This window comes from Salmo salar, chromosome ssa22 (genome assembly GCF_905237065.1).
Source record: "Salmo salar chromosome ssa22, Ssal_v3.1, whole genome shotgun sequence".
NCBI classification, from domain to species: Eukaryota; Metazoa; Chordata; class Actinopteri; order Salmoniformes; family Salmonidae; genus Salmo; species Salmo salar.
Window position 1 is genome coordinate 34,267,194 of NC_059463.1, and position 55,307 is coordinate 34,322,500.

The window sequence follows — 55,307 nt, forward strand, 5'->3', positions numbered from 1 at the left end:
GCGTCAGTGGAGGCTGCTGAAAGGAGGACGGCTTCATAATAATGGCTGGAATGGAGTCATTGGAATGGTATTAACCACATGGAAACCACGTATTTGATGTGATTTGATACCATTCCATTGACTCCATTCCAACCATTATTATAAGCCGTCATCTCCTCAGCAGCCTCCACTGGTGTGCGTGTGTGTATGTGCTTGTCTGCAGTTGTTTTAGTTGATGTCTGAAAAGACATGTTACCGATCCGTTTTAAGGAATGCTGAGCATACACCTTGTCAACTGTGGGAGGTTCTCCCGCTCTTTTACATCCCTCCCTACCTACCGGTCTCTCGCTCCCTCCCCCTCTCTCACTTTCTCTCTCTCAGGATCTGCCCTTCTCCCTCCTGCTCTTTCATTTGCTCTGACTCCCTCCCATTGCTCTTCAATTGTTTTTGAGATACAAAGATCACAATTTTGCTCCCAATTATTCAATCGATTTAAAACTTTTCATCCACCAAAGTCTCTCTCACTCTCTATGTATGGTTGCATGAGTACAGCAGTACAGCACTTGGCCAGCTGCTGCCATGTCTGACTTTCTCTGTAATTCATTTCCTGTTGTTGGGCTTTGCACTACAATCGAATGAACCTGCCTTATAATCAATGAGTTTGCTCTTTTGCTTCCTCTCTACATGCCTCTGTCTTTCCTTAATGGAAGACTACACACTGCAGCAGCAATGTTTCACTGTTCCTTTTTCTCCAGTAATGACCAATATTCCCATATGACCATTGATGAGGTTTCCTATGTCCTGAGTCTCTATCTGCATCGCCTCCCTTCACACACACACAAGAAAGCACGCACACACAAGCACACACTTGTACAGACACACACCAAAGCTATCTTATCTGACCCAAAATCTAGGACACAGTCACCATGTAATGTACAGACCTCATGTTTCCTGTATTAGTACCTCCTTCCAGCAGACGTGTACAAAGCAGCGGCCATTTCAAAGACATGAGTGTGTCTTGCAACTCACCTACAGCTGCAGCACTGGCCACACAGGTCAGACCAGGTAGGTAATGACAGTGTGAAATGTGGCAGGAAACACATGGTGGCATTAGAGGCAACATGCTCTCAGTATGTTGACATTCTCCCCCTGCATATCTAACCTCAACAGTCAAGCTTAAAGTTCATGAAAGTCTGAAAGTTAGAACAAAGAAATCAGAAATCATTCATAAAGTGTTCATGTGTTACAACAGCATCGTAAGCCATTGGTAAGAAAATTCCATGCTTGTAGGGAGACATTGTGTTATTTTGTCATACACAGATGACTCCATATTTGTACATGATCACACAGCTGCTGTTTGGAATGTTAAAATGCGGTCTCAGACTTTTAATGGCTAATCACAATAATGGAGAGTAGAGAGAGAGCCCCAAGTTAAATAATTTCCAACCACCACAGGGACTTCAGACCCTCTGAGTAAATGAAGATCCTCTCCATAAGGCCTTTGAGAGGAGTTGACACAATACCAATGATCCTGGTCCCTACTACAGCTGTCCAACCATGCTCGGCTTGGGGAGAAGTAAGAGGCCTGAACTCCGTTTATTTGAAGTCATGTGTCTATGCTGTTTGAATTTAGGGTTGAGCAAAATATTAATAAAATTGTATTTTAAAACAGTAATATGTGTCAATATGTTTATGAAAGTTATCGCACAAAAATGTCACTTCTGTGATTATTTTGGCAGACGACCAGAGTAGTTAGTCTAACTGGTATGCCTAATGACAAAGTTCTAACCTCTTGGCCTTGTCCAGTGTACACCTTCTCAGATAGCTGTGAATAGCCTGGTGGTTTGGGCTTTAGTCCCTTTATTTTAATTGAACTACTATTGTCTCTTTGTGGGGCATCTCACACTGACATTACTGCTGAGCCAAAGGCCAGGAAAAAAATATATTTGCCCATATCATTGCATGATATACTAAGAGGGTTATCAAAGACTCCACAAAAGGCAATTCAAACACTCCCACAAAATCATTCTCTATTGGTTTCCAAAAGTAGACAATGCAACTGTTACGCTCCACTAAATATCTTGTTTTCAAAGTTCAGGCCTACCCCCCCATTCTGTCACCTCAGCTGCCTACAGCCTGTAAAGAGGATAGGAAATGCGGTTGTAGCGTGTTTTAAACATGTTCACGTCACTCACAAAGGGCATTAATGACACCGGCATGAATGTAATATGCTGCACTTTTCTTTTATAGCTCTACATCATCCTGCGCACACTATGATCAATGACATGCACTAACATCCTCATTAAATATAACCAGTGCTTAAAATGTTAAGTCAATCAAGAACAGTCATTCTATTGAAGGGGATCAAGACTCATTGTGTTGTCCCACATTTCTATACACTAGTACTTTCAGTTCTACTGACTATATTTGCATAGTTTATGAGATAAGTCACCAACACTCAGCCTCATTCAGGGCAAGCTGCGATATCCAACACAGCAGAGCACTCATAGCAAGTGCTGTATTTTGTATTATGAGACATTACTTATTGTAAGCAGGTCAATAAACCACAAACACATTCACAAACATTTAAAATGGACTTTTATTGCTTAAAGGAGAGAGCAAAATGTAAAAGTCAAGGTTACAAAGGGACAGCAAAAAAATGGTTTTAGAAGGAATGTTGAGGAAAAAGGTTCAATGTGTTGACAGGCTGAAAATTCCTGATCCTAATACTTTAGTATTCTTCTCCCTCATCCTCTCCCTCCACGCTATCTGCTCCCACCTCTTCATAATCTTTCTCCAGGGCAGCCATGTCCTCCCTGGCCTCAGAGAACTCTCCCTCCTCCATACCCTCACCTACGTACCAGTGCACAAAAGCACGCTTGGCGTACATCAGGTCAAACTTGTGGTCAAGACGGGCCCAGGCCTCTGCCACTGCAGTGGTGTTGCTAAGCATGCACACTGCCCTCTGGACCTTGGCCAGATCTCCACCAGGTACCACAGTTGGGGGCTGGTAGTTGATACCAACCTTGAAACCAGTTGGGCACCAGTCTACAAACTGGATGGAGCGTTTTGTTTTGATGGTGGCAATGGCAGCATTGACATCTTTGGGCACAACGTCACCACGGTACAGCAGACAGCAGGCCATGTACTTGCCGTGACGTGGGTCACATTTCACCATCTGATTACATGGCTCAAAACAGGCGTTTGTGATCTCTGAAACAGTCAGCTGCTCATGGTAAGCCTTCTCTGCCGAGATCACAGGGGCATAGGTGGCCAGGGGGAAGTGGATACGGGGGTAGGGCACCAAGTTGGTCTGGAACTCTGTCAGATCAACATTGAGGGCACCATCGAATCGGAGGGAAGCAGTGATGGAGGACACAATCTGACTGATCAACCTGTTAAGATTAGTGTAGGAGGGACGCTCAATATCAAGGTTCCTACGGCAGATGTCATAGATGGCCTCATTGTCTACCATGAAAGCACAATCAGAGTGCTCCAGGGTGGTGTGGGTTGTCAGGATGGCGTTGTAGGGCTCAACAACGGCTGTGGACACCTGAGGAGCTGGATAGATGGAGAACTCAAGTTTGGATTTCTTGCCGTAGTCAACAGACAAGCGCTCCATCAACAGGGAGGTGAAACCAGAACCGGTGCCACCTCCGAAGCTGTGGAAGACCAGGAAGCCCTGGAGGCCAGTGCACTGGTCAGCCTGGAGAGAGAGGGAGGAGGGAAGATTTTACATTTTAGGTAATTATTGAAGACAATAAGTATGCAGGATGTACAATAAGACTACTAAAAAGGTTCTTGGAGATTCTCACCAGTTTGCGGATCCTGTCCAGAACCAAGTCAATAATCTCTTTGCCGATGGTGTAATGCCCACGGGCATAGTTGTTGGCTGCATCCTCCTTCCCAGTGATCAGCTGCTCAGGGTGGAAGAGCTGGCGGTAAGTTCCAGAACGCACCTCATCTGGAGAAAGAGATATAGATATATTAGCTTTTCCCAAGACTAAAGAGATAGATCAAGGGTATTCAGCCGGGAGTCAGTGGCCCCCTATGGGTCTGTGAAGAAACTGCAGTAGGTCCACAAAAATATATGAATTCATTTAATTGTTTTTATGAATATTGCTAGCAACAGAATAAACAGATTTTGAATTACATAACTACAGTAAAATAGAATCTCTTCTTTCTAATGATTTCAACTTTATTCCTCAATTCCTAATATTGAGTAAATTCCACCCATAGGAGCGAATTACACACTGAAGTATGCGACATAGGCTTTGAAAAAGCACCCACGAGTACAAGTCGCAGCAAGTGCCGCTGGTAAGCTTTCTTGACCGAATACATCTTTGCAAACACAAAAATGTCTTAGTCTATTAGCTAGAAAGGTAACTACAATGTTAGAGTTTAGTTTACACTTCCAATTATAATGTGGGGGAGGTCAATTAATAAAGACAACCTACCAAATCATTAATTTTAAAATTCTCCTTGCCATAATCATTCACCTGACAAGACATTAATTTTTTTTAATTGCTAACATTTTATGCGGTCGGCGATTCGCTTGGGTGGGCGTCCCTAGGCAAGAAAAGGTTTAAGACCACTGAGCTAGACCAATGTTAAGTCATTATTTCAAGACAAATTGATCTTACCGATGACAGTGGGCTCCAGATCTACAAACACAGCCCTGGGGACGTGCTTGCCAGCTCCAGTCTCACTGAAGAAGGTGTTGAAGGAGTCGTCTCCTCCTCCGATGGTCTTGTCACTGGGCATCTTGCCATCGGGCTGGATCCCATGCTCAAGACAGTACAGCTCCCAGCATGCATTGCCGATCTGGACGCCAGCCTGGCCCACGTGGACGGAGATACACTCACGCTGTGGGAAAAAGTACAATCATGTCAAATTGAGTGCTCAGATATTGGGATTTTCCTACAGAAGCGTTTCAGTTAATAAAAAGAGAAACACCTTTTCATGAATTCACCATTTTGACTGTGGGCCAATGTGCATCTGTGTTTTCAAGTTATGCATAGCTTTGGCTCTAACACCAGCACACCCAGGTCACCTGACTCAGTGATTACATGCAGCTATGGGGGATAAAGGCCTGCTCCATGTTGGTGTCAGAGCAAGAACATGACCTGCAGGCAGTAGGTGTTGGAGTAGAGTAGCCTACTCACAGCCCTGAATCATTGAAGGGTTTAGCCTTGAGTGATAACAGGTCTTCTGAATTGAATCAAGATTTAGACAGAAATTTAAGGAGACACTTCCAGACCATTAGTGTATTTCATAGGCTACAACCACACATTTTGTAATAATGGATTTAAATATATACATTTGGCCTAATCAAACAACGACGAAGAATTTACTAATGATTTCAGTGTTATAGGCTATGGCAAAGTCCTTGCTCTGCGTGTCATGCTTTTAACATGAAGTCACCATTCGGTGCGCTTGACAATGGGTGCGATTATAGCTGTCGTCTGTGGTAGTCCCCGTTGCAAATGCAATTTAAAGTCATCATGTCAAAGATTAGCGATGTATAGGGAGCAGTATAAAATCCCTGATATGGCACAACTGTAACGATGTTATTTTCCGCGGGCAGAAAATAATATGAAATAAAAATAGCCGCAATAGAGATGCAGACCGAGGCAAATATGCCATTTGAAGTGGTACTGCCTTTTCCAACAAAACGAAATGTCGTCTCCCAAAATAAAATGTGCAATACAGGTATTTGGACTATAGGGGGGTTTACTATAGGCCTATAATCGGTTTAGAATCATAAAATAGGCTACGTCAGCCAGTACTTTCCTTTCTCTACACAACATGGGCAAACACCACGTGGTCTGATTTTCCCAGATTATTCTGGTATTGGACAAGAATGTTCAGAAACATGCCCGCCCTGGCATACGATTATTTTCGTACTGCTCATGACATTTCCCACCCCATCAACTTTCACGGGCGTTAGCCTATAAAATGCGAGATTGTGTAAATCACATGATTAAGTCAACTTAATTGTGAGAGATGATTTCTGATTTTACACTGTAGCCTAGCCTACAGTTATGATTGTGACCATGACCGCATTGACACAATGAAACCGCCCTGCTCCGTTGAGTTGGCCGCGTGCCACTTTCCGCAATGCAACAATGTAACAAAGTAAGAACCTATGTGGTCAAGGAGCGAGGGGACAGGAGGAAGAATAAGCGCCGCCCTACATAAGGAATAGGCCTCTGATGCTGTGGCGCAGTAGTAGAAATTAACGAAGACTTAAATCGACATATGTTAAAGGTCACTTTGATAGGCTAACACAAAGACAATAATATTATGGCATTTTCATGTCGGCTATATGTGTCAAATCGGATCATGTCTGATGATTGTCACTGAACTTCCTTTTTCCCCCAAAGATAAATCATACAAAAGAACGGTTTCTTAGATATATGCAAGTTTGATTAGTATGTCATAACCAACTCGTATTAAGCGATGATGACACCACATTTAAGGTAAATCACAATTCCAGTCATTTTCATATTCATACTTACCATGTCTAAGATGAGGTGTTTAAAAGAGCAGTAAAGATAAAATAAGAAACCGTAGATTTACGACCAACTCTCACAGAGGGACCTTAAGGAGTCTAATGTGAGAAGTTTAAGCAATGTGTCAGGGTGGGGCTTTTTATACTGCTTATGACGGTCCACCACATTTGGGCGGGCTTTGGACACAAATGTACCACCCATCTGGAAAAAAGAGGCGTTCTTGATCGTTCTATTGGACCATTTGAACATGTAGGCGTACGTGGATGCCGATGACACGAAAGAAGGAAACCGTTAGGTTTATAATGTAGGCTACAACCAAAGTTCAAGGCAGTTAGGATAAGCACATTCCCATAGCATGACAAAGAAGTCTACTGTCATACAGTCAAGAGCGATATTCCAAAACTATTTTAGATATAAAATAACTGAAAACGATAACAATGTTATCTTAAGACAATAGCCAACATATTTTTATGTCATCCTTAGATTTATTTATCTTATGTTTTTGCTTTAGATTTAATCATACTTTTTGAGATCTTTTTGTGGAACTGCTTTTGCTAATGGCTTAATAGGATATAGCCCAAGTAATTCTGCAGCTGAGAATCTTTCTATGGTGACTTTGTAGCCTGTAATTTGGAGGACACTGTTGTCATTTTACTGGTCTCAAGGAAACACTTACTTTGCCCTAGCTTCTTTGAGACAAGACACTTGGGATAGATGCTTATGTAAGACTCAAGACTTTGGGGAAAAGAAGGAATGAATATAGGCCTAGGCTATTTTAGGCACTTCTAATATTAGACTATTGGTTTGGTAGGCTATAAGAAAATGTTACCTGGTATGTCATGGAAAACTGGAGTAGGCTGTAGACTATAGGTTTTTTCCTCTATATTCAAAGATGTATAATACCTCAAACATTTAGTGCAATAGCTACAGTGGACACATTAGATACCAACGTTGATGGCAACATTAAAGTGGGTTTTACACCATCTTTCAGTCCAAAGATGAATAGATATGCCATTAACTCCACCACACACACACACACACACACCAGCCACTTTGCTGAGTCATTAAAGTGGGCTATTACACAGTGATTCATGAAGAAAAGAAGCAGAAGGCATGATATTTTGGCCGGGTTTGGCCGGTGTAAGCCGTCATTGTAAATAAGAATTTGTTCTTAACTGACTTGCCTAATTAAATAACAAAAATAATAATTATATTAGAAATGAAAATGTAACATGTTTTGTGCTACACCTGCTTACAAAAACTACTATCATGATCTCCATATATGGTCATAGAATGAATAGGCCTTGCCCTAAAAATGCTAGATTACATAAGGCATGGAAAAATGGATAGCATCACTGTTTTTGAAATATACGCCTAAAAAAAATGGACAGTGATCTGTCAGTAGAGTATTTCTGGTACAGTGTAGGCCTACTCATGAAACAGCAGATACTACAACCATGCCAAACCACAGGAGGGAGCCAGAGTTTTTGATTATGAATATATTGTTTATAAAGCCTTGCACCAGTCCAACTAGCTTAGCAAACTGCTAAGGATAAAAATTTGTCAAATTTCCTGCTAAGGTGAATATAACATTTCTAATGTCTCATCAGTATGAAAACGGAGCTTTGCCACATACTGCAAGCAAAATAAGTAGTTGGACATTACAAAGACAGACATGATTAGTCTAGATAAAAGTAATGTTAGCTAAATAAGTATTTTCCTTGGGTATATGAACTTACTGATATCAATTTACTCAGTGCTCACTTATCTGGATGTGATTTATAACATTGTTACAGGATGTAATAACAGAGCAACAGAATAACCTTCATTGATGATTTTATTGGGCTCTCGCCACAAATGCACAGATGAAGCAAGGACATCAGCCTTTGTGAGTGAGCACATTTTAAAATACTTGTGGGCTACACCTTACCATCCTGCTACTTCATGATGCTGGTTATTCAAGGCAGAATTATAGAAAAAAATTATTAAGTCATTGTAACGGTCTTCGTCGTCCTCAGATGAAGGGGAAGAGAAATCAGACCAAAATGCAGCGTGGTAAGTGTTCGTCATTTTTAATGATAAAACTGAACACTAAATCCGACAAGCCAAACAAACGCACAACCGACCAGTCCCATCAGGTGCAAAACACTAAACAGAAATTAACTACCCACTAACCCCAAAGGAAAACAGGTTGCCTAAGTATGACTCACAATCAGCGACAACGAAGTACAGCTGTCCCTGATTGAGAGCCACACCAGGTCAAAACAAAGAAACACAAAGCATAGAAAAAAGGACATAGAATGCCCACCCCAACTCACGCCCTGACCAACCAAAATAGAGACATAAAAGGATCTCTTAAGGTCAGCGCGTGACAGTCATTCTTAGCTCTGATTCACCTAGTAATGTGTGAATTTGGCATAGGAATTAAGAAATATTTAATACTCCTCTCCTTCCTCTCCCTCAATAGAGTCGATGCCCACCTCTTTATAATCTTTCTCCAGGGCAGCCATGTCCTCCCTGGCCTCAGAGAACTCTCCCTCCTCCATACCCTCACCTACGTACCAGTGCACAAAAGCACGCTTGGCATACATCAGAACAAACTTGTGGTCAAGACGGGCCCAGGCCTCTGCCACTGCAGTGGGGTTGCTAAGCATGCACACTGCCCTCTGAATCTTGGAAAGATCTCTACCAGGTACCACAGTTGGGGGCTGGTAGTTGATACCAACCTTGAAACCAGTTGGGCACCAGTCTACAAACTGGATGGAGCGTTTTGTTTTGATGGTGGCAATGGCAGCATTGACATCTTTGGGCACAACGTCGCCACGGTACAGCAGACAGCAGGCCATGTACTTGCCGTGACGTGGGTCACATTTCACCATCTGATTTGCTGGCTCAAAGCAAGCATTTGTGATCTCAGACACTGAGAGCTGCTCATGGTAAGCCCTCTCTGCCGAGATCACTGGGGCATAGGTGGCCAGGGGGAAGTGGATACGGGGGTAGGGCACCAAGTTGGTCTGGAACTCTGTCAGATCAACATTGAGGGCACCATCGAATCGGAGGGAAGCAGTGATGGAGGACACAATCTGACTGATCAACTGGTTAAGATTAGTGTAGGAGGGATGCTCAATATCAAGATTCCTACGGCAGATGTCATAGATGGCCTCATTGTCTACCATGAAAGCACAATCAGAGTGCTCCAGGGTGGTGTGGGTTGTCAGGATGGCGTTGTAGGGCTCAACAACGGCTGTGGACACCTGAGGAGCTGGATAGATGGAGAACTCAAGCTTGGACTTCTTGCCGTAGTCAACAGACAAGCGCTCCATCAACAGAGAGGTGAAACCAGAACCGGTGCCACCTCCGAAGCTGTGGAAGACCAGGAAGCCCTGGAGGCCAGTGCACTGGTCAGCCTGGAGAGAGAGGGAGGAGGGATGTTTCAGATCATTATGGTTGGATAACAACAATAAATATACAGGATGTACGATGAGGCATCACTAGAATTTCTTGGAGATTCTCACCAGTTTTGCAAAATCCTGTCCAGAACCATGTCAATGATCTCTTTGCTAATGGTGTAATGCCCACGGGCGTAGTTGTTGGCTGCATCCTCCTTCCTAGTGATCAGCTGCTCAGGGTGCAAGAGCTGGCGGTAAGTTCCTGTGCGCACCTCATCTGAAACAAAGAAAGATATGTTAGCTGAAGAAGTCAAGACTGAGATAGCACAGTGTCATCATCCTTTTTTCAAGACAAAGTGATCGTACCAATGACAGTGGCTCCAGATCTACAAACACAGCCCTGGGGACGTGCTTGCCAGCTCCAGTCTCACTGAAGAAGGTGTTGAAGGAGTCGTCTCCTCCTCCGATGGTCTTGTCACTGGGCATCTGTCCGTCCGGCTGGATCCCGTGCTCCAGACAGTAGAGCTCCCAGCATGCATTGCCAATCTGGACTCCAGCCTGACCTACTTGAACTGATATACACTCACGCTGGTTGAAAAAATAAATAAGTATATCAATCATTAAAAAAATAAATGACTTTCCAATTAATTTCCAAAATAATTTATAGGAAATCACAACCAGTCATAATGAGACCTTTAAAGTCTGAGTATGTTATTTTTGTCCGATTTCCTGGACAGAGATTCATTTTAGTCCTGGACTAAAAAGGTATTTCAATGGAGATTCTCCATTGACCACGTTTAGTAATCCAGGGCTAGGCTGGCTTAATCTGAGTCCAGGAAACTGGCCCTTGAAGTCAGAATGTGTTCTACACAGTCACTCTTAATATCATAGCCTAGCACCTAGGGCCATAACTGCTGATATCATAAAAAAATACATTTTTGAAATGCCAAGTCAGATTTGGTGCCATTCTGCACAGACAATCACATGCCGAGAGACAAACAATATATTTACAGTGTGCTAAAATGGTGTGGCAGATGTTAGCCTACCTCACTGAGTCTAAAATGAATAATTAAAGTAAGTGAAAATAATATTCTACACCATAATACATATTTACCTTAAATTCATTTATCTTACATTTTAGAATTGTTCTATAAAATACTATTTATCTGATAAATTACACATAGTAGCCTATTATAATTCTATTGCAACTGTATCCCTTCACATAGGCCTCAATTAACTGTTTGGATTTGGCCAAAACATGCTTTTGCTTTTGTATGACTGAATTCACACCCTTTCCAAATTCAGGAGGAGGAGGGAGGTGCTTTCTCATTGAATGAGCCAGGCAGCGACACACAGGCACGGTCCACTCCAGAATCGCGGACAAAATACAAAGCATGTTCGCAGATAATTACATTGTTTTTAGTTGTATTACTATATTAATTTAATTTGGAAGTCGAAATGAAACAGGTCTATGTAATACGCATTGTAGATCGAATATATCTCAATGAGAGTGAGATAAAGTGAATTGGTATTTACCAATTATTTAAATATGTGAATATGATTGCTTTAGTGACGAGGAAAAACATTCAGGGTTAGCATTATGTGCTGTAGTCTCTCAAGCCATTACAGAGGTCTAAATAGCAATAATGGACACACCCTTTATAGAGGGCCTTATGCTGGATGACGCTGGACATAGGCCTATGTGAGATAAATCACATTTAAAAAACTGGTGCTGAATGATCAAATCTACCCCCTTCAAAACACACACAGACTGCATGCGCTACATACACTCTATTTTGTAAGTCAATGAAGTATTTAGTCCCACATCTCCTTGAGCTTTGGGTGCTGAACTAAATTCTGTGCCAACAATACAGCCCTGTGCTAAAATGCCGAGTAGGCTATCTAGCCCCACATTCGACCTATATATTGCCTCTGTCATTAGATGTCATTCAAAAAACATGAGCTGGCGCACACCCTAAATAATAGTTTGTGTGGAGGTGCTGACTAACGGAAAATAAATTATAAACTATCAAAATAAAGAAAGTTGCACACTCCATGTATAAACTCCCAGCAATTTAATGGGTATTTACCAATGTTTCGGCATCACCCAGACCCTGAGGAAGGCACAGTGATGCCGAAACGTTGGTAAATACCCATTAAATTGCTGGGAGTTTATACATGGAGTGTGATATATTGGATGTCATTCAAACACATAGTCAATTAATTGAGATGGAGAGGATGCAAACCAGTATAAAATCTCACAAAAGACTTATTTTTCATTCATGACAATTTCACATATGCATATTTAAAATGCAATAGAGTATGGATTCGGCTGCACCAACCTCCTCCTTCTAACCCCCACCTCCCCCCTAGTCTGCCAGGCAGCCAGCCTCCGCCCCTCTTTGTTCAAGGTTTTGCAGCAGTGATGTCACTCCTCTGCAGTGGATCGAGTGACCGGTGATGTGTCACTGTGTTCAGTTACCAGCAAACACATGGCCCCTCAGCTGTCTTCCTTCTCCTCTCCCTGTCCCAGCTGTCTGTCACCTCTCTTCCTCTCCCTGTATCCGGAATACCCATTGACACACACACACACACACACACACACACACACACACACACACACACACACACACACACACACACGCACACACACACACACACGCACACGCACACGCACACGCACGCACACACACACACACGCACACATCATTTCAACAATATTGGTCTGAGGGCAAAGGGATTAAGGAGGAGATGGGGGCTGTCTTTGAAAGAGACAGCTGCATCAGATTGCCCTGACTGCCCCTCCCTGCCCGTCTGCCTGACTTGCATGCCATCCCAACTCAGCAATTACAGACAGATGGACCACTTACACTTTCCTCCCCTTTAGGATTGTCCAAAACATAGATGAAACCCCGTAAAAAAAAAAGATCAAGATGTCGAACATGAATAAATAAATAGCCTAACTGCTCTTGTATGTTAGCAGGTGCATGCCAATCTTATTTATCGTCAGGAAGTATGCTGTTATGAGCAAACAAATAAATAAATAAATATTTTACTCCTGAAACATGAGTAGACCTATACAATTAATCTATTGCCACCACAAGGCTTTGATAATAATCCATGGGAGAATATGACAGGAACAGTTGAATTTGAATCAATATATATTTTTGTACCTTTATTTAACTAGGCAAGTCAGTTAAGAACAAATTCTTATATACAATTACGGCCTACCCCGGCCAAACTCTAACCCGGACCACACTGGGCCAATTGTGTGCCGCCCTAGTATGTGTATGAATGCTGAACAAAGAGAAACTCTGCATTTGTGGTAGGCCTAAATATGACAGAAGTCAATCCACATGGCAATATAAAACCAAACTGAGTGATAATGATGAATGCGGGCTAGTGATGTTTATGCATGGCTTTGTGTGAGGCTCTGCAGGGTGTGTGGCAGACAATGGGCCATTGGTAACATCTGCTAGTAGAACCTGAATGTTGAATGTGGTGCTCTCTAATGGCTTAGCAGGGATCCAGAGGAGCTGGGTTTCCCTTGGTTATTTACGTTTACCCATGTAGCCTATTTAACTCTGCAGCAAAATGCTTAAAGGCTAGTCTCGAAAACCCGCTCCTAGGCAACACAGTGACTAGTCTCTGGTTTCAGTGATGGACTCTTTTGGCATAGAAGAACTACATCGCTGCCTACGTCACTACTTTATACGCTTGAATAAAATACAAAATAGTATCTAGGAAGATGGAGACCATAAAGCTTATTTTTAATGAGGGTATTTCGCAAGTAGCTTGCAACAACTAACTTCACTAAAACTACTGCAAAGGTTTTGCCTGCAACTTTGGTTCTGGCATGTCTGCCTCGTGACTTGTTGGGAGAGTACCCGGAATAAAACATTTTCCCTTATCGACATATGCATTTACGTAGTTCCTCTATGCCAAAAGAGTCCATCATTGAAACCAGACCCTAGTCAATGACCATACACACAGTATTCCGGATAGCAGCTCATATCCCACTTAAAATCTTATTTGGGATAAGCTGTTTACATGCACCTTTGATATCCCGCTCAAGAGTATCCCTGTATCCATGAATAAACAGAATATTCCTAATTTAAGTTCATATGGGTTAAATGGAATATTAACTGAAATCTGGACACTGACTGTAGGCCTAGAACCTCTCACATGTAGCATAATATAATAATAACTATATAATAATAACTCCTGCAGTATTATGCATTTCTTGCAGTAAAATTATACAACAAATGTTTATTTTGTATTGGGAACAGGAGTGGAGAAATATGATTTATTTCTTTCAGCATTGTGTTACAGCCTGAATTCAAAATAGATGTAATTGCTTTTTCCCCCTCACCCATCTACACACTATACCCAGTAATGACGAAGTGAAAACATGTTTTTATCATTTTTTGCAAATGTATTTAAAATGAAATACATTTTAAATACATTTGTTCACACACCTGAGTCAATACTTTGTAGAAGCACCTTTGGTAGCGATTACAGCTGTGAGTTTTTCTTGGTACCTTGATTGTCCAACATTTGCCCATTAAGCTCCTCAAAGCTCTTGACAAATTGGTTGTTGATCATTGCTAGACAACCATTTTCTGGTATTGCCATAGATTTTCAAGTAGATTTAAGTCAAAACTGTAGCTTGGCCACTCAGGAACATTCACTGTCTTCTTCGTAAGCAACTTCAGTGAAGATTTAGCCTTGTGTTTTAGATTATTGTCCTGCTGAAAGGTGCATTTATCTCCCAGTGTCTGTTGGAAAGCAGACTGAACCAGGTTTTCCTCTAGGATTTTGCCTGTGCTTAGCTCTATTCCGTTTGTGTTACCCCCCCCAAAACTCCACAGTCCTTAACAATTACAAGCATACCCATAACATGATGCAGCCACCACTATGCTTTAAAATATGGAGAGTGGTACTTAGTAATGTCTTGTATTGGATTTGCCCCAAACATAACACTTTGTATTCAGGACAAAAATTGAATTGCACTGCCACATTTTTTTGCAGTACTGCTTTAGTGTCTTGTTGCAAACAGGATACATGTTTTGGAATATTTTTTATTCTGTACAGGCTTACTTCTTTTTACCCTGTCAATTGGGTTAGTCTTGTGGAGTAACTACAATGTTGTTGATCCATTATCAGTTTTCTTCTATCACAGCCATTAAACTCTGTAACTGTTTTAAAGTCACCACTGGCCTCCTTCCACTCCGGCAACTGATTTAGGAAGGATGCCTGTATCTTTGTAGTGACTGGGTGTATTGATACACCATCCAAAGTGTAACTAATAATTTCACCATACTGAAATGGATATTCAATGTATTTTTACCCATCTACCAATAGGTGCCCTTCTTGGTGAGGCATTGAAAAACCAGGGGGTCTTTGTGGTTGAATCTTTGTTTGAAATTCACTGCTCGACTCAGGGACCTTACAGATAATTGTATAGAGATGAGGGAGTGAGTCCATGCAACTTATTTAGACATGTCATTACAAAGGGGATGGATACTTATTGACTCAAGATATTTCAGCTTACATTTTTTTATACATTTGTAAAAATGTCAAAAAACATAATTCCACTTTGACATTATGTGGTATTGTGTGTTGGCCAGTGACCCAAAAAATCTCAATTTAATCCATTTTAAATTAAGGCTGTAACACAACAAACTGTGGAAGAAGTAAAAAACGGTGAATACTTTCTGAAGGTACTGTATATGCTGACTATACTCCAAATGGCACTCCTTTCACTGCAATAAATGATGTGGCAAAACCTTGTGAAAACAACAAACAGGACCAATGCACTGTCACCATAGGCCTCACGCCTAGGCACGATGTCGAGACCCTCTCCTCTTCCTAATTTATTAATGTTACTGGCTCAGCCCCCTTGCGATTCTACAAATACTAGCGCGCCACGGTGTTTAAGATCAGTTACTACATCGACTCTTAACTGTCGGATAAAGTAACTTCTCTCTCAACCGAAGAGAAAATTATTTAAACTTTTTATTTTTTTTTGAAATTTCTCTAAAACTCATATCCATCAGTAAAAATGGTGAGTACTTTTTAGAAAGTAGTCTGTTTATTTATTTATGTTGTGTGTTCATCTCTCATTTTACTCATGGTGGTGCTAGCTACTCATCCACTCCATCAATCTCGTTACATAGCCTAACATTTTGTTTCATATTGTAGGCCGAGAGTATATGGCTACATTCATATTGTGGCTGGAATTTCATATTGTGGCTGAAATAAGTGGTCACTGATGCATTTGACCACCATAATATGATAGGATATGCTTCAAACTGTCGAAGAAACACACTATTGCCTATAGAACCTTATTTTCAATTGTATGTTTATTACAAATTCATATAGTGAAGGTGCTCATGTCGATTCAATTGAAAGATTCGTTACATTGTGCTTTGTGAAAATGAAAGTTGGTGTGATTTGCGTGAATTGATGCCCGTTACCCTTGGCCGGCTACGGACCGAGGACGATACAGACGAATTATCTTAGCCTTAATTGTCATTTGAATATAATTTGCTATTATAAAATACTATCAAGTTCAAGTTTGACTACCGAATATAAAAAAGGTGTTAACGAACCTGGGATAGAAGAACATTCCAGATCTCATCAACCAAACCTCTGCCTCCTTGATAGACTGCGTTTTCATGATCGTGTGAGGCGCGCCCACCTTGAAATGTAGACTATTACGTTGAGAAGAGATTTATTCTGATAGTTAGCCTTTTGACACATTCTGGTAGTTTAATATCTAGTACTATAGCCATCAATGTTAGGCTATAGTCTATAATATTTGGTATGCTATAAACTACTCTATGTAAATTTGATGCGTTAATTTGATTTTGACAAGAAGGCACCGGTGGACGTTTAAGCATTCTGTTGGCCTCTCCATCAAATTCCTAATGGTGCGCATACATTAGCCTTAAAGCGATACAAGGCAAGGTGAATCAAATAGGCAGAAAGGGGATCACATTGATAAAATGTAACGAACAGTTCTAGAAACAAACCAACTTTACCAAACCATTACAGTTACTGTGGAACAGTTGAATCAATATTGACGTTCCAATGGCCATTTAAAATGATCTAACTCTTTATTTTCAGAGGGAAGTAGCCTATATAGGAAAATAACAGACTTAGGTGAACCTTATTAGTTCATCAATGGGGGCTGGTGGGGAGCTTTTTCATCCATAATTTCTGCAGGTGCATCTGGTCTCCAGAATGACACCTGACAGTGGGAGGTCTAAGGGTTAAGATCTTTCTCTGAGGTGGTCTTTTTCAGATGGATTTGTGTATAGGCCATTGTAGCCAGCTGCACCCTGGTCTTTCCATGTTCATGTTTAGATTAGCCCTCCAGGCAGCTTCTTTCCAACCAGAGAGAAGCAAATTTGATATAACAGTCGCCGGTTGAAGTGTGCTCGCTGCACATAAAGGCTACTATTTCTATAATGGCATTACTGTTCAATCTATGCACTGTAGAATCTGTAGCATATTCCATTTTGCAACATGAGATGTGAGTGATTTGCCCTAGAGAGCAAAATCAAATAGCCTTAGGGTTGGTGAAAATATCTGCAGGTAGTTCTGTACAATGACCTATAGATATTATAGAGCGCCATAGCTGTTGAGTGTCGCTGGGTGTATGCACATTATAGACAAATCTAAATCATAATTTTTTTATGGAATGTGCATAAACCACCCCCCTCCTGTGCAAAACCACAAACGGTTTCCTGCCAGTGCCCAGTTGCTTAGCAACGGACATATGCAAGAAAATCCCTTGGGAACAGTAGGGTGTAGCTGGAGGGAGGAAGGGAAGGGGGAAGGGGAGGAGTGTGAGGGAGGAGGGGGGATGGTTGTGTGGTTCGTCATGGTTCAGCCCATGCTGCAGCTTTTGATCCTCTCTCTCTCCTGCAGACTTCAGTCTCAGGGCGGTACCTCTAAATGGCACAATTCCCATTTTATCCAATTTCTCAATGCCATTTATGCTCTCAGAACAGTGGGGATGATTGTGTGGAATAGCTGCAGTGCGGGAAAATGCAACCTTACTGAATTTCAGTTCACCCTTCAGGAAGAGTAGCTGCCGCTTTAGCGAAAGCTAATGGGGATCCTAATAAATTAGTAATATACTAAATGAAAAGAGTGCAAGAATCTAATTTGCATTGGATTAGACATTATGGAGAGTGGATACTATTTTGATGCTATAAATGCACATGAGAACGCTTTGGTGACATCATTAACATTTACCTTGATTGTGTGCAGTGGGATCCAATTCAATTGCTCTCTCTCCTCTTTCTCCAGCGTGAGTGTATCTCCATCCACGTGGGTCAGGCTGGCGTCCAGATTGGCAATGCCTGCTGGGAGCTCTACTGTCTGGAGCACGGGATCCAGCCGGACGGTCAGATGCCCAGCGACAAGACCATTGGAGGAGGAGACGACTCCTTCAACACCTTCTTCAGTGAGACTGGAGCTGGCAAGCACGTCCCCAGGGCTGTGTTTGTAGATCTGGAGCCCACTGTCATCGGTAAGATCAATTTGTCTTGAAACAATGACGTTCTGTTAACATTGGTCTATCTCCTTAGTCATGGGAAAAGCTAACAAGTATTTATTTCTCCAGATGAGGTGCGCACAGGAACTTACCGCCAGCTCTTCCACCCTGAGCAGCTGATCACTGGGAAGGAGGATGCAGCCAACAACTATGCCCGTGGGCATTACACCATCGGCAAAGAGATTATTGACTTGGTTCTGGACAGGACCCGCAAACTGGTGCCAACTCTTATTAACATACACTCTACATCTCTCTACATTCTCTATCTTTATCCAACCATAATGATCTGAAACATCCCTCCTCCCTCTCTCTCCAGGCTGACCAGTGCACTGGCCTCCAGGGCTTCCTGGTCTTCCACAGCTTCGGAGGTGGCACCGGTTCTGGTTTCACCTCCCTGTTGATGGAGCGCTTGTCTGTTGACTACGGCAAGAAATCCAAACTTGAGTTCTCCATCTATCCAGCTCCTCAGGTGTCCACAGCCGTTGTTGAGCCCTACAACGCCATCCTGACAACCCACACCACCCTGGAGCACTCTGATTGTGCTTTCATGGTAGACAATGAGGCCATCTATGACATCTGCCGTAGGAATCTTGATATTGAGCGTCCCTCCTACACTAATCTTAACAGGTTGATCAGTCAGATTGTGTCCTCCATCACTGCTTCCCTCCGATTCGATGGTGCCCTCAATGTTGATCTGACAGAGTTCCAGACCAACTTGGTGCCCTACCCCCGTATCCACTTCCCCCTGGCCACCTATGCCCCTGTGATCTCGGCAGAGAAGGCTTACCATGAGCAGCTCTCAGTGTCTGAGATCACAAATGCTTGCTTTGAGCCATGTAATCAGATGGTGAAATGTGACCCACGTCACGGCAAGTACATGGCCTGCTGTCTGCTGTACCGTGGTGACGTTGTGCCCAAAGATGTCAATGCTGCCATTGCCACCATCAAAACAAAACGCTCCATCCAGTTTGTAGACTGGTGCCCAACTGGTTTCAAGGTTGGTATCAACTACCAGCCCCCAACTGTGGTACCTGGTGGAGATCTGGCCAAGGTCCAGAGGGCAGTGTGCATGCTTAGCAACACCACTGCAGTGGCAGAGGCCTGGGCCCGTCTTGACCACAAGTTTGACCTGATGTATGCCAAGCGTGCTTTTGTGCACTGGTACGTAGGTGAGGGTATGGAGGAGGGAGAGTTCTCTGAGGCCAGGGAGGACATGGCTGCCCTGGAGAAAGATTATGAAGAGGTGGGCGTCGACTCCATTGAGGGAGAGGGAGAGGAGGAGGGAGAGGAGTATTAAAGTGAATTTATTCGCCCTAGTCAAATCACAAGCAAGCTTATCACTGGTTACAAGTCAATATGGCTCAGCTTTCCTTATTAGTGTTGGAAATGGCTAGCAAGCACTGTCACACATCATAGATAGGGCGGCAGGTAGCCTAGCGATTAAGAGCGACCAGGTGAAAGAAAATGTGTCAATGTGCCCTTGAGCAAGGCACTTAACCCCAATTGCTCTGGAAAAGAGAGTCTGCTAAATTACTAAAATGTAAATGCCATAATGTCCATTGGCACAGAAAATGGTTAAGGAAATGTGCTGTAGTTGTGTTCAGGGAATGTTATGGTGTTGCAATGGTTTTACTTTTTACAGTTTTACACTGCAACTTTCTGTCCTCTTCTGACTTTGATATATAATAAATTACTTAATTTTTAAAAACATTTTCAACAAAATTCCATGGATCAGCTTCACTCACCAGGACTTATCACAGTATTTCCCAAGAATAAATCATTATTATTATTATTGCAGTGTAATAACAATGTACGTACATATTGTTACATAGTTCTACAACTATCTGTTTGTGTAATTACACATGGGCAATTTATATGCATATACAATCGCACACAATTTATATGCATATATTTGCCAAAACAAATGTACTTGCAGCAACGTTATGCTCTTTTCTAGCAGCTTAACAAAACATTTCATGCAGCATTCTGAGAAATGTCAACAGAATCAAAACTAAATTAAATGAACATTTTAATGCAATAGAGTTGTGCCTTTCTTTTTATTTATCTCAAACCTACACATCATTGCATTTTCCCCATGGTTCTTTAAAAAATTTTTTTATCTGAAATACATAACGTAAAAGCAATAGCTTGTTCTTTATATTTAATCATATAAATCAGATCTTACTTCTGACATAAACTGGTTTACAATAAGAAGAGACAGCTTTAGTATTGAGTATTGATTGTGGTGACAATTAGAGCTCTATAATTTGCATGGACTTTCCTTCAATACCTCTATTTTCCTTAGACTTCACTCAATTCCTTTCAATGCTACAGTACTTTTACCATGCCACCCTGTGGCCAAACCTCTGTTCTGCTTTAGGAATGGGTTCCTCCTCTTTATTTGTGGCAATGTAACAATAACACCCAAAACAGTTCAATTCTGAATAGACTTCAAGACTCACATCAATAATAAACCACTCAACGCGCTTACATTTCTTGATCTATGGACAGGAAAATCAGTACTAGTTTAGTAAGGGCATGGAGGATAAAAGCAAGAATGCAAGCTTAGATAGGACTAGGAAAACATGAAGGTATAGCGGTAGTTGAAGATTCTTACATAATTTACATTTTAATGCTTATTTTTGGGGTGACATTATATATGTTATATCACAGGGCTGTGATTTTTTGGGCAATTCAAATTAGACCAGTTAACAAAGAAAAGGAATGTGTTGGAAGGTTTCAAGAGGCAGTCATTCATTGTTATGATTACATTCTAAGGAAGAGTGAGTAATAACAGAAAAAGCACAGCATAAATTGCTACATTTTTGTAAACTTTCATCAGTTTTTCTTTTCTTAAATAAAAAAGTATGAGGGTCAAAATAAATATAATATTTTGTCACAAGTGATGCAACGGCAGAAACAAACACATTTATTTTGGCTTTTGGGGTTTCTTTTTTGTTCTGTGTTGAAAACGTATACATTTCTAATACATTATAGTTTTTATTAAAGTTTCTTTCAGTGTAACAATACAGAATACAACTGCTTGTTCTTGTTGCATTTTGTCTCTGCATTAGGGTGGCTGTGTGTGTCTGAGTCTGCAATGTGTTAACATGTATATGCGTATTTCAGATTTACTGAGTGGATGTGTGTGTCTGAGTGATATTTAAGTGTTAACATGCATGCATGAGTGTGTGCTTTATCAGTGCAGATGGTTATGAGTTTTCACACCACCCTTCCCTGAAGCAGTGGGCTTCTTTCTCCTGGTGACTGTCGGCTCAGAAGGTTCCACAGCAGCATCGGCACAGACGTGTTTCCAGAGCTTCCCATGATGCCTCCAGTTGAGTCCTCCCTCAGTGGACGGTATTGGTTAAACCTCCTGGTTGAAAAACACAAGTTAGGTGGCATTCATGCTACAGTAAATTTAAAAAAATAAGATGTGCTTTATATTATATAAAACCGCAACATAATATTTCAAAATTAATAATTTATTTAGATAGAAATGGCATGGGATATAATGTGGAATAATCTTCAGTGGACCACTATTTGTCAAATAGTTTTTGTGGATCATAAATCAATTATCAATTTGGAGAAACCTGGAAGTGTGTGACTTTATTGACTTTTACAGTGGTTAGAACTGTCTTTCACTCACTTGTAGGTCAAAGCGATGGCACCAGCAACACAGACAAGGACCATGACACCCAGAACCGCGGCCACAGTGCCTGCTGGGGAGGAGTTGGAGCCTGCAACCACAACACATTTCAAGGAAGGTATGGTACACTCCACGATCAGTGAAATGTCAAATGAAAAGGATTTTACAGATCATAAAGTTGTATGTACAGGTTTGTTCATTTCACTCACCCACAGTCACACTAACTTTAGCACTGGCCACAGCCAGACTAACATCATTGGTCAGGGACACGTTGATGCAGAACACTCCAGAGTCGTTGAAGAACTGGCGAAGGATCATCTGACAATCTGGGGAGGGTGTCACGTTGTTACAGATGGTCTCCACAGGTGTGATGCAGTCTGCGTCCGAGATGATGGTGCACACTTCATTGGGAAGGCTATGTAATATGTAAAGAGAAGGTGGAAATATAAAGTGAAGGTGATGGCAATGTTCAAAATACTAATTTCAATAGGAATGTGCATGGTTCCTTGGGTCCTGTTTCCACTGCTAGTTGGCTACTCACCTCCCCTGGCAGGTGATGGTCAGGTCCACAGCATTCTGCACCACCTCAGTGGCCAGAGACACCACATTGGCCACCTGGGTGATCTCCACACTCTCAATACCCTCTAAGAAATGAGATCGATTGAGAGATCATTATCAGCAACCATCACCTGCATTTTACATCTCAACTGTGACTGTATTGAAAATACTGAACATCTACAGTATCTGGACATATGTGGACTTACGGACAACGTCCACAGCGGTCGAGAAGGAGCCATAGCGGTATATCATACAGTTGTCAGCCGCTGTAAGTTCAGGAGCCTGTCTTTTAGCCACAACAAGAGCCACCTGTGTCTCTGTGTTTGCCTCTATCTCAGCCTCTGCTGCTACCTCACTCTCCACTGGAGCACTCACTGCTGCTGGCGCTGAAGAGGAACAAAAATACAGTAAGTTAATAATATTATGAAATGGCTCAAATAATGTTTTTGTTTGTATACAGAATGACTAAGTAACTGATTACCTGCAGTGGCATCAGCTGCAACCTCAATCACTGTCTCTACGACCTCTGCTTCTAGCTCTGCCTCGGCCTCAAGAGCAAGTTCAGCTGGCACCACCTCCACCACAGCTGCAGCCTCCGTGGCGGCAGGAACAATGACGTTGGCAGCAGGGGCCACCGTCTCGACCTGGGCCACCTCTGTTGCAGCCGCAACCTCAGCCACCACCTCAGCATCGGCAACTGCGGTTGCCTCCTCCACGGGTGTAACGGTGGCTACAGCTGGGACCTCTGGGAGGACTGTGGCCGCCAGGTCCACTGTTGCCTCTTCTCCCTCTGCAACTGGAGCAACTGAAGGAGCAGCGTCGATGGCAGGCACATCTGCAGCCGTTGCTTCTACCACGGCTGTTTCGGCAGCTGCAGCTGCATCAGCATCAACAGCAGCTACCTCTTCAGTTGCTGGGGCGACGGGGGCAGCTGTGGCTCCCTCCACAGCTGGGACAGGGGCAGGGACCTCAATGGCTGCAGCAGCCGTGTCTTCTGCTGTGGCATCGGCTTCTACTGCAGGGACAGAGGCAGGGTCCTCTGTTGCTGGGATGACGGCTGGATCATCTGCTGCTGAGGCAACCACCTCGACTCCCTCTGCGGCTGCAGCTGCATCTGTGTCTGCAGTCTCAGCAGGGGCAACGTCAGAGGCGGGCACATCCAGGGCGATGTCAGCTGGAGCTGCCCTTGGGGTAGAGACCACCACAACAACGGCAGGAGCACCGGAGGGATTCATAGGCATCACTGGTTGAAAACACAAGAACAAAGGCAACAGTTATGACTGTTACATACACTGAATATGCATTAACTTTTGTAAAGGGAAGATTGAATCCAATAAATGGATTCGCTGTAAAATAGAAACTCGATGTCTCTCACCAGTGGGGCTGGCAGCGGTGGGGTCTGCAGGTGTGTCACAGCCGTTGGGGATGCTTGCCATCAGGACCACCTGAGGCCTGTATGTGCCGGTGTTGAGGTATGTATGTGTGACCTGGTGCTCCCTGGAGATGAGGGTGCCACTGTTGTCACCAAAGTCCCAGTTAAAGGTGACGTCTGAGGCGCTGAGGTACTGGCTGGGGTCGTGGAGGCTGATGCTAAAGGCAATGGCCCGATTCTGGATGAAGCTCTGGTCAGCCTCGTTCACATCATTAATTTGAGTCAGCGACACTGCGAAGGGGATCTGGTCTGGGGAGGCACAAAGCAAAGACAAAAGATGTCACGTTGTGACATCAATGCTGTGAAGTTTTGTGAGAGTCCCACTGTAGCTCAGTTGGTAGAGCATGGCGCTTGCAACGCCAGGGTTGTGGGTTCGATTCCCACGGGGGGCCAGTTTTTAAAATGTAATAAAAATGTATGCATTCTACTGTAAGTTGCTCTGGATAAGAGCGTCTGCTAAATGACTAAAATGTAAATGTAAAGAGTCAATGCAAATTATCAATTGAAGTCAAATTAGGGTTGATTGAATTTTGGTTTAAATAAGATTTTGTGCACTTAAACCCTGGATCCAGCTGCCCACCTGTGATGGAGAAGGTTGTGGAGGCGTAGCCCAGAGGGATGAACTTGTCCTTGCCACGACAGTGGTAGATGACTACCTCCATGTTGTAAGAGCCCAGGGGCACATTGTCCGTGCCGATGGTGAGAGAGGAGGAGGTCCCATCCGCCACTTGCCAGTAACGTCCTGGGATACAAAGCAGCAGTAGTTAGAAAAACCAGCAGAGCTTATAAATATGAACGGCCTGATGATCAAATCTTGTGCTGACAAAACTCCCAAGAACATTAGCTGCTTCATTAGTCCTTTCAACCCTCATATGAAAGGAATGATTTCACAGTGCACAGCTTTGTAAATACTAGAAAGCATTGTGTTATTGTGTTAGCATTTTCTCACATGAATGTCTGTAAATGAAAGAGCTGTCCTTACCCCATGTCTTCCACACAAACACGTAGTGTGGTTTCCTGTCTGCGGTCCCAGTGAAGGGGGTGCCATCAGGAAAGACTCCGCTGTACTCTCCTGAAGGACCAGAGACCTGGTCGGGATACACAGCCTGACCCTGACGGTACTGTGTTCCTGTAGCAGAGGAACACCACACCCAGTTCAACATAAAAGGTTAGGGACACTAGAAAAATACTGTAGGCCTATAGGACCAACAAAAAAACTGTGGGGTCAGTGGGGTGTGGTATAGTGGTTGAATTTGGAAGAAGAGCTCACCATTGACAGTGCAGTTACGCGCCCACACCACCTGTCCATCAGGAAGCACTGTCTGGTTTGATGGGAAGCGAAGGTCGATGTTAAAGGTTGCCTTTGCGCCAGTCAGGGTGGGTGCATCATTTTTCACATCGAATGTAACTTCTCCACCTGGTGACAGAAAGTGATAAATACATCAATAGAAAGTGCTTAATGTTTCTATATTAAGTGATTCATCTTTAAAAAAGTGCAATAAAGTGAGAACCCACCAATCCAACAGTCTCTGTATCGGGAGTCCCCATCTTTCCACACTGGATATATCCCTGAGTTCCATGAGCGGTAGCGTGTAAAACGTGTTTTAGGCTCTGAAAAAAAGAAAAGTGATTAAGTTTTAGGGTAATTTTCCTCTTGTTCTCCTAATTGTTTTTGTTGATCACACTTTGACATAGTAAACTTCTACTACTACATGACATGTTATCCATTCATATTAATCATATTATTGAGGTTTTATCAGTTATTTAGCATCTCCAGTAGGTATGGTGAGGTATTGCCATTAGGTATCAGCAAAACGCTAACGGAAAATCTGTTTGTAAGACCAGCTGACCACTGCACTACTAAATCTAGACGTAAATCTGAGGTTGAAAATGCTCTTTTATTAGGACTTTGTCTAGACATTGGTCAGGATCAGGATCCTGGCACCCAGAACTCATTACCTACCAGGCTAATTAAATAGCATTTACTTTTATAATGTATTTTGGTGAATGTCATGCGAAGATCTACTACTCAGACCAACTCAAATGCTTATTGAAAATGTTGACAATTTCTACTGTTCTATAATCTATTTATCTCCAAATCTACAGTATCTGACCCTTCCTTACTGAAATACAGCCATGGCTATTCTATTTTATGACCACATGATTATACGGGGAAGTGTTCTCTGCCCTGTTGCCTACCCTGGGTAGAGGAAAAGTTATTATCATAACACTACAGTTTGGGATATGGGTGTATGATGGGGTGTGAACAAAGACATTTACCAACATTTTACTGAAAGAAGGACAAAAATAATTGTTTGACATGTAGATAGCGTTGGTGAGTAGTTCAGGTATTTCTGTGATGGTTGTGGAAAGGGGAGGAGGGAGTGAGGTGGGGGTTCCAGGTGGTGTGAGTCACACGGCCCCTGCAATCCCCCTCAATCCCTTTCATGTGACTGTCAGCTGAGCGCAGGCAGCTGTAATCCCAACTGCTGGAATGAGGGGAGCCTCTGTGGAGCTCAGACATCAGGGCGGCTTTATTCTCCTACTGTTGTTCCTGTGTGTGTGTGTGTGTGTGTGTGTGTGTGTGTGTGTGTGTGTGTGTGTGTGTGTGTGTGTGTGTGTGTGTGTGTGTGTGTGTGTGTGTGTGTGTGTGTGTGTGTGTGTGTGTGTGTGTTAAGGATTTTGTTAAGGATTTAGGAAACCTCAACACCTACATTATCTTATTGTGAGCCCCTTGTATTCCCTATATGATACTGTACAGCCTCACTCAGCTTCAACAACCTCAGGAATGCAAATTCCAAAAGACCAACATTAGTACTGATGTTCCCTCTGGGAAAAATATAGTTAATCTATTTTATTGTTGAGAGCTGAGATAAAGTGTTCCCCTTACTATTGAAACTCCTGGATACACATTAGAGTTGTAGGGCTTGGAGTGCAGACAACTTGGCATGTGATTGCGCTATCCTTGACTACGAGCATGTAATCTGTGTCACACTATGTCAGTAGTTATTGGACATGCTATTTTACTGTATATAACACAGTGTTTGAACTCTTGCTGGGGTGAGATTAATGATTATTAATTACCAAATGTTTTACCAAAATGATTGGTAATATGTGATACCAAAATGAACTGTATGATGAGCTCATGTCAAAATTAGTGTGCATTTACTCAGGATCTTGATTATGAAATTCTTCACACTTTAAATTTGAACTGATTTGCACAAATTATGTTGTTACTTAGAAGATTGTACTGGTATACTCTTTGAAAATGTTGTCATTTCAGACACTGGTAGTCCTGTAAATTCACCAGGTATTGAAACGCTTTACTATATGCAGATATTTGTAGAGTATATATGCAGTGTATAGAGGAGTAATGCATAGATTATTATTAATCTTACAGTGTTCCAAAATTCCGGCTTTAGAGCTCAGGTTTCTACACAGACTCTGAGAATAAAATAAACCATTCAAACTAAGTTGAAGATATTACAGAACTGAACGATATGAGAGAGACCACTGTTATTCACTATTACTGAATAATTACGTTAGTTGAGCTTGTCCAAGTTCCATTAGTGTGTAAACAACTATACAATTAATTATTGTTTCTTATTAATAACATGATGATTGACGGATCATCAGACAAGTTATATTGTATGTATTGATTATTCAAATGTACAAGTTTATGGAATACAAAAATGCAATTTGTTTATATTTGGGAAAATATAGAACAACACAAACATTTCACTACTAAAGGGGATTGTTAGCACAAATGTCATTTCACACGCAGCTGGAAAGCTGTGGACATTCTAAATTATTTCTAATTACTCAGGGAGTACTTAGCAAAGCTCAGTGATAATCTCTTCCATTATTTCAATCCGTCCCACCTCAGCCCCATCTCTACTCCAACACTGCACATAATTCAAGAAAGATGGGATGGAGAAACCTCTGTTTTATCAAATAGATATTTTCATGCAGAAAATAATCCATATACTCACTTGCTCCAAAAGCTGCTGACAAGAGAGCCAACACTAGTACTATCAGTACAGTCTTCATTGTGCGTGGTTGTGTGTGTCCTTCTTTGCCCAGTTCCTAACCCTCGTCCTAGTCTTAAAAACCCAACAACAACACACCACCTGGAGAGATTTGTGGTAGGATGTCCGATTCCCTATAAAAGAGTCTTGGACGATAAATTACCATAAACTTGCCTCTTACCTCTGACATCATAGGAAGTCTACAAACCAGCCCCTCCCACTCTGATCAACTGTGTGAAACAGACACACACTTTGTTAGCAATGCTATTATGTTTTCACATGTTTAATTGGATAATTACAGTAGCTAAAGGGATTAACCTTAACTTAGTGATACCATCTATCCAGAAAACATATTTCCACATGCCAGAATGATTTAAAAATCATCAGTAATGCCATCTTCCCACTAGATAAAACACTTGAATTTATTTTGAAGAACTGAAGAAATTATCAGATTTTGGACATATTATTTTCTCTAACAAGTACAGAACGTTAGGTTTCCCATTTTCATCAGATAGTGGGAACCTTCTGGAATTAGTGGCCTAGTGGTTGTGGTGTGAAAAAAAGCAATAGCTCACAAAGTAAGGATGATGAGCGTGTTGGAGTGTTGTCTGAGGATACACAGCAACTGAGGGACCTACTGCACACGTTATCTGAGTGCTGGACCATCCTTTTTTGCTACAGCCTGTGAGCACTGAGCAGGCTGGCTGTTTTTTTGCTGATGTTGTCCTAGCATATGGAGTTTGCAAAGGTCAAACAATTTTCTCTTTAGGAAATTGAATCAATGGGTGTGTCCCAATAATCTCTCCTTTCTCCCGAAGTGTACACTTGTTCACATTCCTTCATGGATTTGAAAGGAAATAACTTGTATATGGAAACTATCTAGCCCATTCCTACACCAATCCAATGTTTTTACATTTCTGTCGAGTAGTGAAAGAGTGTACTCTTTAGGACGTACCCATTCTGTAGTGTCCTTGATATGAAGTCATAGTTAGGTATTGTCAAGCATAGTACAATTGTTGGAGGTGGATTGGTGTTCCTTAAACCCAATAGGAACTGTTAAAAGCTGGGCCACTGGCCATGTAACCAGGAGAAGAGAACAAAAAAGGACCATGAAGGAACAACAGACTTTTCTATCTCCTCTGTACTCTTATGTTACTTATCTGACCGTTTAAAGTTTACATTAATGTGTTTGTTCTAATCTTGCAATTCCTATGCAAAAGTTGACACTTGTTCCTTTGATGATTTTCCCCCAGACATGTTGGAAAGACAATTTTCCGCCAGATTCCATGACTCCACCATTATACCATATACTCTAATGTCACTTAAGCTAACTTCACTTCAGTTAATAACTTTTCTCATCAATATCGTGTTTTATTTATTTATATTTTTTAAACATTTTTTGTCATTTAGCAGACGCTCTTATCCAGAGCGACTTACAGTAGCGAATGCACACATTTCATAAAAAAATTTCCCCGTACTGGTCCCCCGTGGGAATTGAACCCACAACCCTGGCATTGCAAACACCATGCTCTACCAACTGAGCCACACGGGACCCAACTGAGCCACACGGGACCACCATCTATCATATTCTGACAGAGATTTTAAACAAATGTAATTTACTGTACTGTATGTAATGTCTGTTCCTTATGTGAAGGCCTGGAAGAATTCTCTCAGCTGTAGTCATGCATGCCTGCCCTGACGTCCGACCTTACAGCTGTGTGTGCATGGGGGTCACAAGATGAGTGTGTGGGGATGGCAAATCAATAGCATCCTTTTACTCCTCTCTTTCCCCATATCCTCCTTTCAGTGCCCTAAGCCTCATACCAAGTCAAAGTATCTACGCTCGTAGCAGTCCACACACGCTGGGAAACACTCGTGCTTGCTCTATATTACTGTGGAAGCTCATTGTCCTTCTTCTGCATTCCAGAGCGTTTCAGTCAAACAAGCCTGAGACATTATTGAGCTATTGGGGTAGAAATACAAAGGTCTCAATGGTTGAGAACACCGGTCACAATGAAAATACCATAACCTAGGTTTGTGTGGGAAAACATAGTATTGTAATGACCCTGGAATTGATAAGCACAATTATCCTAAGGGAGCTAGCTTTCTAGGAGCAGTGATAACGTGTCTGGCTCTGGACCCTAGGGTACTGGGGTCAAATCCTGTTTTGGAACCTCGTGCTACTCCCTTGTTTTGTTACAGTATGCTCAAAGGTTTAAAGGTTGAGTGAGTACAATTCTTCCAATACAATAAAGCAAAATACCGAATGTACTAAAACACCATAAAACAAAATAACATGCATGCAACTCACTATATACTCAAATCAGGTTAAAAAACAAATCAACAAATTATTCAGTTATGTATGGACACAGGTAGTGGTATGAGTAGGCCTCTGCATCCTTAAATCCTTTATACTTGGAAGTTCTCATTTTACAGAGAAAAGGGGTGATTAAAATAGAAGCCACATGTTCTTTTTCACACAAGGTGCATTCAATGGGAAATATGTATGTAGCTGACAGAACTTACCATTTGAGTTGCCTTACGTTGGTGGTGAGATTGTTCAAACTGCACTACATGTGACCCCTCATGTGCTAACAACATTGCTAATGGCTCACTAAATTCTTCCCACAGAGCACCTGACCGACCACACTGCACAGCACAGCACAGCACAGCACAGCAAAGATACCACCATAGAACACTGGCTTAGACAAAGCCCACACAAACCAGAATGAAACTAGCTGTGCGTTTATGATGAGAGAAAAACCTTTATCTCAATTTGGTAAAATAATGTTTCTGAAGACACATTCAACTGAAGAGGCATTAAACTGTCTCTAACCTGGCTTTGTACAGTTACAGTATTACCATTTACACTCAAATGAAGGCTACAATGGTTCATTTTCAGCACATGAAATTCAGCACTAGATGGAGGCCAGAATTTTGGATGCAGGTCACACATTGCTGGCTGTAACTGTCAACTATCTCTCGCTCCCTCTCTCTCTCACACACACACACACACACACACACACACACACACACACACACACACACACACACACACACACACACACACACACACACACACACACACACACACACACACACACACACACACACACACACACACACACACACACACACACACACACACACACACACACACTTGGGACAAAAGGTTGATCCACTCTGGGATCAGAGAACAAAGGGAATGAGCAAACAACACCTGAGGCATGTCAGGAATTTGAACATAAATAGGATCAAATCAACAGGAAAAGCGTGAGACTTTTTGTTTGATGATTGGAATAATGTTGCGCGTGAAAGTCTAGAGGAATAATGAGTCAACATGTCTCAGAGTGCAGACAATTGTCACAATGTAACCTGTGAGAGCAAGAGGAGGGCAATTCAATCATTATTTACCAGTTTCCAATGGAATGATGACATAAGCAGCAGCCAGATGTAGGACAGGCAGAGGGGACAGGTTCACAGAAGAGTATATAGCATTAGCTACTTCCTTGAAAGCAATAACTTACAAATGTCTTGAGGGAAAATCAGCATATGAATCTCAACTGAAGGTGATTATAGGCGCCTTAAAAGTTTACTTTTCACAGAAATGCCAGACTGACAGACTGTAAAGAAGCTTTTCAAGAGCCTAATGCTGCATTCATAACCAAGTGGGAAGGTGGTATTTACCACATATGACTGTGAAAAATGAAGTTGAACGACCCTCCAATTTATAATTACTAACGTCTATCATCCCTGAGCTCTGACGTCAACTACTAAGGAAATTACCTCGATAACAGAATTACCGGCAGATAAATGTAACACAGCATTACCTATACAAAGATATATCTATTAATATGGTTTTTGAACACTATAATGTGTTTACAAGCTTGAAAGCTGTAGTTTTAGTTCATGGTTGACGCAGCTTGTTTGCCATTAGCCAATCTGCGTTTCACAACAAGTTCAAAGCACGTCCCAGTCTGTAATCCCAACATGTTTCAAGCTGACCACCATTGTCCCTGTTCCCAAGAATGCCAAAGTTACCTGCTTAAATGACTATTGTACCTTAGCACTCACAGCTGTAATTATGAAGTGCTTTGAAAGGCTGGTCATGACACACATCAACACCATCATCCCAGACATCCCAAACACCCTGGACCCACTCCAATTTGCATACTGCCCCAACAGATTCACAAATGAAGCAATCTCAATTGCACTTCCCACTGCTCTCTCCCACGAGGACAAGAGGATAAATAGCTATGTGAGAATGCTGTTCATAGACTTCAGATCAGCGTTCAACACCATAGTCCCCTCCAAGCTCATCATCAAGCTCGGAACAATGGGACTGAACATCTCCCTCTGCAACTGGATCTTGGACGTCCTGACGGGCCAGCCCCAGGTGATGAGGGTAGGCAACAACACCTCCGCCACGCTGACCCTCAAAATGGGGGCCCCTCAGGTGTGTGTGCTTAGTCCCCTCCTATACTCCCTGTTCAACCACAACTGCATGGCCATGCACGACTCCGACACCATCATCAAGTTTGCTGATGACATAACGGTGGTAGGCCTGATCACCGTTGGTGATGACACGGTCTACTGGGAGGAGGTCAGAGACCTGGCAGTGTGGTGCCAGGTCAACAGCTTCTCCCTCAACGTCTGTCAGATTTAGGATCTGATCGTGGACTACAGGAAATAGGGGGGAGAGCACACCCCCATCCACATCGAGGGGGCTGTAGTGGAGCGGGTTGAGAGTTTCAAGGTCCTTGCATCCACATCACTGAGGACTTAACCTAATGTAGCAGAAGTAAAATAAATGCCTGACACTAGATCCCCCCCCTACATACTGGTCTTGACGAGGGAAAAAAACTGGAGGAGTTAAGAGTGGTGTCACCTTGTTCATGTCCAAAAGCAAAAGTCACATCACAGGCTCTCTTTCCATTTCCCCTGAAAACCGGAACATTCGGTTGTTGGGGACTCGGCATAGGCTACTAAGGACTTAACGTGGTCCACACACACCCGCACAGTCGTAAAGAGGACACGACAGCACCTCTTCCACCTCAGGAGGCTGAAAGGATTTGGCATTTGCCTTCCGATCCTCAAAAAGTTATATAGCTGCACCATTGGGAGCATCTTGACTAGCTGCATCACCGCTTGGCAACTGCACCGCCCTTGACGGCAAAGCGCTGCCATCCAAGACCTCTATATCAGGCGGTATCAGAGGAATGCCTGAAAAACTTCCAAGAACTTCAGCGATCCAAGCCATAGACTGTTCACTCTGCTACTGTCCGGCAAACGGTACCGAAGCATCGGCTCTTGGACAAACAGGCTCTGAGACAGCTTCTACCCCCAAGCCATAATGCTTACCCGGACGATCTGCATTGACCCTTCCTTGCACTGACTCTATGCACATTTACATTTACTAACACTTCATACAAACCCACACACACACATACACTACATAAGCACACACACACACAGACGCACGTGCGACACACACACACTTTCACCCTCATCATATGAAGCTGCTTCTCTGTTCTTTATTTTACTCCTATTATTATCTATCCTGGCCTCCCGAGTGGTGCAGCGGTCTAAGGCACTGCATCGCAGTGCTAGAGGCATCACAACAGACCCGGGTTTGATCCCGGGCTGTGTCGTAGCTGGCCGTGACCGGGAGACCCTTGAGGTGGTGGACAATTGGACTAGCGTTGTTAGGGGAGGGTATGGCTGACTGGGATGTCCTTGTCCCATCGCGCTCTAGCGACTCCTTGTGGCGGGCTGGACGCATGCATGCTGACTTTGGTCGCCAGCTGTACAGTGTTTCCTCTGACACATTGGTTGCGGCTGGCTTCCAGGTTAAGCTCCCTAACTACCAATTGGGGGAGAAACTTTACCCCTGCCTTTATGTACACATCTACCTTAAATACCATGTACCCCTGCACAGTGATTAATTATTGTGTATTTTAATTCTTGCTTAATTCTTGTGTATTTTATTCCTCTTGTGTTACTGCTTTAGAGCTCATAAGTGAGTATTTCACTGTAAAGTCTACACCTGTTGTGACAAATAACATGTGATTTGATTTTGAACTTCACAACTGGTAATTACCAGCTTCCCACTTGGTTATGAACACAGTATAAACCATACAATTAGGAATTAGAATGGATATGAACCTTCTTATGATGGTCCAAAGGTCAGCCATGTTGGTCAGGGAGTTGGTCAACCATGGTTTTTGTTTATTTATTTATTTTTATTTCACCTTTATTTGACCAGGTAGGCCAGTTGAGAACAAGTTCTCATTTACAACTGCGAGCTGGCCAAGATAAAGCAAAGCAGTGCGACAAAAACAACAACACAGAGTTACACATGGGATAAACAAATGTACAGTCAATAACACAATAGAAAACTCTATGTACAGTGTGTGCAAATGTAGTAAGGTTAGGGATGTAAGGCAATAAATAGGCCATAGTGGAGAAATAATTACGATTTAGCATTAACGCTGGAGTGATAGAATTGCAGATGATGACGTGCAAGTAGAGATACTGGGGTGCAAAAGAGCTAAAAAATAAATAACAGTATGGGGATGAGGTAGTTGGGTGTGCTATTTACAGATGGGCTGTGTACAAGTACAGTGATGGGAAAGCTGCTCTGACAGCTAACGCTTAAAATTAGTGGGGGAGATATAAGTCTCCAGCTTCAGTAATTTCTGCAATTCGTTCCAGTCATTGGCAGCAGAGAACTGGAAGGAAAGGCGGCCAAAGGAGGTGTTGGCTTTGGGGATGACCAGTGAAATATACCTGCAGGAGCGCGTGCTATGGGTGGGTGTTCCTATGGTGATCAGTGAGCTGAGATAAGGCGAAGCTTTACCTAGCAAAGACTTGTAGATGACCTGGAGCCAGTGGGTTTGGCGACGAATATGTACCGAGGACTGGCCAATGAGAGCATACAGGTCGCAGTGGTGGGTAGTATATGTGGCTTTTGTATCAAAACGGATGGCACTGTGATAGACTGCATCCAATTTGCTGAGAAGAGTGTTGGAGGCTATTTTGTAAATTGCGTCGCTGAAGTCAAGGATCGGTAGGATAATCAGTTTTATGAGGGTACGTTTGGCAGCATAAGTGAAGGATGCTTTGTTGCGAAATAGGAAGCCAATTCTAGATTTAACTTTGGATTGGATATGCTTAAAGTGAGTCTGTGTCACGACTTCCATCGAAGTCGGCTCCTCTCCTTGTTCGGGCGGCGTTCGGCGGTCAACGTCACCGGCTTTCTAGCCATCGCCGCTCCATTTTTCATGTATCCATTTGTTTTGTCTTGTTCCCTGCACACCTGGTTTTCATTCCCCAATCAATCTACATGTATTTATTCCTCTGTTCCCCATCATGTCTTTGTGTAAGATTGTTTGTGTTACATGTGATGCTAGTTGGGCAGGTGAGTGTGGGAAGCGATCGGTTGAAGAGCATGCATTTAAGAGCAGTTGGAGTGGAAGGAGGGATGTATGGAGTTGAAGCTCATTTGGAGGTTTGTTAACACAGTGTCCAGAGAAGAGCCAGATGTATACAGTATGGTGTCGTCTGCGTAGAGGTGGATCAAAGAATCACCTGCAGCAAGAGCGACATCATTGATATATACAGAGAAAAGATTCGGCCCAAGAATTGAACCCTGTGGTACCCCCATAGAGACTGCCAGGGGTCCGGACAACAGGCCCTCCGATTTGACACACTGAACTCTATCTGAGAAGTAATTAGTTGTTAGAATAATTTGTATGTGTTAGGAGAATGACTTAACTGTTCCACTCTGAAATTATAGAATAGGGTGATATGTTTGAGAATCATGGGAAGATAAAATCAGGATATGGGGAGATCGGTTAGGATTGTAAAACTTTGAGGTTATATCCTTTAGTAGGGATGTAAACAGAGTGAAGTTGTAGAGTAGGTAATGGAAAAACATTGGAGGGTTTCAAACCAAGAGGGTCATAAAGGGGGAGGGGAGGTGAAAGCCTTGAAGAATGTGGCAACTTTTATGGTTCTTTGTGGTTAGTGGAAAAGTACTGGTTGTTTGAGAAGGGAGTGGTCTAAAGATAGGAATATATGTGTGTATTATAAAAGGACTGAGTCCTAATTTTTGTCTTTAGAACGTTCTCTGAATAAACTGTACAGAAAGCTGAGTCCTTGCCTAATTATTCTTAACCCAGTGTCTTACAAACCTTGGGGATTAGTCAAAGCTTATTGAATTATCATTGGGATTCAAAATTCCCGTAACATTAGTGAACCAGGCGAGGTAGTCATTAGAGAAACCAAGGCTGTTGAGTCTGCCAATAAGAATACGGTGATTGACAGAGTCGAAAGCCTTGACCAGGTCGATGAAGATGGCTGCACAGTACTGTCTTTTATCGATGACGGTTATGATAACAGTTTGGGTCTAGAGTGTCTCCCTCTTTGAAGAGGGGGATGAGCGCGGCAGCTTTCAAATCTTTAGGGATCTCAGACGATACAAAAGAGAGGTTGAACAGGTTAGTAATAGGGGTTGCAACAATTTCGGGGGATCATTTTAGAAAGAGAGGGTCCAGATTGTCTAGCCCAGCTGAATTGTAGGGATCCAGATTTTGCAGCTCTTTCAGAGCATTAGCTATCTGGATTTGGGTGACGGAGAAGCGGGGGGGGGGGGGGCAAGTTGCTGAGGGGGGTGCAGAGCTGTTGGCCGGGTTAGGGGTAGCTAGGTGGAAAGCATGGCCAGCCATAGTAAAATGCTCATTGAAATTCTCTATTATCGTAGATTTATCGGTGGTGACAGTGTCTCCTAGCCTCAGTGCAGTGGGCAGCTGGGAGAAGGTGCTCTTATGGACTTTACGGTGTCCCAAAACCTTTTGGAATTAGTGCTACAGGATGCAAATTTCTGTTTGAAAAAGCTAGCCTTGCTTTCCTAACTTACTGTGTATATTGGTTCCTGACTTCCATGAAAAGTTGCATATCGCGGGGGCTATTCGATGCCCATCGCAGTACGCCACAGGATGTTTTTGTGCTGGCCAAGGGCGGTCAAGTCTGGAGTGAACCAAGGGCTAAATCTGTTCTTGGTTCTACATTTTTTGAACGGGCATGCTTATTTAAGATAGTGAGGAAAGCACTTTCAAAGAACAACCAGGCATCCTCTACTGACGAGATGAGTTCAATATCCTTCCAGGATACCCGGGCCAGGTCGATTAGAAAGGCCTGCTCACTGAAGTGTTTTAGGGAGCATTTGACAGTGATGAGGGGTGTTCGTTTGGCCCATTACGGATGCAGGCAATGAGGCAGTGGTCGCTGAGATCCTGGTTGAAGACAGCAGAGGTGTATTTAGAGGGCAGGTTGATCAGGATGATATCTATGAGGGTACCCATGTTTACGGATTTAGGGTTGTACCTGATAGGTTCCTTGATAATTTGTGTGAGATTGAGGGCATCTAGCTTTCCCTGTAGCTCAGTTGTGACTTTCGGTGGGTTCTTCCCCCAAAAAAAAAAAAAATAATATTCTTAGATTGTAGGACGGCCGGGGTGCTAAACATATCCCAGTTTAGGTCACCTAATAGTACAAACTCTGAAGATAGATGGGGGCAATCAATTCACATATGGTGTCCAGGGCACAGCTGGGGGATGAGGGGGTCTATAACAAGCAGCAACAGTGAGAGATTTATTTCTGGAAAGGTGGATTTTTAAAAGTAGAAGCTCCAACTGTTTGGGCACAGACCTGGATAGTATGACAGAACTCTGCAGGCTATCTCTGCAGTAGATTGCAACTCTGCCCCCTTTGGCAGCTCTATCTTGACGGAAAATGTTGTAGTTGGGGATGGAAATTTCAGAATTTTTGGTGGCCTTCCTAAGCCAGGATTCAGACACGGCTAGGACATCAGGGTTGGTGGAGTGTGCTAAAGCAATGAATAAGACAAATTTAGGGGAGTTTGCCAGTGCTGTGATAAGATATTGTGTAAAACAATGAATGTGAAGAACGTATCTGCACTCTATGTGTGTTAGCTGGCTAGCCAGACAATTTTATGTTTCTAATTATCTGCCAATAAGCCAACATTCCATTCAATCAATGCAGAAAAGTTGTAAATGCAACATGTACTGATATTGTATCATATAAAAGCATTCACAACTTTCCTAGGGTGCATTCTTAAATTCACTCTGCTATCTACTCCGATTTCAGACCACTCTCGTCTGGGCGTGCCAGAGCGCAGAATAACCAATGAATTTATGAAGTTGCAACACCTGTTGAGTATGACAGGTGTCAGTAAACGTCTGCAAAAAAAACGTAATTACATTTTTTAAAGCCCAGAGCGCACTCTGCGCGCACTCTGGCAGTCCAGAGTGAATTTATGAGCACACCACAAGAGAACTAAATCTGAGACATTAATGGTCTGTTTACATATATTTTAGAGGCTATTTGTACAGAAAATGTGTAGAAAGCCTGTATAAACTGTATTTATAATTATATTACTATATTTTAGTTTGGCTATAATTCTATTACACAATTTCTGATACATCACATGCCTTACTTTTATTTCGCTGCACAAGTAAAAGCAGGAAATGCATTTGTAGCTCCCTCCAGTAACCACGAGCACAACCGTTCCTTGATTTTAACTGGCGGCTTTATTCTGTAGTTTTACTCAGAATTATCACCTTCCGTGAGAACTATAAAGTAAATGAAAATACAGTTAAGTACACTCTTACAACCTTCTTGTCTTACGAGTGACTTATTAGCTTGGTATAACTCTGAAGTGCTTCCATACATAAACAGTTTAGCCGGAGCTATAACAGTATCAGATTAAACACATGAATAAAGGAAAAATACCTCATTGGCTGCTTATTACAGAAGGGAGGAAATCAAAACTTCACACTTAATATTCCTGGCATGAATTCACACTTCATCCTTAATTATTATAACGTTATCATCCTAACATACACACGTCAACCTTTGCGAACTACACCCGAAGACATGAAAACTTAGCTAACACAGCGCGGGATTGCCTTCACTCCAAAGGTGTGTTGCTATGATAATGATCCCCGTTACAACAGTTATTAGCCACGTAGCTCCGCTTGTCTTATCATTTCCCCCGCATAGCGAACACGTAAACAATTCAAACAAAAAACAACGACATAGACTTACAGGTTAATTGTCAGTTACAGCATTACCTACAGTGATGCCAACTTAGCAATTTTGTTGCTAGATTTAGCAATTTTTCAGACTACCATGGCAACTTATTTTTCAAACAGCACCTAGCTACAAATTTAGCTACTTTAAAAAATGTATATTTGGAACTTTTTGCAACTTTTGGAAAGTGACTCAAACGCTAAAATGCACGCATTTTCCCTCTAAATGACACAAAAATGATTTTCTTTGTCACACACTCAGTCACAACACACGTGCCTGGCTGCAAAAGTGCATTGTGAGTGACGTCATCAGCAGGCGCTCAGCTCGTCCACAGGCAGCAGAAGGCCTGCAGCAATTTCAGAAAATTGCAAATCATTGTTGGCTTACTCCAGCAGCAGTAATATGCGTTCGACGAGACAAACCCAATGAATATAGTTGGTCACGAATGATTATATCTTGAACAGAACTTACAACATCAATCAACATGTCTCAATAAAAATTGAGTGGGAGTCTGTACCAGAATTTAAAGGGTGGCTGAAGCCAGTAATTGGGGATGATTGTCGGGCATACAGTGCGTACTGCAAATCAGACATGCTTGCAAAAATGTATGACATCAAAAAACATTGTGCTACAGCAAAGCATATAAATAAATCAAAACCGTACAACCCCGCAACGCAGTCTACATTACCACAGTTGGTTAAGAAAGTGGATAACTGCAAAAGCGCAGAAGCTACTATGGCAATGGCCATTGCGAAGCATTGTTCGCTGCTAGCATGCGACCATTTAGGTATGGCTTGCAAAGCTGCCTTTTCAGATTCTGTGGCAGCAACAAACTTCCAAGTGCACAGAAATGATTAGGGGAGTACTGGCTCCTTATTTTCTCAGAAGGGTAACATCAGATGTGGGGGATGAGAAGTTCAGTCTCCTTTTGGATGAGTCCACTGATGTCAGTGTCTCGAAATACCTAGGTGTGGTGATTCGGTATTTCAGTGCTAAAAGAAGAACCTATGTGTACACATTTCTCGGGCTGGTTGAATTGGAGGGGGGCGATGCCAGATCAATAGCAAAGGTGGTAGTTGAGTTTCTTGAGAAGTGTAACTTTAAAAAAGAGAATCTTCAGGGTATTGGCACTGATAATGCGTCTGTGATGACTGAGGTGCACAACAGGGTGCACAAGATTTTAAAGGAAGAATGTGTATTGCCCAATTTGGTACTCATCCCCTGTGTGTGCCATTCTTTACAATTGGCTGACAGTGCAGCATCCAAAAAAACCATCCCTAGGAGTGTTGAGTACTTAATCAGGGAAACCTACAACTGGTTTTTGATTTCCCCAAAACGGTGTGAGGCATACAAAGCAGTGTATGCCACCATTAACTGTGGCCAGAAACCCCTGCAGATCACCAAAGTGTGTGCCACACATTGGCTATCGATTGAGCCTGCGGTAACTCGTATATTGAGCCAGTGGGAAGAACTGAAACTCCACTTTGTGTTGACCAAGGCCAGTGAGCATTGCTACATGGTGGATGTGCTCTACGCCATGTACAGTGGGGGAAAAAAGTATTTGATCCCCTGCTGATTTTGTACGTTTGCCCACTGACAAAGAAAGGATCAGTCTATAATTTTAATGGTAGGTTTATTTGAACAGTGAGAGACAGAATAACAACAAAAATATCCAGAAAAACACATGTCAGAAATGTTATAAATTGATTTGCATTTTAATGAGGGAAATAAGTATTTGACCCCCTCTCAATCAGAAAGATTTCTGGCTCTCAGGTGCCTTTTATACAGGTAACGAGCTGAGATTAGGAGCACACTCTTAAAGGGAGTGCTCCTAACCACAGCTTGTTACCTGTAAAAAAGACACCTGTCCACAGAAGCAATCAATCAATCAATCAGATTCCAAACTCTCCACCATGGCCAAGACCAAAGAGCTCTCCAAGGATGTCAGGGACAAGATTGTAGACCTACACAAGGCTGGAATGGGCTACAAGACCATCGCCAAGCAGCTTGGTGAGAAGGTGACAACATTTGGTGCGATTATTCGCAAATGGAAGAAACACAAAAGAACTGTCAATATCCCTCGGCCTTGGGCTCCATGCAAGATCTCACCTCGTGGAGTTGCAATGATCATGAGAACAGTGAGGAATCAGCCCAGAACTACACGGAACGATCTTGTCAATGATCTCAAGGCAGCTGGGACCATAGTCACCAAGAAAACAATTGGTAACACACTACGCCATGAAGGACTGAAATCCTGCAGCGCCTGCAAGCTTCCCCTGCTCAAGAATACATTTACATGCCCGTCTGAAGTTCGCCAATGAACATCTGAATGACTCAGAGGACAACTGGTGAAAGTGTTGTGGTCAGATGAGACCAAAATGGAGCTCTTTGACATCAACTCAACTCGCCGTGTTTGGAGGAGGAGGAATGCTGCCTATGACCCCAAGTACACCATCTCCACCGTCAAACATGGAGGTGGAAACATTATGCTTTGGGGGTGTTTTTCTGCTAAGGGGACAGGACAACTTCACCGCATCAAAGGGATGATGGACGGGGCCACGTACCGTCAGATTTTGGGTGAGAACCTCCTTCCCTCAGCCAAGGCATTGAAAATGGGTCGTGGATGGGTATTCCAGCATGACAATGTCCCAAAACACACGGCCAAGGCAACAAAGGAGTGGCTCAAGAAGAAGCACATTAAGGTCCTGGAGTGGCCTAGCCAGTCTCCATACCTTAATCCCATAGAAAATCTGTGGAGGGAGCTGAAGGTTCGAGTTGCCAAACGTCAGCCTCGAAACCTTAATGACCTGGAGAAGATCTGCAAAGAGGAGTGGGACAAAATCCTTCCTGAGATGTGTGCAAACCTGGTGGCCAACTACAAGAAACGTCTGACCTCTGTGATTGCCAACAAGAGTTTTGCCACCAAGTACTAAGTCATGTTTTGCATAGGGGTCAAATACTTATTTCCCTCATTAAAATGCATATCATTTTATAACATTTTTGACATGCGTTTTTCTGGATTTTCTTGTTGTTGTTCTGTCTCTCACTGTTCAAATAAACCTACTATTAAAATTATAGACTGATCATTTCTTTGTAAGTGGGCAAACGTACAAAATCAGCAAGGGATCAAATACTTTTTCCCCCACTGTACATGGACAAGACCAACTATGTCTACCTGACATTCTTGTAATTAATCCTGTCCGACGTACTAGTTGCAGTGAAGTCATTTGAGGGAGAGCAAACAGATCCTGTCAAGCTTTTAGACAATCTGGTACACCTCTTAACATCAATTTGCAGCATAGTAGTCAACCCCATGGCAAAAATTGATGTCCTGAAGGATGCAATTGATGGACATCTCAGTCCATCACCATTCCTTGGGTACCTTTGAGAGCATGGTGTACCAACTCAGTCTTGTGCCAGAGGACAAAAAGCATACAGCATTCAGCTTTAAGGCCACTCCATCCTCTTCTGCTGGTTCCAGCTCCGTGACAATGCAGTTGGACAGTGAAGATGAAGTGGATTTCCTTGCCAATCTATGATTCATCATATTTACAGTACATATGCAAGGAGTTAACTTTCTGGAACTGGCGGAGACACACAGCTGATGGTGGCAGTGTGCACTGCAGTGTGAGCGAGAACAGTAGCAATATTTGGAGGAAACCAGTTAGCAGCTATCCAGCCAAGCAGCACAACAACCTGGAAAGAGCTGGAGAGAGATGCCAAGCACACACATCATTATTTGAGTTAAGTTGCTTGTTCAATAAGATAGCATATATATACCTTGCTATTAGTTTGTACCTATAATTGTTGATCAGTTAGGTAGCATGTTAACTACCAATACACTGCTTAAAACTATAACTGTTCAAAATATGTAGGTTTACTAGTTCAAAATAAAATAAATAAAGTGTAATTGTTCAATATATGTAATGTGTAATTGTTCAATAATTCAATGTGTTGTGTTTATAAATAAAAATATCTGATCATAAAAAATGTGTTGTGTTTATATTACTTTTACAAATAAAAATATGTGATAATAAACATACAAATCTAAACTAACAAATGTCAAATCATATTTTTCGCCGAGATGGCCTGTCAGTTTGAGTAACGTCATTGTGTAGTCCTACGTAATGACGCAGTTTTACGTTTTTACGTCATCACGCAATGACATCACAACGTCATTTAGCAACTTTTAGCAACAAATCGACCTGCCGCTAGCAACTTCACCTGAAAATGAGTTGGCAACACTGATTACCTATGCCTCTACTGCAATTCATTCCAATTAGACTGGTTTTGGATTTCTCCCTGACCAAGATAGCTGCCATTTTCGCACCATTCTGGAACTTTGAGGGATCGTGACATATCCCCTCTAGTAATTTAATAGGATCTCTATGGCATAAACCCAGCTGATTCTCACGGAAAACAGGGTCCAATCACAGAGTTTCCAAACCCAGAGGCGCAAGATTGTAAGACTTCCGGGAATGCTCAAGAAACAGACCAAACAGACCAGGTTGGGACTTGAGAAGTCGATGAGAGACGTGAAACATTATTCCTTAGTTGTTAATTTTCTCAAATCTAAAGGCACAACCTAGATTCGAGCCAATGTCTTCAGTAGTTGAACATGTTATTACTCCAACCTCGTGAAAGTGACAAACTGACGCAAAACTCAAAAACGATTTTATATCGAAGGAGTGCCTTTGTGTTGACGGCATGCACATGCGCAGTTTGGTGCGAGGGGTCCGTTAGACAGTTACTTGACTTATTGGAAGCATAAGTATTTACAACAATGAATTGAACGTGTAGACCCGATTAAGTGTTTCTGTGCATGAGTTTATCTAGCTAACGTCACCATGACATCGTCTACTACAAGAGTGATCGGGTAATTCTATTGGAGAAGCAGTTTCAGCCAAGCTTCATACTGCACTGTCTTTGGTCCAATGTTCCATCCATTCACCGTTCGTTTCTTTCCTGAATGTGCGTCTCAGTTGTAATATTTTGATCATTGGGCTGTCAGTGATTGGTCGTATATTGAAAATTGGGCGGTTCTCTAGTTCATCCAAGGCGTGGCATAAACAACGCGGGAACTGGCGGGTTCTGTTACTTTTGTTTCGAGTCGAGTGTTACAACCCGCTCAACTGATTCCTTTTATTTATTGTGTGATAATCCTGATGGGCTCCCGCTCCAAGTTGTTCCTGGCGAAACACGTTGGAGGCAACGTTACAAAGTTGCAGATTTATTCACAAAAGTTTAGTTAGTTCGCATGCTAACGTTAGCTTGAATTTGAGGCAGCTACTGCTGTTAGTTAACGTTAGCTAGCTAACGTTTTTCTTTGTTTTCAAAAATACAGCGGTTTGTATTAGATGATAGCTCTCTAGCTAGCTAACCAAAACAGAACTTGTGTGACATGGAATCATTTCAGAAAGTAGAAAAGATTGGAGAAGGGACGTACGGAGTGGTGTATAAGGCAAAGAACAAAGTCACTGGAGAGACCGTTGCCCTCAAGAAAATCAGACTAGACACGTAAGTAGTGTTTGACTGACAGCTAGGTTAGCTGGCTATCGTTAGCCAGCTAATTGTCACCTTGACAAGTAGCTGGCTCCCCCGTCGCTACCTAGTTGGCTATGTCGCTACCTAGTTACTTGACCTGAATTGATAACCAGTGAGTCTTGAAAGTAGCCCATGTTATGCTAGCTTATAGCTAACTACCTGGATAGCTTAGTTAGCTTTTAAAGCTTTGTACGACAAACAAGTCACTGTCTTAACAGCTACTGCTGTCATATGGCATTGGTCATATGGACTGTAACGATCTCATAAGTAGATACAGCTATTTAGAAGTAGAAATCACATCCAGACACAAAGAAAAAAAAGGTATTATTAACTGCACTATGTTATACACGTTACACAATGGATGGGCCCCATGCAATGTTCAAATTAATTTGGCTGACTTTGTGAGGAATGGGATAATAGTGTGATATTATGCCTTCTTAGGGAAACAGAGGGAGTACCAAGCACTGCCATCCGAGAGATATCACTCCTCAAAGAGCTCAGCCACCCAAATATTGTTGAGTATGTACCATTGAGTTACTTATGTTAAACACCAGCTTTCTCTGTTAAATTGTGCTTAAATTGACATCTCTATGTACTTTCACCTGACAGGCTCCGTGATGTCATCCACACAGAGAACAAACTGTACCTGGTTTTTGAGTTCCTACATCAGGACCTCAAGAAGTTCATGGACTCCTCCTCAGTCTCTGGTATCGCTTTGCCACTAGTTAAGGTATTCAGACTGCACTGCACATGCAATTTGTTTAGACTGACCAAAAAAAACAATAGGCCTTTAAAGGAACAAGTGATGCATTTAGCAGACACTTTTATCCAAAGCAACTTAGTCACGCCTGCATAGCTTTTCCATGTGGGTGGCCCCAGGAATTGAATGCAAAACCCTGACATTGCAAGTGCTATGCTCTAATTGAGCCATACAGGACCACAGTGCCCCCACTGTGATTTGAGACATGTTTCAAGCCCACTTGGGTCTTTGTCAGGTGGGCATATCATCTAACTACTTTGCATTGTTATCAAGGTGGAAAAACCCAGGTGAAAAGTACATGTATGGCAATTGTTTGAATATTTACCAACTAACAATGTTTCTGTATGTGTAATGTTGTGGTTTTGTTTTTTACCAGGTTGTAGTATAATTCTGTTCTGGATTTTGTATGCCAGTGCTACATACATTTTGTCAGCAGAAATGATAACAATATGGTAACCTATCAGGTTGTGTGACTGTCTGTATCCCTATGAATCTAATTATGGTGTGTGTGCTGTTTGTTTGCAGAGTTACCTGTTCCAGCTGCTACAGGGCCTGGCCTTCTGTCACTCCCACAGGGTTCTCCATCGGGACCTGAAGCCCCAGAACCTGCTCATCAATGCCCAGGGGGAGATCAAGCTTGCTGACTTCGGCCTGGCTAGGGCTTTCGGGGTGCCTGTCCGCACCTACACTCATGAGGTGAGGTATACACCACACTGTATTTTGCTGTGTGGTTTTTAGTTGGTCAATGGCTAGCAATATTAGTGTTTCACTTGTGTTATGATCCTGTGAGCATCTCATGATTTTTGAGCCAATGATAGGGAAACTAACATGTATTAACATTTCTCAGGTGGTAACTCTATGGTACCGAGCTCCAGAAATTCTCTTGGGCTGCAAATACTACTCTACAGCTGTTGACATCTGGAGTTTGGGGTGCATCTTTGCTGAAATGGTACATTTATTGTCTGGCTATAATATTTTGCCGCTTTAACATTTTATAAAGCAAGGTCTCACTTCATCTCCAAATGTTCTAATTCGTTCTTCAGATCACTAGGAGGGCCTTGTTTCCAGGTGACTCCGAGATCGATCAGCTGTTCCGAATCTTCCGTACCCTGGGTACTCCGGATGAGGTGGCCTGGCCAGGGGTCACCTCCATGCCCGACTACAAGCCCTCCTTCCCAAAGTGGGCCCGGCAGGAGCTGTCCAAAGTGGTGCCCCCTCTGGATGATGACGGGAGAGAGCTTCTTGGGGTGAGAACTCTAACCACATTGACCACTTTAATGATGTTTTGGTATTGGGCTAGTACCAATAAGGTTAATAAAATGTAATTACTTAATTAGTGCTCAGAGCTTCACACTTTTCTGTCACTGGCCGATTAAACATTTAATAGATCGTACCTTATTATGACATTTTCTTATTCTTCCAGCAAATGCTGGCCTATGACCCAAACAAGAGGATATCTGCTAAAAATGCCCTCGTCCATCGGTTCTTCCGTGACGTCACCATGCCAATGCCACACCTACGACTGTGAGACATGCAGACTGACAGGGACAATACATAGCGCAGGGTCTTTCCATGAGACCTCTGAGCATAAGGACTGCCCCAGCTCTTATCCACACCTGAATAGTACAGTCCAGAAGATGGGAGAGATCACAGGGAAATATGGGTGCCATTCCAAATATCATTCCAGCAGCTAAAACCAGCGTTTTATAAATTAGATGTCCTGTGAGTTTTTTTTCTTTTCTTCTACAGCTATGAGTGCTTGTTATGTAGTGGAGAATGGATTGGAAAACTCCACAATTGTTTCAGCGTTCAATTTGTATTGAATGGGTTCTGTTTAGATTTTATCAAACTTGTTATGCCAATTTTATAAATGTTTAATGATTATACATAAAGATAAACTTGTTCCAATTCTTCTATTGTCTTTTCAATTCATGCAATTTTGTATATTTACAGGTACTATATGTGGTTAACATTCACAATCCTGTGCCAACTTTTGGCAAGCTCTGCAATTGACTTAGGTTAACATTGTGTGACAATATGAAACATATGGTCTGTTATTTTGAAGATTTTTCATCAATGCTTGACATAGGAAGTTCTATAGTATAGCCACAAACAAAAGGAGGGTTAGTTACAAGTAAATTGTCTTTGAACAATCGCAACATGTAGTGTTGATCCCATGTCTTGAGCTGAAATAAATACAAAAAATCCCAGAAATGTTCCATATGCACAAAAAGCTTATTTCTCAGATTTTTGTGCACAAATGTGTTTATCCCTGTTAGTCAGAATTTCTCCTTTGCCAAAGCCCCTTTTGTGGGGAAAAACTAACTCTGAATGGCTGGCTCCCCACTCCCCATGGCTGCAGCCCTGCCCAGCACAGGAGGTTGGTGGCACCTTAATTGGGGAGAATGGGCTTGTGGTAATGACTGGAGCGCAGTCAGTGGAATGGTATCAATTACATCAAACGCGTTGTTTCCAGGTGTTTGATGCCATTCCATTAGCTCCCGTCCGGCCATTATTATGAGCCATTTTCCTCTCAGCAGCCCCCAGCCAAGTGAAGTCCATAGATTAGGGCCTAACGAATTTATTTCAATTGACTAATTTCCTTGTATGAACTAACTCAGTAAAATCTTTGAAATTGTTTTATGTTGAGTTTATATTTTGTAGTATATGAATCACTTAGTTGCTGAGGGAATTACATTTTGATTTATTAAAATCTAGTAAAGTATCGGCAGATGGCAGCACCACTGAACTTTTTCAGCATTTATACCGTTTCACACGAGAGTAGACATGCTGCGTACAGCCAATCATCGGTCGTTTTATTACGCATTTCCGCTCTTACCCGATACAAACAAGATGGCCGACGTTGTTGAAATCCATAAATTGAAGGTGAGAAAACAAAAAACGGAATACAATTCAATGTATACGGAATTATTCATAATCTAACTTTATGTAAAATTGACAAGTGATTGAAAATATGCTCATTTTACGGTTTACAACACTAGCTAATGTAGTTGTGTGGTAGTAATGCAGTGTGATATGCATGCAAATGGAAGCTAGCTAAAAGTTATCGGCTGATGCGCTAACTAGTTTCAGTAGTTAACGAGATATATATTTTGTCAAAGTTACTTTTCGTAGAAGGTTTAGGAGAATTTACGCAACAGGCTATGAGAATTCGATTAAGGTTAGGAAAATGTTTAGGGTTAGCTAACTAAAGGGCCTAAAAACAACGTTTTTTAAAGTAAAAAAACTATCCCATCTAGACATAAGCACATATTAACGTTAGTAGGCTTACGTTACTGTAAAACACAGCACGTCGTCAGTTTAACAGCTATCTGAACTAATTAATTTAGCTAGCTAAATACATTCTACCTTACAAATTAATACGTTCGCTAGCTAACGTTAGTGTGCAATGTTTGCTCTATAGCCAGCTAGCTTACTTTTATTGAGCTCGTTATTATTGGTTGGATAGCTAGCAGTTATTGACATTATTATTGTCTGCCCCTGTAACACCGTATAAGGCAAGTTATTGTACATTTCACTATCTGTACTGTAGGCCTAGCTTGGTCTGTTGTCAAATTGCTGCATTGAGTTGTGTGCCAAAATGGTTTACTCATGTGGTAGCCATGTGCCTTATTATAGCACTGATTTGGTTCGTTGGTTGTAGTTTACCTTTAAAAAAATATATACATTTAATCAATGTTAATTTGCTACTGTATTATATGCATACCCTCTCCACTAACAAAGTGTTATACATTTGTTGACCCTAACTTCACCTTCAGTTGGCTGAGCTCAAGCAGGAGTGTGCTGTGAGGGGATTGGAGGTGAAAGGAAACAAAGGTGACCTTATTGGACGGTTGCAGGCATACCTTGAGGAGCATGGTATGGTGGACTTGACTTTCTTGCATTAACACTCACTAATTTCTTAATAGTGCTGAGTGTACAATTTAAATGTGTATGTTTTTTTTTTCCTTGTGCGAATGCATAATGTTTCCCAGCCCTGTGAATGTTGACATGGATGGTATCATGAATTGTCTTGATTTTTACAATAACTGAATCTTAGTTTGATAATGTACAGTGTATTCACACCCCCTGACTTTCCACATGTTGTTAAATTGCAGCCTTATTCTAAAATGGATGAAATAGTTTTTTCCTCAATCTACACACAATACCCTATAATGACAAGGCAAAAACAGGTTTAGAATTTAACAAATGTATTACAAATAAAAAACAGAAATTACATTTAAATAAGTATTTAAATCTTTAGTCAGTACTTTGTTGAAGCACCTTTGGCAGCGATTACAGCCTTGTGTCTTCTTGGGTATGACGCAAGCTTGGCACACCAGTATTTGGGGAGTTTCTCCCATTCTTCTCTGCAGATCCTCTCAAGCTCTGTCACGTTGGATGGGGAGTGTTGCAGCACAGATATTTGGAGATATCTCCAGAGATGTTCCATCAATCTCTGGCTCAGCCACTCAAGGACATTCAGAGACTTGTTCCGAAGCTACTCCTGTGTTGTCTAGGCTGTGTGCTTAGAGATGTTGTCCCGTTGGAAGGTGAACCTTCGCCTCAGTCTGAGGTCCTGAGCAGGTTATCAAGGATCTCTCTGTACTTTGCTCTGTTAATCCTTTCACCTCAATCTTCACTAGTCTCCCAGTCCCTGCCACTGAAAAACATCCCCACAGCATAATGCTGCCACCACCATGCTTCACCTTAGGGATGGTGCCAGGTTTCCTCCAGACGTGACACTTGGCATTCAGGCCAAAGAGTTCAATCTTGGTTTCATCAGACCAGAGAATCTTGTTTCTCATCGTCTGAGAGTCCTTTAGGTGCCTTTTGGCAAACCCCAAGCGGGCTGTCATGTGCCTTTTACTGAGGAGTGGCTTCCGTCTGGCCACTCTACCATAAATGCCTGTTTGGTGGAGTGCTGCAGAGATGGTTGTCCTCGTGGAAGATTCTCCTATCTCCACAGAGGAACTCTGTTAGAGTGATCAGCGGGTTCTGAGTCACCTCCCTGACTTAGGCCCTTCTCCCCTGATTGCTCAATTTGGCCGGGCGGCCAGCTCAAGGAAGAGTCTTGGTGTTTCCAACCTTCTTCCATTTAAGAATGATGGAGGCCACTGTGTTCTTGGGGACCTTCAATGCTGCAGACATTTTTTTGCTACCCTTCCCCAGATCTGTGCCTCGACACAATCTTGTCTCAGAGCTCTACGGACAATTCCTTCAACCTCATGGCTTGGTTTTTGCTCTGACGTACACTGTCAACTCTGGGACCTTATCTAGAAAGGTGTGTGCCGTTCCAAATCACGCCCAATCAATTGAATTTACCACAGGTGGACAGACTCCAATCAAGTTGTAGAAACATCTCAAGGATGATCAATGGAAACAGGATGTACCCGAGCTCAATTTCGTGTTTCATAGCAAAGGGTCTGAATACTAATGTAAATAAGTTATTTATGTTTTAGTTTTTTTTATACGTTTCAAAAATAGTTTTTGCTTTGTCATTACGGGGTATTGTGTCTAGATTGATGAATGTTTTGTTTAATCCATTTTTGAATAAGGCTGTGACAATGTGGAAAAATTCAAGTGGTTTAAATACTTTCTGAATGCACTGTATGTAGCATTATTCACTCTGACAAGTGAAGTATGCATTCTCTAATGTAATATGCTCAGATAAACATGATTGTCAAGCCAACAAGCTGGCTATAAAAACAATGTGAGGAAAATATATATTTAGCATGTTATGTTCCAGAAGATGAGGTGAATGAAGAGGAGGTCTTGGGAGAGTTAGAGGTAGGAATACTTTACTATTACAATATTTCTGAATATTTTTAAATTTGTGAAGGATTTGTGGAGATTACGTGTGTATTTACAGGACGATCCTAAAGAGGAGGAAATCAATGAAAGACCTGCAGAAGAGGCAGCAGAAGAGGCAGCTGTACCTGAAAAGTCAGTACTCTATTTCACTCACACCTACCTACCTATAGAATATTTTATGTCCTAATGGTTATTATGTGATTGAAGTAGGCCTAATCACTGTTATCATGATTCTCATGGTAAATTCAGCAGTTTTTCAACATTCCATCATATTTTCTTAATTCAGTGATAAGATGAAGCTTGATGTCAGCATGTTATTTTTGTTGTCTATGATTGCAATTCCTGATCAATTTCTGTTGTCATATGTACAAGACGTCTTTGGGGGATTATTACAATAGACAGGTTTCCAGTGATCCATGTTTGTTCGACAAAAGCAATGTTGCAAAAATCATTGGAAACAGCAGATATAGAAGACATATTCTAAAGAGCATACATTTTTATCAGTTCTACAGGGGTTGATTTTTCTTTTGTTCAACTTTATTGCGACAAATGAAGATGTAACTTTTTCGAATAAATAATCATTGCCGACTAATTTTGAAGGTACGTGGGGCACGTGATGTCATCATGTATCTAAAGCTCCTCTCCACATTTAATTCTAAATGGCTACAGCTTGCAAAATAAAATAAATTCACTATAAAAATGTTTCTTTGCAGGACGAGGTTTGTCCAGACTTTCACGAATGCCTGAATTTGTTTAACTTGCTTTTCTGGTTGGCCGACAAGTTTCACCGTCCAATTATTTCCGATATAGCCTACAGGAGATGGCACGGACTGTGGCGATACGTTGGCACCGATGATGTACACTATATATACAAAAGTATGTGGACACCCCTTCAAATTAGTGGATTTGGCTATTTCAGACACACCCGTTGCTGACCGGTGTATAAAATTGAGCACACAGCCATGCAATCTCCATAGACAAACATTGGCAGTTGAATGGCCTTACTGAAGAGCTCAGTGACTTTCAACGTGGCACCGTCGTAGGATGCCATCTTTCCAGTAAGTCAGTTCGTCAAATACCTTCCCTGCCAGAACTTCCTCGGTCAACTGTAAGTGCTGTTATTGTGAAGTGCAAACGTCTAGGAGCAACAATGGCTCAGCCGCGAAGTGGTAGGCCACACAAGCTCACAGAATGGGACCGCCAAGTGCTGAAGCACGTAAGAGTAGTTTGTCCTCGTTTGCAACACTCACTAATGAGTTCCAAACCACCTCTGGAAGCAACGTCTAGCAGAAGAACTGTTCGTCGGGAGCTTCATGAAATGGGTTTCCATGGCCGAGCAGCCACACACAAGCCTAAGATCACAATGCCAAGCGTCAGCTGGAGGGATGTAAAGCTCGCCGCCATTGGACTCTGGAGCAGTGGAAATGCGTTCTCTAGAGTGATGAATCACGCTTCACCATCTGGCAGTCCGACTGACGAATCGGGGTTTGGCGGATGCCAGGAAAACGCTACCTGCCCCAATGCATAGTGCCAACTGTAAAGTTTGGTGGAGGAGGAATAATGGTCTGGTGTTATTTCATGGTTCGGGCTAGGCCCCTTAGTTCCAGTGAAGGGAAATCTTAAAGCTACAGCATACAATGTCATTCTAGATGATTCTGTGCTTCCAACTTTGTGGCAACAGTTTGGGGAAGGCCCTTTCCTGTTTCAGCACGACAATACCCCTGTGCAGAAAGCAAGGTCCATACAGAAATGGTTTGTCGAGATCTGTGTGGAAGAACTTGACTGGCTTGCACAGAGCCCTGACCTCAACCCCATCAAACACCTTTGGGATGAATTGGAATGCAGACTAGACTGCGAGCCAGGCCTAATTGCCCAACATCAGTGCCCGACCTCACTAATGCTTTTGTGGTTGAATGGAAGCAGGTCACTGTCGCAGTAGGAAAATGTTCCAACATCTAGTGGTAAGCCTTCCCAGAAGAGTGGAGGCTGTTATAGCAGCAAAGGGGGCGACCAACTCCATATTAATGCCCATGATTTTGCAATGAGATGTTTGACGAGCAGGTGTCCACATACTTTTGGTCATGTAGTGTAAATAAACCATTGATTGGCACATGAGAATTATTAGAATATGGCAAATATTAGTCAATTATTACATTCTATCCACCCTGGCTTTCACAGGCTACCTGAGACATGAAACAGATAGGTGGGAGGGCATACAGGCTGTCGCCAATGTATTTATGCGCAATTACCCTAAATGAGTAACTGAAACAGTTCTGCCACTACATTTAGAAATGAGTAGTAACGGAAACAGTTCTGCCACTACATTTTTATTCAAACTTTTTTTGGGTGGTGGTGACGTCATTATGTCCAGCTGTTTTTTTTCCAGACAAGTTAGTTAAATGTTAACGCACCCTTGCAGGCAATTGTCACATTTTATTTTCTACGCTAACTTTCGAATACTTGACAATCACTGGACAAGTTAATGCAAACATACTGTAGCTACTGGCTGTGGTCCCGTGTGGCTCAGTTGGTAGAGCATGGTGTTTGCAACACCAGGGTTGTGGGTTCGATTCCCACAGGGGACCAGTACGAAGAAGAAAAAAGTATGAAATGTATGCATTCACTACTGTAAGTCGCTCTGGATAAGAGTGTCTGCTAAATGACTAAAATGTCTGTGCAGTGGTTTATTTTTGACCAGTAGAGGGCAGGCTAGGTTTACAGTTTTTCACTGGATACTGTATTCACTGCCCTAATGGTTTAATTCAACTAATCTTTGTTCTTGCTTTAGGGATGCTGAGAAGAAAGTTGTGAAAATCACTGCCCCAGCAGCTGCAGATGAGGTATGTAGTAGCATGATGCACAGAATAACTGGTGTATCAATAGATTTAAAATCATTATTTCCCACCATGTTATTCTCATCAGCTCTAGTAATTCACACTCGGTATTGGAAACCTTGACAGGATGATTGTGTACCTGCCCTATTGGCACTACATTGATGAGGTGTACTTGTATGAATCTTCAACTTGTATTTGTGTCCATCACAGAAGCTGCAAAAGAGGGCGGAGCGTTTCAACCTGCCTGCCACTGCTAATAGTAAGAAAGAGGCCCGCGCTGCCAGGTGAGCCCCTGGACTGAATTCCACATTATAATGGATCATCTGTTGACTTTGGATAAACTAGTGTTGTACGTCTTGCATGTAGACATCAGCAATGTGTCACACTTTTGACCCTTCTCTTGACCTCAAATTGATGAAATATAGTAGTTAACAAACAAGGTTTGGTCATTACACAGTGAACAATGTCAGGTAGTTACATTAAAAGAATATCGAAGATATTATATGTGGCAATAATCTGCCCCATGGGCAAGTCATATTGGTCTGACTGTTGAAAGCATAGTAAAATGGATGTTGGAAAGATGTAGGTTGTGTGAGTGAATATGAACTGAATTGATCTGATGTTTGTCAGGTTCGGTTTACCAGTTCCAACGCCGGCTTCCATATTGGGTGAGTTGGATTTTTAGCATTTCATAGGTCCTTCAGCATGACCAGTCCAAAGTGTGTAATTCATCAGATTTGTTTTCTTTGTCTATTAGGTGCACCAGTTGCGAATAGCAAACCAGCTGTGAGTATCAAGGGGGGTTAAATTCATTTTTTATTTTCCTACTGCAACAGTGACGGCACATAAAATGGCACCTCACATAATCCGCACATTTACAGTAGGCTGCTATAACATTGTCATGGAATAACAGGAGCATGGAATTAGAATACTAGAATGGACATGAACTTTCTTGTGATTGGTCAGCCATCTTGGTCAGGGAGTTGGTCAACTATGGTTTGCCCGTGCTGTGATAAGATAGTGTTAAATAACTTATAACAATTTATCTGCGCTGTATGTTTGTTAGCTATGGAACGCCATTTGGTCTTTGTGTGTCAAAAAAGATACACGTCAAATAACAC

General features: G+C 42.2%; 5 protein-coding genes and 1 pseudogene across 6 annotated transcripts in view; 3 read left to right on the top strand and 3 right to left on the bottom strand.

Moving 5' to 3' along the window:
• Positions 1-2,560: 2,560 nt before the first annotated feature.
• On the bottom strand, positions 2,561-6,640 carry LOC100380681 (tubulin alpha-1C chain). Its single transcript, XM_014167249.2, has 4 exons — positions 6,501-6,640; positions 4,623-4,845; positions 3,795-3,943; positions 2,561-3,685 (listed from the first exon to the last, which is right to left on the bottom strand). The coding sequence occupies exons 1-4, from the start codon at positions 6,501-6,503 to the stop codon at positions 2,711-2,713; spliced, it is 1,350 nt and encodes a 449-aa protein (XP_014022724.1). The 5' UTR covers positions 6,504-6,640; the 3' UTR covers positions 2,561-2,710.
• A 1,902-nt stretch (positions 6,641-8,542) lies between these two features.
• On the bottom strand, positions 8,543-10,397 carry LOC106583280 (tubulin alpha-1B chain-like; annotated as a pseudogene).
• Positions 10,398-15,817: 5,420 nt separating this feature from the next.
• LOC106583278 (tubulin alpha chain) lies at positions 15,818-20,490 on the top strand. Its single transcript, XM_014167248.2, has 4 exons — positions 15,818-15,950; positions 18,206-18,428; positions 18,522-18,670; positions 18,769-20,490. Exons 1-4 carry the CDS (start codon positions 15,948-15,950, stop codon positions 19,747-19,749), a joined length of 1,356 nt encoding a protein of 451 aa, XP_014022723.1. The 5' UTR covers positions 15,818-15,947; the 3' UTR covers positions 19,750-20,490.
• Positions 20,491-21,358: 868 nt separating this feature from the next.
• pmela (premelanosome protein a) lies at positions 21,359-28,342 on the bottom strand. Its single transcript, XM_014167247.2, has 12 exons — positions 28,084-28,342; positions 25,607-25,702; positions 25,362-25,508; positions 25,074-25,220; positions 24,672-24,833; positions 24,035-24,340; positions 23,141-23,902; positions 22,866-23,045; positions 22,643-22,745; positions 22,311-22,516; positions 22,102-22,192; positions 21,359-21,828 (listed from the first exon to the last, which is right to left on the bottom strand). Exons 1-12 carry the CDS (start codon positions 28,139-28,141, stop codon positions 21,675-21,677), a joined length of 2,412 nt encoding a protein of 803 aa, XP_014022722.2. The 5' UTR covers positions 28,142-28,342; the 3' UTR covers positions 21,359-21,674.
• Positions 28,343-44,329: 15,987 nt separating this feature from the next.
• Positions 44,330-47,748, top strand: cdk2 (cyclin dependent kinase 2). The gene is made up of 7 exons (NM_001141734.1): positions 44,330-44,751; positions 45,220-45,297; positions 45,388-45,508; positions 46,064-46,234; positions 46,386-46,487; positions 46,582-46,785; positions 46,962-47,748. The coding sequence occupies exons 1-7, from the start codon at positions 44,636-44,638 to the stop codon at positions 47,064-47,066; spliced, it is 897 nt and encodes a 298-aa protein (NP_001135206.1). The 5' UTR covers positions 44,330-44,635; the 3' UTR covers positions 47,067-47,748.
• A 570-nt stretch (positions 47,749-48,318) lies between these two features.
• Positions 48,319-55,307, top strand: part of LOC106583276 (SAP domain-containing ribonucleoprotein) — a 64,791-nt gene continuing 57,802 nt past the window's right edge. Inside the window, exons 1-8 of one of the 2 annotated variants that reach the window (XM_014167244.2) lie at positions 48,319-48,424; positions 49,318-49,417; positions 51,288-51,328; positions 51,411-51,484; positions 54,141-54,192; positions 54,397-54,470; positions 54,817-54,854; positions 54,944-54,972. In XM_014167244.2, the coding sequence (XP_014022719.1) occupies positions 48,326-48,424; positions 49,318-49,417; positions 51,288-51,328; positions 51,411-51,484; positions 54,141-54,192; positions 54,397-54,470; positions 54,817-54,854; positions 54,944-54,972 (507 nt within the window). In that variant the 5' untranslated portion in view covers positions 48,319-48,325. The remainder of the gene's footprint in view (positions 48,425-49,317; positions 49,418-51,287; positions 51,329-51,410; positions 51,485-54,140; positions 54,193-54,396; positions 54,471-54,816; positions 54,855-54,943; positions 54,973-55,307) is intronic. The other variant, XM_014167245.2, reaches the window with a different exon arrangement.

What these genes read in the sequence shown, in the direction of transcription:
- pmela (XM_014167247.2), bottom strand. Translation starts at nt 28,141, where the DNA reads ATGAAGACTGTACTGATAGTACTAGTGTTGGCTCTCTTGTCAGCAGCT. An exon ending in GTCAGCAGCTTTTGGAGCAA is followed by an intron (nt 25,703 to 28,083) that starts GTGAGTATATGG and finishes TCTTTTTTTCAG; the next exon opens with AGCCTAAAACACGTTTTACA. An exon ending in CACAACCTTCTCCATCACAG is followed by an intron (nt 24,341 to 24,671) that starts GTGGGCAGCTGG and finishes GTGCCTCCCCAG; the next exon opens with ACCAGATCCCCTTCGCAGTG.
- LOC106583278 (XM_014167248.2), top strand. An exon ending in TCTGGAGCCCACTGTCATCG is followed by an intron (nt 18,429 to 18,521) that starts GTAAGATCAATT and finishes TTATTTCTCCAG; the next exon opens with ATGAGGTGCGCACAGGAACT. An exon ending in TGGACAGGACCCGCAAACTG is followed by an intron (nt 18,671 to 18,768) that starts GTGCCAACTCTT and finishes CTCTCTCTCCAG; the next exon opens with GCTGACCAGTGCACTGGCCT.
- LOC100380681 (XM_014167249.2), bottom strand. An exon ending in TCTGGAGCCCACTGTCATCG is followed by an intron (nt 3,944 to 4,622) that starts GTAAGATCAATT and finishes CTCTTTCTCCAG; the next exon opens with ATGAGGTGCGTTCTGGAACT. An exon ending in TGGACAGGATCCGCAAACTG is followed by an intron (nt 3,686 to 3,794) that starts GTGAGAATCTCC and finishes CTCTCTCTCCAG; the next exon opens with GCTGACCAGTGCACTGGCCT.
- cdk2 (NM_001141734.1), top strand. Translation starts at nt 44,636, where the DNA reads ATGGAATCATTTCAGAAAGTAGAAAAGATTGGAGAAGGGACGTACGGA. An exon ending in AAGAAAATCAGACTAGACAC is followed by an intron (nt 44,752 to 45,219) that starts GTAAGTAGTGTT and finishes ATGCCTTCTTAG; the next exon opens with GGAAACAGAGGGAGTACCAA. An exon ending in GGTGCATCTTTGCTGAAATG is followed by an intron (nt 46,488 to 46,581) that starts GTACATTTATTG and finishes TTCGTTCTTCAG; the next exon opens with ATCACTAGGAGGGCCTTGTT.